Source organism: Mesoplodon densirostris, chromosome 13 (assembly GCF_025265405.1).
Source record: "Mesoplodon densirostris isolate mMesDen1 chromosome 13, mMesDen1 primary haplotype, whole genome shotgun sequence".
Taxonomy (NCBI): domain Eukaryota; kingdom Metazoa; phylum Chordata; class Mammalia; order Artiodactyla; family Ziphiidae; genus Mesoplodon; species Mesoplodon densirostris.
In genome coordinates, this window is record NC_082673.1 from 25,735,297 (window position 1) to 25,807,385 (window position 72,089).

Below are 72,089 nucleotides of genomic sequence, written 5' to 3' on the forward strand. Positions count from 1 at the left end.
AGCATCAAGAGCCTTTCATGTACCCGGCTCAGAATAAAAAGGAGAAAAATTAGAAAGAAAGAATTAGTAGAAGAAAGAGAGAGAGAGAGAGAAAGAAAGGAAGAAGGAAAGAAAGGAAGGAAGGAAGGAAGAAAGAAAGAAAGGAGGGAGGGAGGAGGGATGGAAAGAAAGAAAGAAAGAAAGAAAGGAGGGAGGGAGGAAGGATGGAAAGAAAGAAAGAAAGAAAGAAAGGAGGGAGGGAGGGAGGAATGAAAGAAAAAGGAAGAGTGAATGGAAGAATGGAGGGAGGGAGGAAGGAAGGAAAGAAAGAAAGACAGGAGGGAGGGAGGGAGGAAAGAAAAAAAGTGAAAGGAAGATGGTGGGAAGGAGGGAGGAAGGAAAGAAAGACAGGAGGGAGGGAGGGAGGAAGGAAAGAAAAAGAAAGAGTGAAAGGAAGAAGGGAGGGAGGGAGGGAGGAAGGAAAGAAAGAGAGAAAGAAGGAAAGGAGGGGCAGAGGGAGGGAGCGAGGAAGGGAAGGTAGGAAAAAAAGAAAGAGCAGGTAAAGTAAAATAGAATAAATTATGAAATATAGTAGTGTTATTAAAATTAAAAAAGTAATTATTGAAAAAAAAAAAACGGACAGATAGAACCCTGGGACATATGGTGGAAGCAAAGCTATACAGAGAGAATCTTACACAGAAGAATACACATACACATTCACAAAAAGAGAATAGGGGAAAAAATCAAAAATCTTACTCTCCAAGTCCACCTCCTCAATTTGCGATAATTCGTTGTAAAAAGAGGAAAAGGGCGAGAAGTCTGAAATCTTGCTCTCTAGGTACAATTAATTTGGGATAATTCGTTGTAAAAAGAGGAAAAGGGGGGAAAGTCTTAAATCTTGTCCTCAAAGTCCACTTCCTCAATTTGGAATGATTCGCTGTCCATTCATGCACTCCACAGACGCAGGGCACATGAAGTGGACCGTGGAGCTTTAATCCACTGCCTCTGAGGCTGCACAGAGAGATTTCCCTGTCTCTTCTCTGCTCTCACAGCTCCCGGGTCTCAGCCTTGGACCTGGCCCCGCCTCTGCACGTAGGTCACCGGAGGGCGTCCGTTCTTCGCTCAGACAGGACGGGTTTAAAGGAGCCGCTGATTCGGGGGCTCTGGCTCACTCAGGCAGAGGGGAGGGAGGGGCGCACAGTGTGGGGCGGGCCTGCGGCGGCAGAGGCCGGCGTGACGTTGCAGCAGCCCGTGGCGCTCTGTGCGCTTTCCCGGGAAAGCCGTCCCCGGGTCCCGGGACTCCGGCAGTGGCGGGGTGCACAGGCCCCCCGGAAGGCGGGGCGGACAGTGACCCGCACTCGCACACAGGCCCCGTGGCGGCGGCAGCAGCAGCCCCAGCGTCCCACGCCCGTCTCCGGGGTCCGCGCCTTTAGCCGCGGCTTGCGCCTGTCTCCGGCGCTTCCCCAAGCAGCCCTCTTAATGCCCTCTCCTTGTGCACCAGGAAACAAAAGGGAAGAAAAAATCTCTTGCCTCTTCGGCAGCTCCAGACCCTTTCCCCGGACTCCCTCCAGGCTAGCCGTGGTGCACTAGCCCCTTCAGGCTCTCTTCCTGCCGCCAGCCCCAGTCCTCTCCTTGCTCTCTGACTGAAACCTGATACCCGAGCCTCAGCTCCCAGCCCCACCTGCCCCGGCGGCCGAGCAGACAAGCCTCTCGGGCTGGTGTGTACCTGAGGGCACCGATCCTCTGTGCTGGAATCTCTCTGCTTTGCCCTCCACACCCCTGTTGCTGTGCTCTCCTCCGCTACTCCGAAGTTTCCCCCTCCGCCACCTGCAGTCTCCGCCCGTGAAGGGGCTTCTTGTGTGTGGAAACCTTTCCTCCTTCACGGCTCCCTCCCACTGGTGCAGGTCCCGTCCCTATCCTTTTGTCTCTGTTTATTCTTTTTTCTTTTGCCCTACCCAGGTATGTGGGGAGTTTCTTTCCTTTTGGGGGGTCTGAGGTCTTCTGTCAGCGTTCAGTAGGTGTTCTGTAGGAGTTGTTCCACGTGTAGATGAATTTCTGATGTATCTGTGGGGAGGAAGGTGATCTCCGCATCTTACTCTTCCGCCATCTTCCTCCGGGTGCAGCAATGGAAGATTTTAAAATATTTAGTGGAAAAATTATTATTCAGCCATAATATTAATTCAGAACGCTACATAGATTCTTTTTTTAAATTAATTTATTTTACTTATCTTTGGCTGTGTTGGGTGTTTGTTGCTGCACACGTGCTTTCTCTAGTTGTGGTGAGCAGGAGTTGAGTTACGCAGGAGTTACTCTTTGTTGTGGTGCACAGGCTTCTCACTGCAGTGGCTTCTTTTGTTGTGGAGCATGGGTTCCAGGTGTGTGGGTTTCAGTACTTGTGGCACATAGGCTCAGTAGTTGTGGCTCACAGGCTTAGTTGTTCCACGGCATGTAGGATATTCCAGGACCAGGGCTCGAAGTCATGTTCCCCACAGTGGCAGGTGGATTCTTAACCACTGTGCCACCAGGGAAGCCACATAGATTCTAAGTATATATCTTAATGTCCTTTCACAAAGTGATCACACAAGTTTTCCTAGAACTCAGAGCAAGAAATATAACTTTACCAACAACTAACTGTGTCCCCTTCCTGTCACATTGCACCCACTAGTGTGATAACACTTCTGTCTTCCAATAGGATAAAGTTTGAACTTCTTGTAAACTGAATCATAAAAGATGTACTTATTTAGTGTCTGGCTTTTTTCTGAACATAATTTTTAGGAGATCCATTTATGTTACTGAATCAAATTGTATATTGCATCTATTATCATTTATTTATAGTATGGTATTATATGAATGCACCACACTGTTTTGTTTGTTTTGACTTTTTTTTTTTGAAGGAGGTCAATTCTGTTTTATATGAACATTCGGGCTTTTCCAATTTCAGGTTTAAATTAGTAGTGCTGCTGTCAAAATACTTAAAAAAATTTTTGTAGCGTATATACTTAGTAAAATTTGTAAGTCATAGGATCACAGGTATTTAGCTTTGTTATATGCTGCCTGGTAGTTTTCAAAGTGGTGGTTACAGTTTAAGACATCATCAACAATGTTTATGATAGTTCTAATTGCTCCACACAATAACCAGTATACAGTATTATAACTACATTTAAGCAGATCCCTTCAGGCAGCTGTGAAGTAATATTGCTTTGTGGTATTAACTGGCATTTTCTTCAAATCTGATATTCATGTGTTATAGGCTGAGTTATTCCCCTCTCCCTATTCTTATGTTGAAGTCCTAATCCACAGTAGTTCAGAAAGTGACTGTATTTGAAAAGTGCCCTTAAAAAGACAAAATGAGGTCATTAGGATGGGATATAATTCAGTATGGCTGGTATCTTCATAAAAAAGAGGAGGTTAAGACACAAACACACAGAGAAAAGACAATGTGAAGACAGAGGGAGAAGATGGCCACCTACCAGCCAAGGAGAGACCTTTCATTTTGAAACCAATGCTGCCAACACCTTGATCTTGAATTTCTAGCCTCTACAACTGTGAGGAAATACATTCTGGTTGTTTAAGCCACCAGTCTGTGGTATTTTGTTATGGTATCCCCAATAAACTAACAGAATATGTTATTGGCAGTTTGGCTTTTTTCATTTTTTCAATGTCTTTCTTGTTTTTTCACATTAAAAAATATCATTTCCTTTTTATTAATCTATAAGAGTTCTTAATATACGTTGGAAAAGTTCACTTTCTGATAAGCAAATATATTCTTGTATTGTAAATATCTTCTCCAATTTCTGAGTTGCCTATTCTCTCTTTTTTAAACAACTTTATTGAGATATCTTTAACAGAAAAAAAATTGTGCACATGGATATTATACATATATATGACCAACACAATCAAAATACTTACGGTAAACCATCAGCTCCACAGTTACCTATTTGTGTGTGTTGAGAAGCTTTAATTTAAGATCTATCCTCTTAACAAACTTCAAGTATACAATATTGCATTGTCTGTTATAATCACCATGCTGTATTTGAGAGCCTTAGAATTAATTCATCTTGTACGACTGAAACTTTGTTCCCTTTGAACAATATCTCCTCCTTGTTCCCTCCCCCTCACCCTTGACAAACACCATACTACTTTATGCTTCTATGAGTTTGACTATTTTAGATTCCACATCTAAGTGAGATCACACAGTATTTCTCTTTCTGCCTATCATTTTTCATTCATCATAATTTCCTCCAAATTCATGTTGTCACAACTGACAGAATTTCCTTTTTAAAGACTGAATATATATATAATCACATTCATATGTCTAAGGACCTTTAGACAGCTTCCATAACTTGGCTATTGTAAATAAAGCTGCTATGAATATTGAGGTGCATGTATCTTTTCAAATCAGTGTTTTTGTTTCTTTCTGGTATATACAAAAGAGTGGAATTGCTGAGTCACATGGTCGTTCTATTTTTAGTTTTTTGAGAAACCTCCATACTCTTTTCCATGGTGGCTGCACCAATTTACATTCAAACCAACAGTGTATGAGATTTCCCTTTTCTCCGCATCCTCACCAACATTTGTTTTTTGTTGTCTTTTGATGATAATGATTCTGACAGGTGTGAGGTGATATCTCATTGTGGTTTTAATTTGCATTTCCCTGATTATTAACAATGTTGAGCATTTTTTTCATATACCTGTTGGCCATCTGCTTGTCATCTTTGGAAAAATGTCTATTCAGGTCTTCTGCACATTTTTTAATTAGGTTTTATTTCGAGTTGTATGAATTGTTTATGTATTTTGTATATTAGCACCCTCTTGGTTATATAATTGGCAAATATTTTCTTCCATTCTGTAGTTGGTCTTTTCATATTGTTTATGATTTCCTTTGCTATGCAAAAGCTTTTAAGTTTAATTAGGTCCCATTTGTTTATTTTTCCTTTTATTTCCTTTGTTTTAGGAGACTGATTCTAAAAAAAATATTTCTATGGTTTATGGGAAAGAATGTTTTATGTTTTCCTCTAGGAGTTTTATGGTTTCTGGGCTGACATTCAGGTCTGTAATCTCTTTTGAGTTTATTTTGTATGGTATTAGAGAATGTTCTAATTTTGTTCGTTTACATGTTGCTGTCAAGTTTTCCCAGCACCACTTATTGTACAGACTATCTTTTCTCCATTGTATATTCTTGCCTCCTTTGTTGTAGATTAATTTACCATAAGTGTGTGGGTTTATTTCTGAGCTTTCAATTCTGTTCCATTGGTCTATGTGTCTGAGTTTGTGCCAGTACCATACAGTTTTGATTACTGTAGTTTGTAGTATATTCTGAAGTCAGGGATTGTGATTCTTGAGCTCTGTTCTTTCTCAGGACAGTTTTGGCTATTTGTATTTCCATAGAAACTTTAAAATTATTTGTTTTAGTTCTGTGAAAAATGCCATTGATATTTTGTTAGGGATTGCATTGAATCTGTAGATTGCCTTGCCTTAGATAGTTTGGTCATTTTAACAATATTAACTCTTCCAGTCCAAGAACATGGTATATCTTTCCATCTGTTTGTGTCATCTCCAACTTCTTTTATCAGTGTCATATTTTTCTGAGTCTAGGTCTTCCACCTCCTGAAGTAGGTTTACTCCTAAGTATTTTATTATTTTTGATAAAATGGCAAATGAGATTGTTTCCTCAATTTCTCTGTCTGATAGTTTGTTGTTAAGGTAGAGAAATGCAAGAGATTTCTGTATATTAATTTTTATCCTTCAACTTTACTGATTATTGATAGGTATACTTTTGACATTTTGTTACTTATTTTCTGGTTGTTTTTGCAGTTCTCTTTCTTTTCTTTTTCTTTTAGTCTCTTCCTCTGTGGTTTGATGATTTTCTCTCATGTTATATTTGGATTCCTTTCCCTTTTGTGTGTGTGTGTGTGTGTCTATCATAGGTTTTTGATCTGTGGTTACCATGAAGTTCATATACATTTACTTATAGCAATATAACTTGTTTTAAGTTGATAGTCATTCAAATTCAAGCACACTCTAAAATATTTACATTTTTTACTGCCTCATATGTTTTATGTTTATGATGTTATATTTTACATCTTCATGTTTATCACTTAACTATGTAGTTATAGTTGATTTTACAATTTTTGTCTTTTAACCTTTGTACGAACTTATTTAAGTGGTTGTTCCACTGCCTTTGGTATGTATTTGCTTTCTCAAGTGAGATTTATCCCTTAGTATATTTTCTTATTTTTTGTTACATACTTCTCTTTTTCTCTTAAAGAAGACCATTTAATATTTCTTGTATGCTGATTTTTTGGTGATGTACTGTTGGTTTTTTCTTTTCTAGGAGACTCTTTATCTCTCCTTAAATTGTAAGTGATAATTTGCTGAGTAGAACAACCTAGGTTTTTGTTTTTGGTTTTGATTTTGTTTTTCTTTCAGCCCTTTAAATATATCATGCATCTTTCTTTTACCTACAAGATTTCTGCTGAAAAATCAGCTGATAGTGTTATGGGATTTCCCTTGTTTATGACTCTTTTTTTTTTTTCCTCTGGCTTCCTTTTTTTTTTTTTTTTTTGCGGTATGCGGGCCTCTCACTGTTGCGGCCTCTCCCATTGTGGAGCACAGGCTCCGGACACACAGGCCCAGCGGCCATGTCTCATGGGCCCAGCCGCTCTGTGGCATGTGGGATCTTCCCAGACCGAGGCATGAACCCGTGTCCCCTGCACCAGCAGGCAGACTCTCAACCACTCCGCCACCAGGGAAGCCCTCTTGCTTCCTTTTAAATTATCTTTTTAACATTTTTTCTGTCATTTTGTTTATGATATATGTTGATGTGTGTCTCTTTGGGTTTCTTTCTCTGTGTTTCCTATATCTGAATATCTGTTTTCCTCTTCATGTTAGGGAAGTTTTCAGCCATTATTTTATCAAATACATTTTCTGCTCCCTTTTGTCTTTTTTCTCCTTCTGGGAACCCTTTAATGAGAATATTTGGATTCTTGAGTTTATCCCAGACTTCCTTTAACCAATCCTCATTTAATTTAATTTTTTTTTTTTTTACTGTTCTGTTTGGGTTATTTTCATTATTCTCTCTTTCAACTTATTTGTGTATTCCTTTGTATCTCCTATTCTGCCTCTATTTCCTTCTAGTGTATTTTTTATTTCAGTTATTGTATTCTTCAGTTCTGATTTTTTAATATATATTTTATAGTTCTTTGTTATAGTTCTCACTGTGTCCCTCTTTTTTTCCCAAGTTCAGTGAACGTTTCTATTATGATTGCTTTGAACATCTTATCAGGCAAACTATTTATTTCTGCTTTCTTAGATATTTTCCCCTTGGATTTTATCCCATTCTTTCATTTGGAACTTATTCCTGTCATCTCATTTTGTTTGACTTTCTGTTTGTCTCTATAAAATTAGTTGAAACAGTTACCCGTCCCAGTCTTAAAATTGTGTCCTTGTGTGGGGGAGTCCCTATGTGGTCTACATTTGCTCAGTTGCTTTGGTAGGAGGGCTGAATCTGAATTTAGCAGAGCCTGCATCTTTTCCTGGGTTGTGCTGGCATCCATCTCCTTGGTGGGAGGTAGACCTGGAGTCAGGTGTTAACTGTTGCTTCTCCCAAGCTCATCATCCTACTGGGAGATAGCACTGGGCGGGGGGGTGGGGGTAGCAGTGGAGCCAAGGTGCTAAAGCAGAAGTCCTAAGGAATTTGGGCCCTAGACGATGGCAAGTTTCTGGTTAGCTGGACCAGGACCCAAGTGCTTGGAGCTGTACTTCTGAGCTGGCTCTGCTTTTTCCCAGGTGCATGTGCACATATGCATGATAGAAGTGGTGGTCTCTGCCTTAGTAGGAGTGGGACTAGACCAGGAGGTGTTGAAGCAGGAGCAGAGTTAAGGCTGCGGGGCATGCTGAACCAGTACTGGCAGGCTTGTCAGAACAATAGGCAATTTTCAATCTGCTGCCTTCACACTGTGATTGAGAGCAAGGAAGTCTGTTTGCATGCTGTTCAAGAGCACAGCTCTCTTTCTTACAGGCCTCCAATAAGCCCCATTGATTTTCAAACCAGCTAAGGGGGCTTTCTTCCCAGTGTCAGACCCCAGACTTGGTGTGCCTAATATGGGACTTGAATCCTTCACTCCTCAGGGAAGATTCCCTAAGCCTGTGATATCCCCCTCTTCTTCTGGGTTACCCACTAGATGTGTGGGTCCAGACTAGCTCTTTTCTCTTCCCCTTCTAGTAAATTCTGTGTCTCTTTTCTTTGCATCCTTGGCTGTACAAGAGCCATTCTGCTAGTTTTAATGTCATTCTCAATGAGAGTTGCTTTATAGTTGTAGTTTTGACATGTTTGTAGGGAGAGGTGAGCTCAGTGTCTTTTTACACCACAATCTTGATCCCACCACCTCTAAAAGATCCATACAATTTTCTTAATGGTATTTTTTTTAAAGATCAGTGGAATATGCATTTAACTATTTTTTATTTGGTTAGCATATACAGTTACACATTTTTTAAATATTAATTTTTGATTTTTCTAGTCCATATACCTGATACAATCCATCTTTATGTAAATGTTCTTTAATTTCTCTTGATGTAATTTTCAGCATAGGGACTTTTGAAACATTTTATCTGACCTCTAGAGGCCTGTATACCTGTGAATTAAGAGTTATCATGCACATCACACACTATTATTATTATTATTTTAAGAAAGCTGAGACTCTGGAGATTTACTTGATGCAGTCACTATGTGGTGCACTAGAGGTCTATTTCTTTGCTCTCTATGCTTCTTTAGAAGCAGTTAAAAAAGTGTTGGAGTTCTCAGAGTAAACTTTGTTTTCAATGAATCCATGTAATTTTTATTCTATTCAGTCTCCTCATAATTTCAAAAAAAGTATTTATGAAAATGTTTATTATTTTTAGAACATTTTCTTAAAAGATAAAATGAGACATAAAGCAATAGAAATATTCAATAAGTGTGTTGAGGTTGTTCAATTTTCTAAACTTAATATCTAATTAATAAGAGAGAAATAACAGGCTAGAAGCTGAAGAACAATGTCTTTAAATTCAGTCTTGCTTAGGAAAATATTTTCAGCATTTAATTGGGATGATGTTTTTCTCGCAGAATCAGCTTTTTCACACACACGTACACAGACACACACCAACAAGCACCCATTTTTCCCCTAGTAACTTCTCACTTGTCTTTAATAGTTCATCCTAGTTTGAAAGGTAATATAGTAACATATATTCACTATGTGTAAACAAAAAACAGAATACTTTATGATTTTCCAGGTAAGGAAGCAGAAATAAAATTTAAAAAATTCTGCTTTAAAGCACATTTTGTAAGATCTGTTGTGAAGAATTGAATGTTTGGATGTTAATCCATAATGTAGATTGGCACATTTGAGTATAGATAAAACCTGTAGTTTTATGTAAAACTAACTTATGTCACTAAGGCTTATGATGAGTGTGTTAGAAAGTGAGACAAAAATGTTTTATGCTACTTCCTCGACATGTCTTCACTGTTTTATTGTGAGGACGTTAGTGCATTGTTCAGTGGACCTGAGTCATACTCTTCTTAGGTCACTAGGAAAATGGAACACATTTTGTAAGTCCCTTTTCTGTGTCTTCAGAATAAGACATTTATCATCCAGGTCTAACAGAAGTGAATAATAACAACAAGTAATTCAAGAAATCTTTAATGAGAACTTACTATGTGCCAGGTACTGTATCTGGTGCTGAATTAGGTTCTGTTAATACTGTCCCAAAGACATTAATTAGGAGGTAATAAAGTTCCTAACAGAACTCTGAAAATAAAACAAAACAAAACTCCAAGACTTCTAACAATAGTCATTAAATGTTCATTGGGTTACTAAACTTTCAAAATATACTGTTGTCCAAATAAAATTTTCTTTTTTTTTAATGTGTTTTTCAATCTCTTAGTATTTTAAAATTGAAATTTAAATAAAGTCTGCAATATTGTACCAATGTTAAATTTTTATTTTAGGGGCTTCCCTGGTGGCACAGTGGTTGAGAATCTGCCTGCTAATTCAGGGACCATGGGTTCAAGCCCTGGTCTGGGAGGATCCCACAAGTCGTGGAGCAACTAGGCCCATGAGCCACAACTACTGAGCCTGCACATCTGGAGCCCATGTTCCACAACAAGAGAGGCTGCGATAGTGAGAGGCTGCGTACCATGATGAAGAGTGGCTCCTGCTTGCCACAACTAGAGAAAGCCCTTGCACAGAAATGAAGATGCAACACAGCAAAAATAAATTAATTAATTAATAAACTCCTACTCCCAACATCTTCTTAAAAAAATTATTTTTGGTAGACATATCATTTGCTATGTAAGAAGATAACTTTAAAGAAATTGGGGTGAAGGGTACATGAAGCTTCTGCACTATTTCCACAATGCATCTATAGTCTAAAATTATTTCAAAATAAAGAAAAGGATTTAATGAAAATTGTTTTCAAAGTGGCTTTAATATCAAAGGGGTTTGTTTGCAACAACCACGTATGCCTTGTTAAAGTTGAAGTCTAGAGCAGATCCATTAAAGAAAATATTTTTGTTTTATATTTAACTCTCTTCTTAGCAAACTCACTGTCTTTGTTTTATTGAACATGGCACCATTATGGCTGCCCCAGTCCCAAATTTATATGACCTTCTAAGTGAACATATATCACTCACTGATAATTGACCTATTAATACAAGCCTTAACCTTCTATATGGAATGATCTTATTGCTTCATTGAATCTATAGATTGACTTATACTCTGTAGAGTCTTTCTTTATATTAAAACTGTACAATTATTTTTGGCCAAAGATAGGTGAAGTCACATAGGACAAACAAGGCTAAAACTTTTACTTCTCTGTGTTCCTGAAGAAGTCTCAGAGGGCAGGATCTTTTACAGAGACATCTCATAATTTGGATAAACTATGTTGTCACTTCTGATGTGACTATACCAAAGGGAGCAAAGTGTACACTGACTTAGAAATATCTCATATTTAATGAAAGAACTTTGACAATATAGATGTGTAGAGAATAAGTATTGTTTATATTGTATTTATTGTTCCTTGTGGTTGGACTTTACCAGCATCATACAAATCGTCCTTCACTAAGAAAATAGGTTAGGAACAATGTTAGGAAAAAGAAGCTCTGTTGTAGCTATTATAAGATAGGCAATGAGGTCTTATATCCATTATTGATTATCTGAAACTGTATTTGTGGCTTAGTTAGTTTTCTTTCAGTAGACTGTGACATCAAATAAGGTATACCAGAAGAAGGTAAAACAATTATTAAAATATTTAGGGGTAACACTACTAATGATCAAAGTTTTCTTATATTTGTTCTATCATAATAAAAAAAACCACTTTATGGATAGATATTAACATCTGACAAGAATGTCTACCAGTCCTCTGAATATGTGATGCTTATTTAATGCATATACTAATTTACTTGCATGATCTGGGCAAACCAGTAGTTAAGGTAAAACTTTAATAATTTAGTCAAATATTTTAATAAAATTCTGTATTTAATGATGTTTTGACTAGATAAAATCCACTTGTTACTTCATTTTATGTATGTGGTATTTAGTGAATAGAGCACTTTTGGCTGTTGAAAATTGTTCTTTTTCTTTACACTAAAATCCTAGATTAACTAGATGACAAGAGAAAACATTTTAAAAGATAATTTCCTTTGTCAGTTAAAAGAGTTTCAAATAAATTTATTTTCTTAAAAACAAAACAAAGGAAATCTTTCTATTTTTTTCTAGTTTTGGTTGCATTTATTGTTTTTTGCTTTTAATGTCAGGGCAGAGTGGAGTAAATTATTCTTTCCAGTTCATGGCACAATCATATTCTGTATTAACACATAACCTTGTTCATACTTTATTTTAGATTTTTTCTTCCTTTTCATATCAAATCTCCACACCTATTTTTCATCCTTCATTCAAACAACTTTCTAGTATATTTGGTATATATTCTCAAGGTATTATTGAATACTTGAAAATCTAAATACTGATGCTATTCGGCACATATAATTTAAAACTATACAAAATTTATTGTTGATTTTCTTTTCCTTTAAATCCTATGTTTTAAACATCTAGTCAAGATGTCTTGCACACATGCAGCTTACTAGATCTTAGTGTTACATCACAGCCCAATGTGTATAAACATGAGTTATCAATTCTCCTTTATTATCAATGTTCCTCATTCTCAAAACTCTCCAAGTTAAAAAAAAAAAATTAACTTACTTGCATCAAAAATTCAAGGTACAATATTTCCATAAAATACAAAATAAAGAAACAAAAGAAAAATAATTGAACATTGTCCAACTGACTATTTGAAGCTAAATTAACCAAACATTTAAAAATGCACGATAATAAAATTATAGGCCTAATGCAGTTAGTTATTAAATTTAAATGTGAAAAATCAATATGAAATATTGGCCTACTGATTTCAATGACGTCTCCATAAAAAAAGTATAATGATCAAATGAATTATCTCAACAATGTTAGAAGGCTCAATATCAAATCTAAAATACACCACAACATTAATAATCTAAAAGAGATATATTATTTTTTAACTTACTAGATAAAGAAACAAAACATTGTATAAAGCAGGGGTCCCCAACTCCTGGGCCTCAGACAGATACTGGTCTGTGCTGTTAGGAACCAGGCTGCACAACAGGAGATGAGCAGCAGACGAGATGGTGAAGCCTCATCTGCCACTCCCCATCGCTCATGTTATTGCCTGAAGCATTGCTCACATTACTGCCTCAACTCCCCCTTGCCCCCAATCCATGGAAAAATTGTTTTCCATGAAACCGGTCCCTGGTGACAAAAAGGTTGGGGACCACTGGTTAAAGCTTAATAGTTCATTGTAACTAAAATAAAATTTAAAAAACAAAGTATGAAAAATTGGTTAGGGTTGTCTCCTGAATTACAATTCAACTTTATGAAGAAAATATAGATGTATAGATGATAAGATCAGAGTGATACCTGCTCACTATGCCTCCTGGCCAATAACAAAAACAAGTGAAAAAAGTGATTTAAGGAGTAAAAAATATAAAAGATAAAATAGTTATATTTGCAAATAAAATAGTGCCATTAATGGAAATCATAACACAATAAACAGGTAGATAGTAGAACTGACAACAGACTTCAGAAAATGTGTCAGCTTAAGATCATTCTAGAGAAATAAGTTGTATTCATTTACTTTGACACTATACCATTAAACAAGGGAATTGCTTCTGGGCTGGGGACAAACTTGGAGAATCATTAAATTGATTAGAACCTTCACAGTTTCAGTAGGAATCATATGTGTCAAAGGAGTGACATGAAAATATGTACAAAAAAATCTGTAGAAACATTTTAAATTATTTAAAACATAAATCAATGGATAAACATACCATTATATGAATGTGACAATTTGACATTGTGAAGATGACAGATAAATCAAATTATTTAAAAAAAAATCTATGTAGTTTTCTATAACATTTCTCTGGAATTTCCAAGAAACTTTAAGAATTATTTAATTTTTATCATTTTTTATTAATGTTTATAGCCAAGTGATAGACTTATAAATCAGTGAAGTAAAATAAAGAACCCAGATATAGCTCCACACGTGTGAATAACTGATTGCTGACAAAAGTGATATTTATTAGAATTAAAATGTTATAGCAATTGACATTATTTCTAAAAGAAAGGTACTTTTGAAGTTCTCCCTGGAGAAAAGAAGTCCTTCCAAATTTTGACTTGGATAATGCTTTTTAATGGATTCTCACATAAGATTGTACATTTGGAACATTTCCAGTTCTAATCTCTAATTCATTAAGTAGAAAGAGAAGAACAAAAAACGTTTTATCTTTAATTTAGAAATAAGGTATGGGCAGTGACTGCTTTCCTTGTAATATATACATGCATCTTGTCCTGCCACTTGTATCAATTTAAAAGAAAGAGACACCATTATAGCATTAGTCAGTCCAACTGCAGAATATTTTGATTATGTTATTTTACTCCATCAAAAACCTCAGGAGTGAGACCTTCAGTTTGGCAGAGGAGTAGGACGTGGAGATCACCTTCCTCCCCACAAATACATCAGAAATTCATGTACATGTGGAACAACTCCTACAGAACACCTATTGAACACTGGCAGAAGAACTCAGAGGTCCCAAAAGGCAAGAAACTCCCCATTTTCCTGGGTAGGGAAAAAGAAAAAAGAATAAACAGAAACAAAAGAATAGGAACAGGACCTGCACCAGCAGAAGGGAGCTGTGAAGGAGAAAACGTTCCCATATACTAGGAAACCCCTTCAGTGGCGGAGATGGGGGTTGGCAGAGGGGAAGCTTCAGAGCCAAAGAGGAGAGCGTAGCAACAGGAGTGCAGAGGGCAAAGCAGAGAGATTCCTGCACAGAGAATCAGTGCTGAAAAGCACTCACCAGCCTGAGAGGTTTGGTCTGCTCACCTGCCAGGGAGGGTGGGGGCTGGGAGCTGAGGCTCTGGCTTCATAGGTCAGATCCTAGGGAGAGGACTGGGGCTGGCTGTGTGCACACAGCCTGAAGGAGGCTAGTGTGCTACAGTTAGCTGAGAGAAACTCTGGCAAAAAGTCTGGAACTGCCTAAGAGGCAAGAAAGCATTGTTTCAGAGTGCACAAGGAGAGGAGATTCAGAGCACCACCTAAATGAACTTCAGAGATGAGTGCAAGCCACAGCTATCAGTGCAGACACCAGAGATGGGCATGAAATGTTAAGGCTGTTGCTGCAGCCACCAAGAAGCCTGTGTGCAAGCATAGGTCACTATCTATACCTCCCCTCCTAGGAGTCTGTGCTTCCCACTACTGCCAGGGTCTTATGATTCAGGGGCAACTTCCCCAGGAGGACACACAGCACACCTCAGGCTGTTGCAACGTCACACTGGCCTCTGCCATCACAGGTTAGCCCTGCATTCTATACCCCTCCCTCTGCCTGGCCTGACTGAGCCAGAACCCCCTATTCAACTGCTCCTTTAACCCTGTCATGTCAGAGCCAAAAACAGATGCCCTCAGGTGACCTACACACAGAGGTAGGGCCAAATCCAAATCCGAAGCACAAGAGCTGTGCAAAGAAAGAAGAGAAAGGGAAATTTCTCTCAGCAGCCTCAGGATCAGTGGATTAAATATCCACAATCAACTTGATGTACCCAGCAGCTCTGGAATACCTGAATAGACAATGAATCATCCCAAAATTGAGGTGGTGGAGTTTGGAAGCAACTGTAGATTGGGGGTTTGCTTTCTGCCTTTAATTTGTTTCTGGTCTTATGTTTATGTTATTTTAGTATTTAGAGTTTATTATCATTGGTAGATATGTTTATTGATTTGGTTGCTCTCTTCCTTTGTGTATATATAGATAGATAGATAGATAGATAGATAGATAGATTTTTTCTCTTTCTCTTTTTGTGAGTGTATATGTGTATGCTTCTTTCTGTGATTTTGTCTGTATGGCTTTGCTTTTACCAGTTGTCTTAGGGTTCTGTCTGTCTGTTTTTCTTTTGTTGTTGTTGTTTGCTTGTTTGTTTGTTTTTGTTTTTTGTGTAGTTTTTAGGACTTGTTATCATTGGTGGATTGGTTTTTTTGTTTGGTTGCTCTCTTCTTTCTTTCTTTTTTCTTTTTTTATTACTTTTTAATTTTTTATTTTGAATATTTTTTTTATTTTTTCTTAAACAACACTATTTTATTTTCTTCTTTTCTTCCTTTTTTTTCTCCCTTTTATTCTGAGCCATGTGGTTGACAGGGTGGTGGTGCTCTGGCCGGGTGTCAGGCATGTGCCTCTGATGTGGGAGAGCTCAGTGAGTTCAGGACATTGGTCTACCAGAGACCTGCCAGTTCCACATAATATCAAATGGTGAAAATCTCCCAGAGATCTCCATTTGAATGCCAAGACCCAGCTCCACTCAACGGCCAGCAGCTACAGTGCTGGACACCCCATGCCAAACAACAAACAAGACAGGGACACAACTCCACTCACTAGCAGAAAGGCTGCCTAAAATCATAATAAGGTCAAAAACACCCCCAAACACTCCCAGGAACATGGTTCTGACCACCAGAAATGAAAGATACAGCCTCATCCTCCAGAAAACAGACACTAGTCCCCTCCACCAGGAAGCCTACACAACCCACTGAAGCAACCTCAGCCACTGAGGGCAGACATCAAAAACAACAGAAACTACAAACCAGTAGCCTGCAAAAAGGAGACCCCAAACACAGTAAGTTAAGCAAAACGAGAAGACAGAGAAACACACAGCAGATGAAGGAGTAAGATAAAAACACATCAGACCGAACGAATGAAGAGGAAATAGGCAGCCTACCTGAAAAAGAATTCAGAGTAATGATAGTAAAGATGATCTAAAATCTTGGAAATAGAATGGAGAAAATACAAGAAACGTTAACAAGGACCTACAAGAACTAAAGAGCAAAGACACGATGAACAATACAAAAATGAAATTAAACATTCTCTATAAGGAGTCAATAGCAGAATAACTGAGGCAGAAGAACAGATAAGTGACCTAGAGATAAAAGAGTGGAAATAAGTATCATAAAGCAGAATAAAGAAAAAAGAATGAAAAGAATTGAGAACAGTCTCAGAGACTTCTAGGACAACAATAAATGCACCAACATTCTCATTATATGTGTCGCAGAAGAAGAGAAAAAGAAAGGGACTGAGAAAATATTTGAAGAGATTATAGTTGAAAACTTCCCTAATATGAGGAAGGAAATAGTAAATAAAGTCCAGGAAGCACAGAGCCTCATACAAGATAAATCCAAGGAGAGACATGCCAATACACATATTAACCAATCAATCAAAAATAAAAGAAAAGAAAAGAAAAGAAAAGAAAAGAAGAGAAAAGAAAAGAAAATATTAAAAGCAGTAAGGGAAAAACAATAAATTACATACAAGGGAATCCCCATAAGGTTAACAGATGATCTTTCAGCAGAAACTCGGCAAGCCAGAAGGGAGTGGCAGAACATTTTTAAGAGTGATGAAAGGGAAAATCCTAAAACCAAGATTACTCTACCCAGCAAAGACCTCATTCAGATTTGACAGAGAAATATGACTTTTACAGACAAGCAAAAGCTAACAGAATCCAGCAACAGAATACCAGCTTTACAACAAATATTAAAGGAACTTCTCTAGGAAGGAAGCACAAGAGAAAGAAAAGACCTTCAATAACAAACCCAAATCAATTAAGAAAATGGTAATAGGAACATATATATCGATTACTACCCTAAATGTAAATGGATTAAATGCTCCAACCAAAAGACATAAATTGGCTGAATGGATATAAAAACAAGACTGTATACATGCTGTCTAAAATACACCCACTTCAAACTTAGGGACACATACAGACTGAAAGTGAGAGGATGGAAAAAGATATTTCATGCAAATGGAAATTAAAAGAAAGATAGAGTAGCAATTCTCATATCAGACAATATAGACTTTAAAATAGAGATTATTACAAGAGACAAAGAAGGATACTACATAATGATAAGGGATGATTCCAAGAAGAAAATATAACAATTGTAAATATTTATGCACCCAATATAGGAGCACATCAATATATAAGGCAAATACTAACAGCCATAAAAGGGGAAATCAACAGTAACACAATAATAGTAGAGGATTTTAAAACCGCACTCTCACCAATGGACAGATCATCCAAAATGAAAATAAATAAGAAAACACAAGCTTTAAATGATACATTAAACAAGATGGACTTAATTGATATTTATAGGACATTCCATCCAAAAACAGCAGAATACACTTTCTTCTCAAGTGATCATGTAACATTCTCCAGGATACATAATATCTTGGTTCACAAATCAAGCCTTGTTAAATTTAAGAAAATTGAAATCATATCAAGTATCTTTTCCAACCACAAAGCTAGGAAACTAGATATCAATTACAGGAAAATAAAACTGTAAAAAATACAAAAACATGGAGGCTAAACAATACATTACTTAATAACCAAGAGATCACTGAAAAAATCAAATAAGAAATCAAAAAATACCTAGAAAAAATGACAATGAAAACACGGTGACCCTAAACCTATCAGATGTCCCAAAAGCAGTTCTAAGAGGGAAGTTTATAACAATACACTCCTACCTCAAGAAACAGGAAACATCTCAATTAAACAACATAACTTTACACCTAAAGCAATTAGAGAAAGAACAAGAAACCCCCAAAGTTAGCAGAAGGAAAGAAATCATAAAGATCAGATAAGAAATAAATGAAAAAAAATGAAGGAAACAATAACAAAGATCAATGAACTAAAATCTGGTTCCTTGAAAAGATAAACAAAATTAATAAATTATTAGCCAGACTGATCAAGAAAAAAAAGCAGAAGACTCAAATCAATAGAATTAGAAATGAAAATGGAGAAGTAACAGCTGACACTACAGAAATAAAAAGGACCATGAGAGATTACTACAAGCAACTATATGCCAAGAAAATGGACAACCTTGAAAAAATGGACAAATTCTTAGAAAAGCACAGCCTTCAGAGACTGAACCAGGAAGAAATATAAATATAAATATAAATATAAATATATAAATATAAATATAAATATAAATATAAATATAAATATATATATATATATATATATATATATATAAACAGAGCACTAAATCACAAGCACTGAAATTGAGACTGTGATTAAAAGTCTTCCAACAAACAAAAGCCCAGGAGCAGATAGCTACACAGGTGAATTCTATCAAACATTTAGAGAAGAGCTAAAACCTATCCTTCTTGAAATCTTCCAAAATAGAGCAGAGTGAGGAACACTTCCAAACTCACTCTATGATACCATCATCACCCTGATAACAAAACCAGAGAAAGATGTCACAGAGAAAGAAAACTACAGGCCAATATCACTGATGAACATAGATGCAAAAATCCTCAGCTAAATACTAGCAAACAGAATCCAACAACACATTAAACGGATCATACACCATGAACCGTGGGGTTTATCCTAGGAATGCAAGGGTTCTCCAATATATGCAAATCATCAATGTGATAAAACATATTAACAAATTAAAGAAGAAAAACATACAATCAACTGAATAGTTGCAGAAAATGCTTTCAAAAAATTCAACACCCATTTATCATAAAAATCCTCCAGAAAGTAGGCATAGAGGGAACTTACCTCAACATAGTAAAGACCATATATAAAAAACCCACAGCCAACATCATTCTCAATGGCAAAATATTGAAAACATTTCCTCTAAGACAAGGAACAAGACAAAGTTATCCAGTCTCACCACTATTATTGAACATAATTTTGGAAGTTTTAGCCGCAACAATCGGAGAAGAAAAAGAAAAGGAAACGAAATTGGAAAAGAAGAAGAAAAGCTGTCACTGTTTGCAGATGACGTGATGCTATCCATAGAGAATCCTAAAGATGCTACCAGGAAACTACTAGAGCTAATCAATGAATTTGGTAAAGTATCAGGATACAAAATTAATGCATAGAAATCTCTTGCAGTGCTATACACTAATGATGAAAAATCTGCAAGAGAAATTAAGGAAACACTCCCATTTACCATTGCAACAAAAAGAATAAAATATCTAGGAGTAAACCTACCTAAGGAGACAAAAGACCTGTATGCAGAAAACTATAAGAAAGAAATTAGAGATGATACAAACAGATGGAGAGACATACCATGTTCTTGGATTGGAAGAATCAACATTGTGAAAATGACTATACTACCCAAAGCAATCTACATATTCAATGCAATCCCTATCAAATTAACAATGGCATTTTTCACAGGACAATAAAAAAATTTCACAATTTGTATGGAATCACAAAAGACCTCAAATAGCCAAAGCAATCTTGAGAAAGAAAAATGGTGCCCAAGGAATCGGGCTCCTGGACTTTGACTATACTACAAAGCTACAGTAATCAAGACTGTATAGTACTGGCACAAAAACAGAAATATAGATCAATGGAACAGACTAATACATCCAGAGATAAACCCACACACATAGGGTCACCTTATTATTGATAAAGGAGACAAGAATATACAATTGAGAAAAGACAGCCACTTCAATAAGTGGTGCTGGGAAAACTGGACAGCTACAAGTAGAAGAATGAAATTAGAACACTCCCTAACACCATACACAAAAATAAACTCAAAATGGATTAAAGACCTAAATGTAAGGCCAGACACTATCAAACTCTTAGAGGAAAACATAGACAGACCACTCTATGACATAAATAACAGCAAGATCCTTTTTGACTTCCCTCCTAGAGAAATTGAAATAAAAGCAAAAATAAACAAATGAGACCTAAGGAAACTTAAAAGCTTTTGCATGGCCAAGGAAACCATAAAGAAGACAAAAAGACAACTATCAGAATGGGAAAAAAATATTTGCAAATGTAACAACTGACAAAGGTTTAATCTCCAAAATTTACAAGCAGCTCATGCAACTCAATATCAAAAATCCAAAAACCTAATCCAAAAATGGGCAGAAGACCTAAATAGACATTTCTCCAAAGAAGATAAACAGATTGCCAACAAACACATGAAAGGATGCTTGACATCACTAATCATTAGAGTAATGCAAATCAAAACTACATTGAGGTATCACCTCATACCAGTCAGAATGGCCATCATTAAAAAATCTACAAATAGGGCTTCCCTGGTGGCGCAGTGGTTGAGAGTCCGCCTGCCGATGCAGGGGACACGGGTTCGTGCCCCGATCCCGGAGGATCCCACATGCCGCGGAGCGGCTGGGCCCGCGAGCCATGGCCGTGGAGCCTGTGTGTCCGGAGCCTGTGCTCCGCAACGGGAGAGGCCACAGCAGTGAGAGGCCCGCGTACAGCAAAAAAAAAAAAAAAAAAAAAAAAAAAATCTACAAATAATAAATCCTGGAGAGGGTGCTGAGAAAAAGGGACCCTCTTGCACTGTTGGTGGGAATGTATATTGATACAGTCACTGTGGAGAACAGTATTGAGCTTCATTAAAATCTAAAAATAGAACTACCTTAAGACCCATCAATCCCACTGCTGGGCATATACCCTGAGAAAACCATAATTCAAAAAGACTCATGTACCACAGTGTTCATTACATCTCTATTTACAATAGTCAGGACAGGAAAGCAACCTAAGTGTACATCGAGAGATCAATGGATAAAGAAGATGTGGCACATATATACAATGGAATATTATTCTGCCATAAAAAGAAACTAAATTGTGTTATTTGTGGAGAGGTGGATGGACCTAGGAACTGTCATACAGAGTGAAGTAAGTCAGAAAGAAAAAAACAAATACTGTATTCTAACACATATATATGGAATCTAAAAAAAAGAAAAAAAAAGGAATGCTTCTGAAGAACCTAGAGGTAGGACAGGTATAAAGACACAGACGTAGAGAATGGATTTTTGGACATGGGAAGTGGGAAGGATAAGCTCGGATGAACTGAGAGAGTGACAGGGACATATATACACTACCAAATGTAAAATGGATACCTAGTGCCAAACAGTTTCATAGCACAGGGAGATCAGCTTGGTGCTTTGTGAACAACTAGAGGGGTGAAATAGGGAGGATTGGAGGAAGATGCAAGAGGGAAGATATGTGGGGATATATGTATACGGATAGCTGATTCACTGTGTTATAAAGCAGAAAGTAACACAGCATTGTAAAGCAATTATACTCCAATAAAGTGGTAAAAAAAATAAAAACTATTGGGAATGTAAAGATATAAAGTATTATCACACACACACAATAAACCTCAGGAGAAATACACACAACAATATTGTTATATGTATCATATCTATATTCAACTAAAATACATGTTTTTGGAATACTACTGTTGCAATATACAAACAATAATAATACATTTGAAAAATTAATTTTTAGGACTGCCAACTCCCCATCCAATATTTATTTTTGTCTCTGAAATACTTATTTAATAAGAGCTTTACCCTGTTTTCTTCACTTATTATATATGAATATAATATGTGTGAAATTTCATTTAGAATGTTATATGACTCTTTCATGACACCAGGTTTGTCCTTGAACACTCCTAAGAGGGCACTAAATTTATTCTTTAAAGAGTATTATATAATCATCTATTACCATTAATGCCATTAATGACAAAGCAAAGATGAAATCTACTTCAAAACCAAAATCTGATCATTGTACTTTCCACTTATAACATCTTATTATATTTATCTTTCTAATGTATTAATGTACTTTTCTAAATTCTAGGCTTTCCATGTTCTAAGTTCTACCCATCCTTGGACGGACTGGACTATAGAAATGAAAACTTAGAAACCTCTAATCCATCAATTATTATGGAATTGTAATGGGAGTAAGAGTTGAAGAGAATTAGAAAGCAAGGTTTTCTTTTTCTGATAAAGTGTATCAGACAAGCAATTAAAAAATTCTTGTAAGAGTTTCTCTCTCTGAGTTTAACTCAAAACAAGATATACGTTAGTTTCCCAAGGTATCACTAATGATAAAAATATCCTAAGTCTTTTCAACCAACATACTTTTCCTTATCCTTGACAAAAAGCCTTACTTAAGTAAAGCTATGGCTGCCGTTGTTTAACTATGGACTGAATATTGTTTGAAATATTTACTTATTTTATTTTATTATTTTATTATTGGAGAAAAAAATGTTACACAATGTTGTGTTAGTTTCTGCTGTACAATGAAGTGAATCAGCTGTATGTATGTCTATATCTCCTCCCTCTTGGACCTCCCTCCCACCACCCACATCCCACCCATTTAGGTAGTCACAGAGAACCAAGCTGAGCTCCCTGTGTTATACAGCAAGTTCCCACTAGCTATATATTTTACACATGGTAGTGTATTTATGGCAAACCGAAACTCCTAAGTTGTCCTACCCTCCCCTTCCCCCGCCGTGTCCATATGTCCATTCTCTATGTCTAAATAGGTTCATTTATACCATTTTTCTAGATTTCACATATATGTGCTAATACACAATACTTGTTTTTCTGTTCCTGGCTTACTTCACTCTGTATGACAGACCCTAGGCTTATCCACATCTCTACAACTGACCCAATTTGGGTCCTTTTTATGGTTGAATAATATTCCATTGTAGAAATGTACAACATCTTCTTTATCCATTCATCTATCTTTGGACATTTAGGTTGTTTCCATGTCCTGGCTATTGTAAATAGTGCTGCAATGAACATTGGTGTACATGTTTCCTTTTGAATTATGGTTTTCTCAGGGTATATACCCAGTAGTGGGATTGCTAGGTCGTATGGTAGTTCTATTTTTAGTTTTTTAAGGAACCTCCATACTGTTCTCCATAGTGGCTGTACCAGTTTACATTCCCACCAAGAGTGAAAGAAGGTTCCCTTTTCACCAAACCCTCTCCAGGATTTATTATTTGTAGTATTTTTTTTTTTTTTTTTTTTTTTTTTTTTTTTGCGGTATGTGGGCCTCTCACTGTTGTGGCCTCTCCCATTGCGGAGCACAGGCTCCGGATGCGCAGGCTCCGGATGCGCAGGCCCAGCGGCCATGGCTCACGGGCCCAGCCGCTCCGCGGCATATGGGATCCTCCCAGACCGGGGCACGAACCCGTATCCCCTGCATCGGCAGGCGGACTCTCAACCACTTGCGCCACCAGGGAGGCCCTATTTGTAGTATTTTTGATGATGGTCATTCTGACGGTGTCAGGTGATACCTCATTGTGGTTTTGATTTGCATTTCTCTAATGATTAGTGATGTTGAGTATCTTTTCATGTACCTCTTGGCCATTTGTATGTCTTCTTTGGTGAAATGTCTATTTAGGTTTTCAGCCCACTTTTAATTCATTTGTTTGTTTATTGATATTGAGCTCCATGAGCTGTTTGTATATTTTGGAGTTCAATCCTCTGTCCATTCCTTCATTTGCAAATATTTTCTCCCATTCTGAAGGTTGTCTTTTTGTCTTATTTACGGTTTTCTTTGCTGTGCAAATGCTTTTAAGTTTAATTAGGTCCCATTTGTTTATTTTTATTTTTATTAAATAGACATATTTTCTTAAACAATATGTCTATTTAATAATTGACCCAGGCACTAACAAGGGCAAGCCCCTTGAAATCATATTTTGTACATTAAAATAGCAGTAGAAAATCTATTTTATATGTGCTTATTAGGGAATGTTTCATAAAACAAGATACACATAACCCATGTTTTACTTCTGTTAAAATATTCCAGAGTCTAAAGAATATTTAAAACAATCTCAGGTTGCCAGTATAAGATGGTTAAATCAGGCTGAAAGACAGCTGAAACTGACAAAAATGGAGAGATGAGTGAAGAAAGCAAAAGAATGAGGAGAAAGACAGAGTTAAAGGTACACTGAGCTGCATGTAGCTGCAGTTTATGCAGGTGTTATTTTAGGTCCTAGGAAAGTTTTGTTCTAAAATTTATTCCTGAGCTCCCTGTGTCTCTCTAATACAATCCCTTATTTTTCTCATATTATTTTGAAGTAAAATGTGGTCACTTGTAACCAAAATTATTTTAACCCAACAAACTGGTAAAGCCAAAGGGCAACTTTGATGGAATAATTTAAAATAATCTGATTTTAAAAATTAACCAAGGATCTGATTTTTTTCTTCCACTCCCATAAAGTAATACTCGCTTAAATCATTTCACTAACATGCTAAGTGTTATCATGCTATTTGAACAAAACTCTGGAGACAGGAGACAGAAGGAACTAACTACACAATAATGTGGATAACTTGAATACGTGACTCATAGATTCAAATCTATTACCTTACAGTCACACTTGAATATATATGCAATGTGTTATCAACAAATAAAGCAGATACTAATTTTGAATCATAACTAGTGATAAATGCAATTGCTATTATATTGCTTGGCAATTAGCCCTCAATATGTAAGTGGCTCATAAAATAACAGCAATAATTATTACTGTCGTACAGTTTAACATTATCTTAATTTCTCTGGCTTTAACTTGTTAGCTCCCTGTATCTTTAATCAGCTCAAATGCTAAGTTTTCTCTCCTTAGAGGAGTATTTTGCGAAAAACTTCAAACAGTAAATTTAGATTTCTAACGGCTATGTTTACCTAGTCAGGTTCTTCTTGCCTTATAGCTTAAGGATTCCTGGACATTATGTAATAGTTCATTGTCTGTGTAATCCTCTTTTAAACCTACTCTTTCTGATATCCCCTCACTTCCTATGGCTACTTATTTGGGGAGGTGTAGATATAAATTTTTTTGAGAGTTACTGTTTGCTCTTCATTTTCCTAGGTTCCCAATGTGTCTTTTGAGGCAGTAGAAATATGCTGGGCATATAATTATGTATAATTTCCCTGTGTGTTTTGGCAATACTGAGGGCTGGAGGCGAGATGGAGACCTGGTCACTGTAAGGATCAGACATTTCTGCATAGAAAGAATGAATGGGAGTGAGAAGATCCAGGTCACTAATGGCTGATCAAATGAGACAAAAGCAGGTGAAAATATTCTGAATATCAGGCATCTGGATTTTGGTGACAAATGGATAAGCAGGAGAGTATTACATTCAGAAATACAGAGAGGGACAGAGTTGGGGCTTACCAAGACAAAAAATCACACTACATTTTTTGTTTTGTTTGTTTTATTTCCTCTGAATTTCCACCATTCTTAATTAAGATATGTTACAACAGAATCAGTGGCTTTAAAAGAATCAGAATCTATCTGCCATAACCAGAATTCACTCAAGTATCAGTTAGATTTTACAGTATAAGTTATCATCCAAACCATAGATTTAGTCTACAACAAGTAGATGAGCCACTTGGGGTCATGTGCACGTCTCTAATCTGGGCCAGTTGGGTCATGAATCTGCAATCAGCTGGTTCTGGTTTATGAAGGATTTGTCTTGGGTGGCTGTAGATCAGGGCTTCTCACCATGTTGTCCCTCATCCTCCAGAAAGGTAACCCAGGCTTGTTTATACAGTGGCAACATGTCAAAAGCAGCAAGAGAAGACAAGCCCTGGTGTGCAATCACTTTCCAAGATTATGCCTTGTCATGTTTGTTACTATACCTTTCACCAAAGCAAGATGTGAAGTCAGCCTGAATTCAAAGAATGAAAAAAGATTCCACCTTTTAATGAGAGGAAAGTAATTGCTAGTGTGGATATATAGAGGAGAATGTTTTGTGCTAATTTTGCAATCCACCACAATAGAATAATAGAGAGAATAATAGATATGGTTAAATTTCGGTGAGGAATCAAATTTGACCTGCTCTCTTCCTCTAAATACTATGTATAAAACCCAAACTTTCTTTTCATAAAGGTCAACCTTATATGAATATTAATTACTTTAGGTGTGCTGGCTCAGAATAGACCTAGAAAATTTCCTCCACTTGCTTACTCCTTTGTCAAAAATTAAATTACTTCTATCCTTAATTAGATAAAATGATGAACATAAAATAAAATCAGAGTAAATGGAAGAGATAGAGAGTGAATATCTTTAATATATCATTCAAAATTAATTAACATTTTTAGCACAGTTAAAAGCAAAACAGTAATAGCTTGTCAAACTCCTTAGTATCATTAGGAAAAAGGACATTATACGTGAAAGAACATTATAGAAGCAATTTTGAAAAAAGAAAATATAAGTTGGTTCCCAGACTGATTGCCCATTCAATGGAAGGAGATAAAAAGAGGGGAAAAAAAGACACTGCTCACACAAGACAGAAAAAAATTGTCTTGAACTACATACTTGTTTAATTAGAAACGTTAAGCTAACTGCATCTAAGCAAATAAATTTCCTGCTTTTCCTGTTTTACTCATGGTACCAGGACACTGAGGCAGAGTTCTTTTTTTTTTTTTTTATTGTGTAAATCAGAAGTCCTATATACAAAGCAGAAATAGGTGGTGTTTCCAAAGCTGGAATATCACTAACACATTAGACATATGTTGTGCCTTTTTAACTCCAAAATAATCTTCAAACTAGTGAGATTAAAAGGAAGTGAAAATTTGTAATTTGATATTTGCAATAGATTTAAGCACTTTTGTTGATTGACCAAAGTGCAATACTCATTACAAGAAATGTTTGCTTATGTTTAATTCTGCTAACTGCAGTTGACCTGTATAAATTAAAATTTGAAAACATCACCTGAGACAGTGATCACAAATATTCACACCCAGGACTTTGTTTTCTCAATATTATTCTTTATTTCACTGGATTTGATGAAAACTTGTTTCGACATGATAAGGCAATTTTCCCTTAGACAGACTTTTGGGAGAAAGATATGACTGAATTGCTACTAGAGGGAAGACATTTTTTTTTCCCCCTTGGAGAAAAAATTACTCTGGAAGAATAAATAAAAGATCCTGGAACTCATCAGCATTTTATTAATAGTGACTTTAAGCTGCTTTGATTTATTTATTGAGCCTATGTCTCTGGAAGCTGGCTGGATTAAAGGTATCTCTTACTCATTGGAAATAGCCACATTATGAAAGTAAGTTGTCTATCTAATCTCAGAAACAAATGACAGGTAAACTACACAATGTACACAATATAGCTGACACATTTCTGCTGCAATGGGAAACACCAAGGCACTGGGGAACCAAATAATCCCCAGAAGTTTCCTATCAGATTGGTTGGTCCTGTCCCTTATCACACTCAATGTAGGTCTGCATGAGATACCAATCTAAACAGCAGATCCGGTGTTATTCTTTATCTTTTAAAATATCAGTAGACAAGCCTCGTAGAGTTTGTTAAATAAGTATTTCCCAAAGTATGAGATAATATGTTGATGTTATTGGACGTTAAATGGAAAATAAGCTTACTGTTGTGGTATATTTGAGGATCACTTTTTACTGCAAAATTTCTTAGTAAAAATGATTAATTGGAGGACATATATTTTTGACATGAGAAAATTGAAGTCAAAAGTCCCAAAACCTTCATGTTTTGCCCCTCTCCCCCACCTATGTAACCAGTGCCTACTTGGTCAAAATATTTAATTTGAAAATAATTTTTATTTTATTGAAAATACTAAGTTTATAATTATGAAGGAAAACTGAAAATTATAATGACATTCATTGAATCCATGTCAGCCTCCACTGACTTCAAGCTTCAATACGAAACCATATTTATTTTTTACTCAGACTCTATTAAAATATCATTATATAGTTTTGCAGAAAAAAATAAATAAAACATAGTCTTTGCATCTGACTTGAAGTTCCCAGTCATTACTAGAAATATCTCAGCAAGCACCAACTCCCAATATTTGTCTAGCACATAGTAGGTGCTCAATAAACATATATTGAATGATTGTATTAAGTACTGACTGCTCATCTTTGGTATCTATACACTTGAAGTAATTAATGGAAATTGCTTCAAGAAAACTATTTATAAAGTTGTATATCCATGTGAATTGAGAGGAATTGACATATAAATTAATTCATCATAGAGGTTGTATTCATTTTGACTCCATAGAACCTAAAATTTGACTTGCCTGAATTCATATATTTGATTATGCATACTACAATTTGGTATTTAATTAGGTATTGACTTTTAGTTTTTCTAAATTAGAGATTTCATATAATTATTGGTTACACATGAAATAAAGATATAATTATTTAAATAATCATGCATATATCCATTTTGAGCCAACTTCATTTTTTTTTAGGAAATTGATGTTTTCTGAACTTATTTTTGTTCCTGCACACTAGCATAGAGCTTTGCATTTATTTTTGCTCTATTAGGATTTTTCTCTTAATTTGATGACCACCAGGACACAGTTTTTCAGAATATCTATGTTGGCATTTTGGCAGTGACTTCTGCATGAATTAGAAATGAGAGGGAAATCATTAATAATACTGGAAAAACAACAGCTGTTACTGTTCACGTATACATCTAACAGAAAGATTAGGAATCTCCACAGTTGTTGGATAAACACAGTTTCAGCCCTTTAAATATTCACTAATGTTGCAAGAATTTCTATTAATAACCAAAGAAAAAGTTGAAATGATTATTTTCCTGCTAAAATGTTTTTACATGTATATATGAAATCTACACATAGCAGACAATTTTATGTAAAAATATATTACTAAGCAACTGTAGTGTCCATAATAATCTTCATGAATTGGTGAAGATTATTTGCTGTTTATAATTCTTTTTCCTTTTATACCACTAAAAATTAAAATGTCAATCTTGAGATTAACATAGCCATATTTGAGGCAGTAGAGTTTGTGGGGTGATGGAATTTTGCTTCATCAGCAGCCAAGCTGAGACACATAAGACCTACAGAAACTTGATTGCATGTTTAAAACCTCAAAGTGACCATTAAGGATGAACTGGGTTTTTCATTCACTCTTCTTTTCAATCTCCCCTTAAAATATAGGACCCTCTACCTGGCCAAACATATACCAAACCGTTGCCTCCACAATAGCCGATGACTTCTAGTTTCTGACCAAGAAATATACCCTTTCCTTTCAAAGCTTTACAAAGTACCTTCTAAAATTGTAGTTCCGTGGCTAGCTACTTTCCTACATTTTTTTAAATTTTATTTTTTATTGGAGTATAGTTGATTAACAATGCTGTGTTAGTTCCAGGTGAACAACAAAGTGACTCAATTACACATATGATTGTGTTTATTCTTTTCAAATTATTTTCCCATTTAGGTTATCACAGAATATTGAGCAGAATTTCCTGTGCTATACAGTAGGCCCTTGTTGGTTATCTATTTTAAATATAGCAGTGTGCACATGTCAGTCCCAAACTCCCAATCTTCTCTCACTTCCTTTCTCTCAATTGTTTATTTTTACTTTACACACAATGAATTTCAGGATCAAAAGATGGAATTTTTGTCACGTACCCCCATTTCTTTCAACGAATGAGGCTAATCTATTTTCCTTATGTTATAGGAAAAAAAAAGATAGATTGCATAGCCTTTTTTGAGAACTTTTTTTGTTTCTTTGTTTTTTGTTCTCAGGCTTCATGTAAAGCCCTGTGTTCATTCAGGAAGACACTGAGATTAAGGATTACGTTCCCTGTTTTCTCATTCCTATGATCTCTTCCTTTCACTGTCACTTTCTCGAAGTCCCTTGGTGCTCTCTTACAATGTTGATCTTGTTACCACCTAGAACTTCCTCCTACAGTGTGAATTCTAGCACCCCACAGTGTGTTCTTTTTTCAGTTAGATTGTGCAACTACCTCTATGGTAATTACTCTTTGATCTCATAGGATTCTCCAGCATACTGACCTTTCTATATTTCTTCCAATTCATCAGCATTCTCTTTCATTTAACTCATTATAAGACTGCAAGTACCATTATTTTAATAACACTCTTGCCATTACCTAAAATCCCTTATTCCTCTGCCATTTGGCCCTACCATTTAAACAGAGTATAAACCTAGGAAAACTTTCTATTTTCTTTCTATATGCCTATACTTAAGTACCATAGCACACTCCACAGCAGGATAGAAGGGACGAACCTCAGATCACATCATAAGTATGGATAAATACTCTTACAATTTTTTCTAGCAATCTCAATCCAATCCTTATATTGACTTCCTATTTGATAAATAGATTCTTTTTCAACTTCCTGCAGCAAATACACAAACTTAACTATATCTGCACCCAGCCTATTTATATCCATCTTAAAATGGTGTAATTTTCCCTGCCTTTCCTCCTTTTAACAATATTTTGAATTTCATCTCCTCCAGCCTTTAAAGCAACCTAAAGGATCTATTTTTCTTTATCTCTCCTTATTGTCCCATACATATTCTCCTTCAGCTGCTTCCAAATCTATTAGATACTATGTCAAGTAAACCATATCAAAACCAACAGCTTCATTTCAAAATAGACAGCCTTCATATCCTCATCTCCCACTTGGTCTTCAAGCCATTCTAAATACACTTCCACTTCCATTTCTCTATCTAGACAATCATGGCTAGCAACAAAAAGTCCTCCATCAGAGTTAATTTGACTTTTTTTTTTTAATTCTCAAATGTACTTAGCCTCTGAAAATAATTCCAGATTCTTGTTTGCTTACTGTATTTTACATTCCTTTACCTTCGTGTCCATGACATAGCCCCTTGGTTTTCAGCCTAAAACTTTATTCCTCTCAATCTCCTTTTAGCAGCATTTTCCTCTAATATTTGTGTAACCTGGCATGTAACATTCTTGTGGCCTTTTTTCTTCTCAGTTCTCCATCCGTATCTTCTCCACAACGTCTTTGACCCATGTAAATTATGTCACATATTGCCATATGAGGATGACTTTCATGTTATTTGTTGTTTGTTTGTTTTTTTGTGGTACATGGGCCTCTCACTGTTGTGGCCTTTCCCATTGCAGAGCACAGGCTCCAGACATGCAGGCTCAGTGGCCATGGCTCACGGGCCTAGCCACTCCGTGGCATGTGGGATCTTCCTGGATTGGGGCACTAACCCGTGTCCCCTGCATAGGCAGGCAGACTCTCAACCACTGTGCCACCAGGGAAGCCCCATGCTTACATTTTTAGCCTAAAATCCTTTCTGAGTTATAGACCTTTACAATTAGCTTCTCAAGTAACATTTTTGAAATGGATGACTGAACTACACCCTGTTATCTATCAGCCTCAGAAAAATTAACATTTCTTCTCAAACATAATTTGTGTTTGTGTTTTCCAGTTTTATGAATGTCAGTACCATCCATCCAATCACACAAGCCAAAGAGTAAGAAGTCACTGTTGATACCTCCAACCTCACTACCCTCCATTTTCAATCTCTGACAGTTCTACCTCTGAGTTTTCTTTGTATTTTCTCTGACATGACCTTTTTTGGAAATGACATTACTATTTTTCCCTGTAGATTCAATAGCATCTTATCCGTCTTCCTATGTTAAGGTATGTTTCCTTCAACCTTTTGTCAAGAAGCATTCAGACTAACTTTGATATTGTAAATCTGATTATGTTACCTGTTTTTTAGCATTCAGTGGTTTCAAGTGGCTATAAGTGACTCAAATATTTAAAATCACCTACAAGTTGCAGAATTTGGCTGTTAGTTACCTAGCTAGGGTTACTTTATACTGTCGAGCTTTTAAACAAAGTATATAACCCATTTTGAATCTTGTTCTAGAGGAAATGTGGATTAAAGACCTAAATGTAAGGCCAGAAACTATCAAACTCTTAGAGGAAAACTTAGGCAGAACACTCTGTGACATAAATCACAGCAAGATCCTTTTGGACCCACCTCCTAGCAAAATGATAATAAAAACAAAAATAAACAAATGGGACCTAATGAAACTTAAAAGATTTTGTACAGCCAAGGAAACCATAAACAAGATGAAAAGACAACCCTCAGAATGCGAGAAAATATTTGCAAATGTAGGAACTGACAAAGGATTAATCTTCAAAATATACAAGCAACTCATGCAGCTCAATGTCAAAAAACAAACAACCCAATCCAAAAATGGGCAGAAGACCTAAATAGTCATTTCTCCAAAGAAGATATACAGAGTGCCAACAAACACATGAAAGGTTGCTCAACTTTACTAACCATTAGAGAAATGCAAGTCAAAACTAGAGTGAGGTATCACCTCACACCAGTCAGAATGGTCATCATCAAAAAATCTACAAACAGTAAATTCTAGAGGGGGTTTGGAGAAAAGGGACCCTCTTGTACTGTTGGTGGGAATGTAAATTGATACAGCCACGGTGGAGAACAGTATTGAGCTTCATTAAAAAACTAAAAATAGAACTATCATATGATCCATCAATCCCACTACTGGGCATATACCCTGAGAAAACCATAATTCAAAGACAGTCATGTACCACAATTTTCATTGCAGCACTATTTACAATAACCAGGACATGGAAGCAGCCTAGGTGTCCATCGACAGAAGAATGGATAGACTTCCGGGTAAGATGGCGGAAGAGTAAGACGCGGAGATCACCTTCCTCCCCATAGATACACCAGAAATACAGCTACACGTGGAACAACTCCTACAGAACACCTACTGAACGCTGGCAGAAGACCCCAGACCTCCCAAAAGGCAAGAAACTCCCCACATACCTGGGTAGGGCAAAGCAGAGAGATTCCCGCACAGAGGAGCGGTGCCGAGCGGCACTCACCAGCCCGAGAGGCTTGTCTGCTCACCCGCCGGGGCAGGCGGCGCTGGAGCTGAGGCTCGGGCTTCGGTCAGAGCTCAGGGAGAGGACTGGGGCTGGCGGCGAGAACTCAGCCTGAAGGGGGCTAATGTGCCACAGCTAGCCGGGAGGGAGTCCGGGAAAACTCTGGAGCTGCCGAAGAGGCAGGAGACTTTTTCTTCCCTCTTGGTTTCCTGGTGCGCTAGGAGAGGGGATTAAGAGCGCCGCGTAAAGGAGCTCCAGAGACGGGCGCGAGTCGCGGCTGAAAGCGCGGAGCCCAGAGACGGGCGTGGGACGCTGGGGCTGCTGCTGCCGCCGCCAAGAAGCCTGTGTGCGAGCGCAGGTCACTGTCCACACCGCCCTTCCGGGAGCCTGTGCAGCCTGCCACTGCCGGGGTCCCGGGATCCAGGGGCGGCTTCCCTGGGAGAACGCACGGCGCGCCTCGGGCTGGTGCAACGTCACGCCGACCTCTGCCGCTGCAGGCTCGCCCCGCACTCCGTGCCCCTCCCTCCCGCCCGGCCTGAGTGAGCCAGAGTCCCCGAAGAGGCTACTCCTTTAACCCTGTCCTGTCTGAGCGAAGAACAGACGCCCTCCGGCGACCTATATACAGAGGCGGGGCCAAATCCAAAGCTGAGACCCAGGAGCTGTGAGAACAAAGAAGAGAAAGGGAAACCTCTCCCAGCAGCCTCAGAAGCAGCGGATTAAAGCTCCACAATCAACTTCATGTACCCTGCATCTGTGGAATACATGAATAGACAGCAAATCATCCCAAATTGAGGAGCCAGGAGTCAGTGCTGTGCCTCTGAGGTGGGAGAGCGAACATCAGGACACTGGTCCACAAGAGACCTCCCAGCTCCACATAATATCAAACGGCGAAAATCTTCCAGAGATCTCCATCTCAACAGCAGCACCCAGCTTCACTCAACGACCAGCAAGCTACAGTGCTGGACACCCTATGCCAAACAACTAGCAAGACAGGAACACAACGCCACCCATTAGCAGAGAGGCTGCCTCAAATCATAAAAAGTCCGCAAACACCCCAAAACACACCACCAGACGTGGACCTGCCCACCAGAAAGACAAGATCCAGCCTCATTCACCAGAACACAGGCAGTAGTCCCCTCCACCAAGAAGCCTACACAACCCACTAAACCAACCTTAGCCACTGGGGACAGACACCAAAAACAACGGGAACTACGAACCTGCAGCCTGCAAAAAGGAGACCCCAAACACAGTAACATAAGCAAAATGAGAAGACAGAAAAACACACAGCAGGAGAAGGAGCAAGATAAAAACCCACCAGACCTAACAAATGAAGAGGTAATAGGCAGTCTATCTGAAAAAGAATTCAGAATAATGATGGTAAAGATGATCCAAAATCTTGGAAATAGAATAGACAAAATGCAAGAAACAGTTAACAAGGACCTAGAAGAACTAAAGATGAATCAAGCATCGATTAAAAACACAATACATGAAATAAAAAATACTCTAGATGGGATCAATAGCAGAATAACTGAGGCAGAAGAACGGATAAGTGAGGTGGAAGATAAAATAGTGGAAATAACTGCTGCACAGCAAAATAAAGAAAAAAGAATGAAAAGAACAGAGGACAGTCTCAGAGACCTCTGGGACAACATTAAACGCACCAACATTCGAATTATAGGGGTTCCAGAAGAAGAAGAGAAAAAGAAAGGGACTGAGAAAATATTTGAAGAGATTATAATTGAAAACTTCCCTAATATGGGAAAGGAAATAGTTAATCAAGTCGAGGAGGCACAGAGAGTCCCATACAGAATAAATCCAAGGAGAAATACACCAAGACACATATTAATAAAACTGTCAAATATTAAACACAAAGAAATCATATTAAAAGCAGCAAGGCAAAAACAACAAATAACACACAAGGGAATCCCCATCAGGATAACAGCTGATCTCTCAGCAGAAACTCTACAAGCCAGAAGGGAGTGGCAGGGCATACTTAAAGTGATGAAAGAGAAAAACCTGCAACCAAGATTACTCTACCCAGCAAGGATCTCATTCAGATTTGATGGAGAAATTAAAACGTTTACAGACAAGCAAAAGCTGAGAGAGTTCAGCACCACCAAACCAGCTTTACAACAAATGCTAAAGGAACTTCTCTAGGCAAGAAATACAACAGAAGGAAAAGAACTACAATAACGAACCCAAAACAATTAAGAAAATGGGAATAGGAACATACATATCAATAATTACCTTAAATGTAAATGGACTAAATGCTCCCACCAAAAGACACAGACTGGCTGAATGGATACAAAAACAAGACCCATATATATGCTGTCTACAAGAGACCCACTTCAGACCTAGAGACACATACAGACTGAAAGTAAGGGGATGGAAAAAGATATTCCATGCAAATGGAAACCAAAAGAAAGCTGGAGTAGCAATTCTCATATCAGACAAAATAGACTTTAAAATAAAGACTACTAGAAGAGACAAAGAAGGACACTACATAATGCTCAAGGGATCAATCCAAGAAGATGATATAACAATTGTAAATATTTATGCACCAAACATAGGAGCACCTCAATACATAAGGGAAATATTAACAACCATAAAAGGAGAAATCGACAGTAACACAATCATAGTAGGGGACTTTAACACCCCACTTTCACCAATGGACAGGTCATCCAAAATGAAAATAAATAAGGAAACACAAGCTTTAAATGATACATTAAACAAGATGGACTTAATTGATATTTACAGGACATTCCATCCAAAAACAACAGAATACACATTTTTCTCAAGTGCTCATGGAACATTCTCCAGGATAGATCATATCTTGGGTCACAAATCAAGCCTTGGTAAATTTAAGAAAATTGAAATTGTATCAAGTATCTTTTCCGACCACAATGCTATGAGACTACATATCAATTACAGGAAAAGAGCTGTAAAACATACAAACACATGGAGGCTAAACAATACACTACTTAATAACGAAGTGATCACTGAAGAAATCAAAGAGGAAATTAAAAAATACCTAGAAACAAATGACAATGGAGACACGACGACCCAAAACCTATGGGATGCAGCAAAAGCAGTTCTAAGAGGGAAGTTTATGGCAATACAATCCCACCTTAAGAAACAGGAAATATCTCGAATAAACAACCTAACCTTGCACCTAAAGCAATTAGAGAAAGAAGAACAAAAACATCCCAAAGTTAGCAGAAGGAAAGAAATCATAAAAATAAGATCAGAAATAAATGAAAAAGAAATGAAGGAAACGATAGCAAAGATCAATAAAACTAAAAGCTGGTTCTTTGAGAAGATAAACAAAATTGATAAACCATTAGCCAGACTCATCAAGAAAAAAAGTGAGAAGACTCAAATCAATAGAATTAGAAATGAAAAAGGAGAAGTAACAACTGACACTGCAGAAATACAAAAGATCATGAGAGATTACTATAAGCAACTCTATGCCAATAAAATGGACAACCTGGAAGAAATGGACAAATTCTTAGAAATGCACAACCTGCCAAGACTGAATCAGGAAGAAATAGAAAATATGAATAGACCAATCACAAGCACTGAAATTGAAACTGTGATCAAAAATCTTCCAACAAACAAAAGCCCAGGACCAGATGGCTTCACAGGTGAATTCTATCAAGCATTTAGAGAAGAGCTAACACCTATCCTTCTCAAACTCTTCCAAAATATAGCAGAGGGAGGAACACTCCCAAACTCATTCTACGAGGCCACCATCACCTTGATACCAAAACCAGACAAGGATGTCACAAAGAAAGAAAACTACAGGCCAATATCACTGATGAACATAGATGCAAAAATCCTCAACAAAATACTAGCAAACAGAATCCAACAGCACATTAAAACGATCATACACCATGATCAAGTGGGGTTTATTCCAGGAATGCAAGGATTCTTCAATATACGCAAATCAATCAATGTGATACACCATATCAACAAACTGAAGGAGAAAAACCATATGATCATCTCAATAGATGCAGAGAAAGCTTTTGACAAAATTCAACACCCATTTATGATAAAAACCCTGCAGAAAGTAGGCATAGAGGGAACTTTCCTCAACATATTAAAGGCCATATATGACAAACCCACAGCCAGCATCGTCCTCAATGGTGAAAAACTGAAACCATTTCCACTAAGATCAGGAACAAGACAAGGTTGCCCACTCTCACCACTCTTATTCAACATAGTTTTGGAAGTTTTAGCCACAGCAATCAGAGAAGAAAAGGAAATAAAAGGAATCCAAATGGGAAAAGAAGAAGTAAAGCTGTCACTGTTTGCAGATGACATGATACTATACATAGAGAATCCTAAAGATGCTACCAGAAAACTACTAGAGCTAATCAATGAATTTGGTAAAGTTGCAGGATACAAAATTAATGCACAGAAATCTCTGGCATTCCTATATACTAATGATGAAAAATCTGAAAGTGAAATCAAGGAAACACTCCCATTTACCATTGCAACAAAAAGAATAAAATATCTAGGAATAAACCTACCTAAGGAGACAAAAGACCTGTATGCAGAAAATTATAAGACGCTGATGAAAGAAATTAAAGATGATACAAATAGATGGAGAGATTTACCATGTTCTTGGATTGGAAGAATCAACATTGTGAAAATGACTCTACTACCCAAAGCAATCTACAGATTCAATGCAATACCTATCAAACTACCAATGGCATTTTTCACAGAACTAGAACAAAAAATTTCACAATTTATATGGAAACACAAAAGACCCCGAATAGCCAAAGCAATCTTGAGAATGAAAAACGGAGCTGGAGGAATCAGGCTCCCTGACTTCAGACTATACTACAAAGCTACAGTAATCAAGACAGCATGGTACTGGCACAAAAACAGAAAGATAGATCAATGGAACAGGATAGAAAGCCCAGAGATAAACCCACGGACATATGGTCACCTTATCTTTGATAAAGGAGGCAGGAATGTACAGTGGAGAAAGGACAGTCTCTTCAATAAGTGGTGCTGGGAAAACTGGACAGGGACATGTAAAAGTATGAGATTAGATCACTCCCTAACACCATACACAAAAATTAGCTCAAAATGGATTAAAGACCTAAATGTAAGGCCAGACACTATCAAACTCCTAGAGGAAAACATAGGCAGAACACTCTATGACATAAATCACAGCAAGATCCTTTTTGACCCACCTCCTAGAGAAATGGAAATAAAGACAAAAATAAACACATGGGACCTACTGAAACTTAAAAGCTTTTGCACAGCAAAGGAAACCATAAACAAGACGAAAAGACAACCCTCAGAATGGGAGAAAATATTTGCAAATGAAGCAACTGACAAAGGATTAATCTCCAAAATTTATAAGCAGCTCATGCAGCTCAATAGCAAAAAAACAAACAACCCAATCCAAAAATGGGCAGAAGAACTAAATAGACATTTCTCCACAGAAGATATACAGACTGCCATCAAACACATGAAAGGATGCTCAACATCTTTACTCATTAGAGAAATGCAAATCAAAACTACAATGAGATATCATCTCACACCAGTCAGAATGGCCATCATCAAAAAATCTAGAAACAATAAATGCTGGAGAGGGTGTGGAAAAAAGGGAACACTCTTGCACTGCTGGTGGGAATGTGAATTGGTACAGCCACTATGGAGAACGGTATGGAGGTTCCTTAAAAAACTACAAATAGAACTACCATATGACCCAGCAATCCCACTACTGGGCATATACCCTGAGAAAACCATAATTCAAAAAGAGACATGTACCAAAATGTTCATAGCAGCCCTATTTACAATAGCCCAGAGATGGAAACAACCTAAGTGTCCATCATCGGATGAATGGATAAAGAAGATGTGGCACATATATACAATGGAATATTACTCAGCCATAAAAAGAAATGAAATTGAGCTATTTGTAATGAGGTGGATGGACCTAGAGTCTGTCATACAGAGTGAAGTAAGTCAGAAAGAGAAAGACAAATACTGTATGCTGACACATATATATGGAATTTAAGAAAAAAATGTCATCAAGAACATAGGGGTAAGACAGGAATAAAGACACAGACCTACTAGAGCATGGACTTGAGGATATGGGGAGGGGGAAGGGTAAGCTGTGACAAAGTGAAAGAGCGACATGGACATATATACACTACCAAACGTAAGGTAGATAGCTAGTGGGAAGCAGCCGCATAGCACAGGGAGATCAGCTCGGTTCTTTGTGACCGCCTGGAGGGGTGGGATAGGGAGGGTGGGAGGGAGACGCAAAAGGGAGGGGATATGGGAACATATGTATATGTATAACTGATTAAATTTGTAAAAAAAAAAAAAAAAAAGAATGGATAAGGAAGATGTGGCACATATATGCAATGGAATATTACTCAGCCGTAAAAAGAAACAAAACTGAGATATTTGTAGTGATATGGATGAACATAGATTCTGTCATACAGAGTGAAGTAAGTCAGAAAAAGAAAAACAAATACTGTATGCTAACACATATATATGGAATCTAAAAAAAATGTTTTTGAAAAACCTAGGGGCAAGATAGGAATAAAGATGTAGATGTAGAAAATAGACTTGAAGACATGTTGGGGGAAGGGGTAAGCTGAGATGAAGTGAGAGAGTGGCATGGACATATATACACTACCAAACATAAAAGAGATAGCTAGTGGGAAGAAGCCACATGACACAGGGAAATCAGTTTGGTGCTTTGTGACCACCTAGAGGGGTGGGATAGCGAGGCTGGGAGGGAGACGTGACAGGGAGGAGATATGGGGATGTATGTGTAAGTATAGCTGATTCACTTTGTTATACAGCGGCAACTAACATAACAATGTAAAGCAATAATACTCCAATATAGATGTTAAAAAAACAAACAAAAAATATTTTAAAAAGAAAATTGGGGCTTCCCTGGTGGCACAGTGGTTGAGAGTCCACCTGCCGATGCAGGGGACACGGGTTCGTGCCCCGGTCCAGGAAGACCCCACATGCCGCTGAGCAGCTGGGCCCATGAGCCTTGGCCATTGGGCCTGCACTTCTGGAGCCTATGCTCCGCAACGGGAGAGGCCACAACATTGAGAGGCCCGCGTACCACAAAAAAAAAAAAAAGAAAAAAAGAAAAAAAAAGAAAAGAAAATTGATGCTTTAAATATTGTATTTAAAATTATTAAGTAATAATATTATTGTGCTGAAATGAAATAATAAACTGTATATTTATAATGTAACATTAATTACATACTGAAAGTGAAATAATAAATTAACTCTTCTTTAAAAAGTTCTAAATTTGTGTCTTGAGCCTTAATCAAACTATGCTAAAATCTGAAAAATGACTGGAAAATGTAGTCTTGATAGAAGACAGTTTTCCATTTCCAAGAGGTGTTGGAAGCTACACCAAGCAAGGTGAGCCCATTAGATCTAGATCTGATCCTTAGGCTTGTGAGCTCTGGCACTAATATTTTGACTAATACACAACCCAGGTTAAAGGCAGCTGTAAACCTATTTCATGCCACAGGTGCACAGCTAAATGTGGCTGGAAAAGAATGTGTTAACCACATGATTTTTAAACTCATGCCCACTAATCTTAAATGAGAGTGAGCTTCTAAATATACCCAGAAACCATTTAGTAAGTCATATCTGTTTATTTTCTTTTCTCTTTCTCTGGGCAAAATAGAAGCAAGAAAAATGTTACTCCATGAGCAGCATTTGTGATGTATACTCTCCCTTTCACTCACTGCTACATAAATGTCTTTGGCTCCTATCCAAGACCAACCTTTTGTGTGTTAGAGTTTGTCTACTCTCGTCTACTCACAAATTCTACTCCAACAATCCTTCTCTATCTCCCCCGCAGCCTTCTTGAATCATTTCTTTTTCTCATTGGCACATTTACTTGCAAATTCTATGCAAATATACTTTCAGCTTACATCCAAAATTCAGCCTTTGCTCACTAATACCATGACCTGCACACTGGTGAAGGCCACCATCATCTCTTATCTGACAGATCAAAACACACACTTTACTTGTACCCCTCCTGTAACCCTCATCAGTCTAATCTCATAACAGCAGCCAGAATGATTCTCTCAAAATGTAAGTCAGACCATGTTTAAACTTTTGGCCAAATCCTTTAATGCTTTTCTAACCCATTCAAAGTCAGAATCATCACAGTGGCTGATAATGTCTCACGTTATTTGTTTCCTTGTAAATGCTCAAAACTCTTATCCTATTATTCATATTCTCCTTCATATTCTCCTCATATTTTTTTTCCAGAATCATTACCCTCTCTGGTGCTCCTGAAACATACCAAGAATGTTTTCACCTCATGGGCTTTTAATATGTTCTTTCCTCTTTCTATAAATCCCTTAGTTCACTTTCTTACATCCTTCAGGTCTTTACATATATGTTACTTACAAGGAGGCCTTGCTTGCATTCTTCCTTAAAATTGCATCCTCTACTCTGTAATATTTAATATCCCTTTTTCTGCTTAATTTTTCCCCATAGCAGTCAATGCCACCTATATAGCCTATATTTTATTTGTTTTTATACTGTCCATCTTCATTAACTGGAGTGCAAACTCTAGGAAAGCAGAGATTTGTTTTTCCTTTTGTTTACCAATGAGTACTTAGTAATTAATATGATGCTTGGCATATAGGAGGTTTTCAATAAATATATGTTAAATTAAAAGATAAATTTATTAATTTGTATATTTAAAATATCTGTAGTCAATATACAAAAATCAGCCAAAATTCACTTAGTCTTTAGAAAACCTCACCTTTTAGATTCTCCTGAAATAGGATAAGAAACTTTAATATCTACATTCTAATTCTAATATAGCCTAAAATAAGAGCTACCCTGGGATCTATAATTCTTGGTCATGGACATGACATTTGAACCTCAAGCCTCCCTTACAAACTAACCAGGAATAAACTCCTTTTATCTTTCCTACAATAAACTTTCTTATTTGCAGTCTCAGATGACAAACTAGATGTGGAAATATTATGCTTTTTTGTCTCTAGGTATACTCCTTCAGGCCAGACTAAGACACACTGGTTGTGAAGGTAGTACTATTTTAGCTACAGCTGTGTTTGTTTTGGAGATAATTAGTCTTCCATCTGGCTTTTAAGGTAGTGTATTACATTTGCTTTAGGGAGAAAACAGAGAAACTATAACAATTGCCTAACCAAGCACCTTCTTCCAATGTGCACAGTGTAGACATGACATATAACACTTACAGTATAGTGCCTTAGCAGTTAAAGTGATAAGTGGGTAAACTAACTCTGTTTATATGTGCTAAGATCTGTGCAGAAAAATCTCAGTAAACAACTCCTACTGTGGTTGGCAACCTGCTTCATTGTGCAGTAATTTACTATGCTCATCAGTTGGGTGATTCCTGAATTCAGTTTGAAAATTAATTTAACATACATGAATTTATAGTGAATGACTTAAAGTGATAAGATGTTTACTTATTTCGGTGGAAGTAAGAGGTCTAGGAAATTAGGGCATAAATTCTAATCACATCTTTCAAGAATTATGTTCAGTATGGCTTGCAATGTCATTAAGCCACACATATGTAAGTGCACCAGCAAATGTGTGCAAAAAGACCGTGATACTCATGGTACTCTTGTTAAAAACAAAGCTGTTAATAATTGCTTATGAAAAATGTATCTAGGATAGAATAATAATAATGTTATCAAAGTTATTGAGAGACACTTGTGTGAGGAAAAGACCAGATAACAAAGACTGTCAGTGTTGGCAGATGGGACATTATTATATGCTGCAATAGGTTTATCTTTCCTGCCTGTTCCATCATGTGGTGTTTCAATAACTCACTACAAAGTGGAAGCTTTACCATTTATATCTTCAGTTAGACATTCTCATAATAACTAGAGCATTAAGTATGCAGTCAGTATGCAGTCTAATGTTGACTCTAGCTAATATTTCAAAACAAGGTTCTTAGACATACCCAATGGAGGCAAACAAGAAAAGGTAATACATTCATAACCATCACTTCTGTTTGAATGGTCATAGTACAGTTCAGAACCATTAGTTAGAAATATAAACAAGAAAATTTCAACCTAAGAGCTTTGCTTTTGATGTTGCTCAAAATTCAGTTTTCAGTTCTGAATTGCATATCTAATAATCCTTGAAAGATTGTCATAAAAATACTAAAGTTGTGAAGCAAAGAGTAGGTAAACATGAGTGGAAGATAGTGGTAAACTAACATAAGAAAAAAGATCATTGTGTTCATTGTTCATTCATTTAGAGATAATAGCTCTAGTACTTTCTATTAGGATAAATCTGAGCCCTCCACCAGAAGTAGAATTTCATGACCCTTCTTCACTAAGTTATTTCTCAATACATAATCTAAAGAGAAGAGATTTGAAAATGTCTACTAATAAAATAAAGGCTTATGTAAAAATATTATAATGGAAATAATGTAAGATTTGGTACTGTCATATAAATGCATTAATGCAGTATTACCAGAACTACAATTTGGATGCCATGCATTTCAAACAATAAATAACCATGTGATTCAGAATTTAATAAATATACTCAAAATTTTGAGAGGTCAGTGAGGGAACACTGTGGGTACTTGGGCAAAATTTTCACTTATTTCCCAAGTACTATTAAAAAAATAATATTCACTCCAATATGTGGTTGGCATTTTTGATATTTTCTAAAACTTCTGACTTGAATATATTACCGTGTGAAAGTGAAAAAACAAATAGAGAATTAATAGTGTGCATTTCTATGTGGTTCAATTATTAAGTGCAAAACAGGACAACATCAGGATCCTTGCATAATGTTGTACTATGAGAGAGTTAGTAAGTAAAAAATTAGACTTTAAAATTTCAATAAAACTTATCACACTGATTTTAATGAGGAAATCATTTCATAATGTTAAGAAATTTTCTTAAATTCTTTTAATTTAATTAGAAAGTATACTGACACATTCAATTGTTTAAAGATGATTTATCTTTATATTTAGTGAAATGAAACTACTGAAGTCTGGTTTCTCAAAACTTTGTCTAATTACTTTACACTTTCCTGAAGTTGACAGACTGTGTGTCATACTTGATAAGAGCAAACTGAGAAGAGATGTAGTCTTAGTTGTGATTTCAAAAGTCTCATATAAATTATTGTAGGTTTCACAAAGAGTAAGGAATGTGATTGCACCATGACTCTGTTTCACAGGAGGAAGGAAGCTCAACGTAGCCAAGAAGTTGTCTGATTTTCCAAAATTTTCATTTCCTCTTAAAGTCAATACATCAAAAAAAAAAAAAAGAATACACCATTACGCTTCTCCCATTGCAGTTAAATATTTCCACTTTGTCTGCCTTCCTTCTGTCTCAGAAATTATCATTCACTTCCCCAAGTGAGAAAAGCCTACTACTTCAGCTTACCATATATGGTCCTCCCATTCAAATCATCTCATTGTTCCTTTAACTTGTCCATTGCCCACTTCTCTTCATAGACACTATATCCAGTTTAGTTCAGGCCATTGACTCATCATTTCTCCCATAGGTGGCTGAAATGGCCTACTAAATAGTTTGTCTGCTTTTAATATCTAGCCAAAGTCACCTTTATAAAGCACAAACATGAGAATATTCCTATACTAAATAAAAATCTTTGACTCCACATTCAACATCAAGATAAAATCAGAAGTCCCTAGGGAAACACATAAGCAAATATTCACCTGCTCCCTCCTAGATGTCTAGACTCATCTGTTATCAAACCCTTCTTACACTCCACCTTCCAGCTGTGATGAATTTTTTGCAGTTGTCCAAATAACTAGACTCTTGACTTTGGACCTTTGTACCTGTTGTTCTCTCTCCATGAAATATTCATATTTTCATCTTATTAATACTATGTCTTTGTATATCAATAGCTTTTCTAGGTAGCAGTTTTGTTGTATCTCCAAAAATGAGTCAGATTCCCTTGGAAAGTTTAAATATAGTATCTCATATATGATATATGTCTTATATTGTAGTTATATTTTCATCTTTCAGTTTTTTTTCCTTTTTCTTATGATGTTAACTCTTTCAATGACTGAATTCTATGTTGTTCCTTTCCCTAGAATATTAAAAATTATTAATACCTGTTAGTAAACAATATGGTGTAGTTTCATCCACTAATACTGGCTACCATTTTGTACATTGCATCCAGTATTTTAAATCATTAAGTCCTTACATGAAAGTTTACATATAATTTGACATCATGTATATTCTGTCTATTACAACTCATTGACATTAAATTCTTTATTTTGTTATTTTTATAGATAAATAGGAGTTTAGAGGGTTTGCATAATACACAGAAATTAGAGAGCTGATAAGTGACAAAATCAGATCTTTCAGGTTATTTTATGTTAAATACTAAGGAAATTTATCTTATTCTATCTCCAGGCTTCCTTATATTCCCCCACTAATTTTTCAGTGTAGAACACTTTACATACTTAAGCAACTGAGTATTTTGAGTACAGTAAAATACATAGCTAGGTGAATGAATGAGAAAATTCAAGGCCTCTAAATTATATTCTGCTCATATGTCCTATCGCTATATCATCTTTAAAAGAGATCATTCTAAAAGGCATTTCAGAATTGCATCTTCTTAAAATCTCAAGTAGTAGCTACTGTTAGAATAAACATTATTTCCAATGTGAGACAATGACTTTCATGTCAACATTTCACAAATTTATTTTCATGGGGGAGCCCATTTTTTAAATTTTGTTATAATTACCTGTGGATTATATACAGGAGTTGTTAAAAATTGCAATTCATTTTATGTGATCACATCTGCTTAAATACAGTATCTGTTTCACTTTTAATTTTTTTCTATATAATTATTAATTTTACAGTGTTTTAGGTCTGCATTTGCATACTGTAACTAAACCTATGATAGGTAGAAAAGAAAAATAAAACAGGTAAAATGCACAGAACAGGAAATCTCTGTGGAAAGGAAACTCTACCTGACATTCAAGAAGCTAATTAAAAACTACATTACCTGGTTAAGGCATCTGGGTGATATACTTCCTCTCAATATTTCTATCTATGCTTATAAAATTTAAAGGTGATGTCTAGTTGACAAAAATCACACAACTTGGCATTTAACTTACCAAAGTAAATTGTCAGTGATAAAATACGATATGGAGATAGCATGCTAAGCAGAAAGAAACTAAACACAAATAGAAATAAATCTATATGAAAGTTATGCATTTGCTCTGTTGACCCCTAGGAAATAATATTCCTCATTGTATTCCTCCCAGAAAACAGTCAAGTAATAAAACATTCTAATATTTGAATAAACACCACAAATGTAAGAGATGCTTTAGCATATGAATAGTTTACTATAGATGTGCCAATTTGCAATGCAAATTATTCAATTAGATTTTCAAAGATTGAGTGAGAATTCAAAAGAACTTCAAAATGTCTAGGACTGAGATAATCTCCACTGAAGATCTCATGTTAAGTCTTCTTACTACAGACAAAACAAAACAAAACCACAACAAGAACCTCACCGCAACCACAAATGGACAAAAAGAAACTTTGGAAGACGTTGGGTATGTCTATTACCTTGATTGTGGTGAGGTTTTCATAGGTGTTTGCATATTGCGGTTCTTGGTATGTTAATTATACCTCAATAAAACTTTTTGAACATAGAAGATAAATGAGGTCCTTTGGAGATGCAGATTTTCATGTTTGATCAATAAACTTTAAATGAGTATCTATTTTGGGAAAGGCACTGTGCTGATTTCTACAGGTCTGTGCTGGGACTCAAGAATCTGCTTTATAATTAACATTAATTATTATAATTAAAATTATAAAATAATACATATTTTAAAGGTACGTTTGAATATGCACCTCACTTTTTCTGAATTTTAATCTTTGAAAGGGTCACATTTATGTATTACATCAAATGTAGCTAACAAGGCCAAAACCTACATGAAATTTAGGGCAAATGGCCTGATGTGAATTTAAAAGGAAATGCAGTCACCATAAATTGAAACATCCACGAAGTCAAAGAAAGGGAGTTCCTGAGGTTGGTTGATAGTTTCAATTACATAGAGGTGAAGCAAAAGGAGAAAATAAATTCCTTGGATTATGTAAATATATGGTCCCACATAATTTTGGAGTTTATGTTTTAGCAAATAATTTGAAGGACAGGGACAGTTGTTGGCTGTAAGGAAGTGGAGTTAGTTAGCAGGAAAATAATTACTTTCAGTTTCTCGTTAGGATAACCAATGCAGACAATAAAATGTCAGGATGTTCTTGTTTTTCTATGCCTGATTCTTTCTTCACATGAATGGTTTGTTATCACCATCATGGCAGTAGGATTTACATCACATAAATGCTCCAATGCTATGAAAGCTTTTTGTGCTTTCCCGGGGGGAGTCTATTATTAAATTTTGCCAGCATACCGCGGATCATCCCCTTAATGTCTTCTGACTGCTACATAATGCATATATGTGTGTGTGTACAGTTATTTTTGTCTACTTTTGACCTGTATAAAAATGATCATATTCTTCTGACAATTGCTTAAATCACTTGAAGCTTGTCATTTAAAATTCATCTATGTCATTTTATATAACTATATTTAGTCTTCACTATTCTCTAATGTTCGATTGTATGTATATATCACAATTAATTTCTCAGTGATATTTGGGTTGTTTCCCATTGTTTCACTACTTTATGATATTTGGGTTGTTTCCCATTTTTCACTACTAGTAAAAATGCTGTGCTATTTTTTTGTACCTGTTTCTTGTTTTGAATGCATAACATTTTATCTTGCTTGTATGGCTAGAAGTAGATTGACTCCTAATAGAGTCATTATAAATTTAATAGACTTTTGAATTTTTAAAATAATACCAATGTTTGTCCAACGTGGGTTTAACAATTTGCATGGCCACTAGAAAAAACCTCGATTCATATTCTTTCTGTCATTTGATTATTATCATATGTTTTAATCCTGTAGAGGTGTAGGGATAAAAAGTCTCATTTTGATCTAAATTTGTATTTTTCTTGTTAATGGTTTGTTTGGGTTTTTGTTCCTGTGTGTGTGTGTGTGTGTGTGTGTGTGTTCAAAGACATATGTGCATTATTTTCTATGAATTGTCAGATCCTGTCATTTGTAATTTTTCTATACATGGTTCATTTTAATTTATTAATTGGTTGAAGTTATTTATATATTCTTGATACTACTCCTTTGTTGACTAATTGCAGTTGATGTGAACAAGTATGTATATATTATTTACAACTGATTTCCATTCTTATAGATCCATATCCAGGCTTTATTGATTACTAAATTTTTTTTAAATTTTCATCATCGTATATACGATTATCCTCTTCTAGTTTATAGATTTTCTTTCACTTAAGATGTCTTTTGATAAAAATAATTTCCCAATTTTAATGTATTTGAATTCATATACATATTACATACATGAATATGCTGATTATATTATATTGATACTGGTGGGGGGAGAGGAGTTAAGAAATTCTTCCCTACATTAGGATTGTAAAATGTTTACTTACATTTTTTCTAACTTTATTGGTTACTAAAATTTTTGAATATTAACCTTAGAATATACTATTATCCTCTTCCAGTTTATAGCTTTTCTTTCACTTAGGATATCTTTTGATAAACAGTTTCTCAACTTTAATGTATATGAATTCTTATACATGTATACATACATGTATGTATTGATTATATTATATTGAGAAAAGAAATTCTTCCCTACATCAGGTTTGTAAAATGCTGGTTTACCTGAATTTTTTTCTAAGAGGTTTGGAAAACCACTTTTCTTTCTTCCTCCCTCCCTTCCTTTCTTCTTTCCCTCCCTCATCTCAGTCTTATTTCCTCTTTTCTATTTTATAAAGATAAACATGTCTTTTCTATCTGTCTAATTGTTCAGTCTATTTTATTCTTGACTATCTGCTATGCTATCTTTGTAGGATATCAAAATTTCCTCTCTATGAATGTTTGTTTCAAAAATTTTATTTTATTGCCTTCAGCCAATTTGTCTTTTCTGCTCCTGAGCAAAACTGTTGTGTTTATTGCAGATTTTATAATAAGTCTTCATGTATTTTAGAGTAATGTCCTCCCTCTTTTCTTCAGACAGTCTTGGATATTCTTTGATCTTTGTTCTCCTATGTGCAAGTTAAAATTAACCAGGAAAAGCCATAAAAACTCCATTTGGAATTTTATTAGAATGCCATTAAATTTCTAGAACAATTTTGAGAAGGCAATATCCTTATGGCAGTAAATCTTTCTATGCACAAAATTTAAATACTAAATTGACTATTTATGTCTTCTTTAGTGTCCTACATTGTAGTTCTTTAAGTTTCATGCAAATTTCTGTTGGCTTTTTCTCCATTAATTTGAATCTTTGTTTAAATTTTTAAGTAATATATTTTATAATTTTATATTTATAATCAAGAAACTAATTGTTTCTTGATTATATGTAGAAATACAGACAACATATATATACTGACCTATTTACAACCACTTTACTAAAGTTTCAAATTAGTTTTATTCATTTGTCAATAAATTCATTTGATGTTCTGTGGAAATAATCATATTATCTACTAATAATTACAGTTTCATTTTCTATTTTTCATTCCTTATGTAACTTGTTGTTAATGTTTGTTAACTAATGTCTGTTGAATCACAAAACCTTCCCTGGAGGGAGTCATTTAACAAGTACAGTTTTGATAGTTTGAAACAGTTCTAAAATTTTAGTGTGCATCAGAACCACCTGGAGGGTTTGTTAAAATGCATACTGTTGCACCCTACTCCCAACGTTTCTGATTTTGATACATTGTTCTGGAGAGATGTTTGAGAATTTTCATTTCCAGTTTCTGGATGTTCCTAATGATTCTGACAAGTTTGCAGATGATAGTGATTCTAGTCTAGGGACAACAATTGGAGAACACTAGTCTTGCATACCCAGACTGGACACTCAAATGTATGTCTTAGAAATTTGGTGACTTTATTGAAGTAATTTCACATATCAGATACACAGTTACCTATGCCATTAAATAAGGATAATATTTTCTACTTTATGAATTATATAAATATTAAATGTTAGAGCTTTATAAAATAATTATCTTAGTATTGTTAGTACAATGTGTTGTTGTTTTTATCTACATTGTATCTACAGGAATCAACGAATAGGCTAAATGGATTACCTAGATGTTTCTACAAAGTACCAGGAATTCTAAATTGAGTTAAAGATTATGATCTCTGATATGACAATGCATTCTAAGCTGACCTCAGCTAAAACAAATTTCTTCCATAAAGTTTTGGGATAGATGAAAATAAGAATTAACTGAATGTTTCTTTGGCAATATCAATAAGAAAGCAAATGATGGCATATATTTTTGTGTGTAATTATTTATATTAAAGCTCAGAACAGCACTTACTTGGAAAAGAATCAGAAAGCCATTGAGAACTGGAAAATGACCAACTTAAACACATAGTTTGCAAAAGGTCTTACAACAGTTTACGTTATTGTTTCTCATCAATGCAAAAATCCATTAAAAGCACATTGCATATAGCCTATAGGCTGCACAGAGGCTACTACAAGATTTCCAATAGAAATCGTCAGACTTAAAATCACATGAAGCACAAGTTTTGCCTAATTTCCCCCTTGAGATTGTAAAATATAATTGGCCAATCCATCACAAACTTCAAGAGAACCGATTGACTAAGACAAATAAATCTGGCTCCATATTTCTTTCTAAAAGACATGGAAAGGGACTAATTTTTATATGATCAAAGTCTGTGTATGGATAGACAGACTAGAATCACCTTCTTGCTTTATGAAACTGGTCTAATTAAATTTTAAGTCCTCTCTCTTGCGGATAGAAGTTAATTTGCTGCTTGCTTATGCTGCCTAAAAATGTAGTAAATCATCAAGCTAGCAGAATACAAAGCATTGGAAAATAGCAATTCTATTCTATTTACTGGATTAAAGAGAAAGCAATGCAAACTTAATCAACAAGCTGTATGTTTCAAGAGCTATTAATTATAAAGATAATACAAATAAGGCCAGCATCATGCTATTTCACAGGTGTATACTGATTTATTTCTTGAGAAAAAATATATTTTTATTGGACTAGATCAAGCACAATCCTAATATGAGAATGTTATTTGGTTTAAGAAGTAAGAATGGTCGTCTGTTGTAACCCTAGTATGAGCATCTTGCATCTTGGAATAAATGACTTAATTCACTATCTTTCAAACTTCTCCTACTCCTCAAGAAATCTTGCAATAATAGGATATTAATACATGTCAACCCTAAGAAACAATAGCATTTAATAAATGGATCAGAATTTCTTAAAGACTTAAGTAGCTCCTTAGCACCAAGTTGAGCAAGTGGGAAAGTGCATTAAATTTTCCAAATACTGGGCATTATAACATCTCTATTAATAGCAGTGAGAGGGTCTTTAATTCATTGCTTTCACATTCCCCAAACTATATCATAATAAATTAAAATAAAACCATAATATTTTTCAAAATTTTATTACATCAACACAATAATTGCTTAAAACCCACCATCTAATGAATAAACATATGCATTAGTTTTTAATCAAATATGCATTTAACAATTTGTTAATGAATTAAAATTTTAAAGAGTTGCAAAAATTAAAGACACCTGGAATTGGGACTTAGCACTGATATTGAGCTTCAGTCTGACCTCTGACCTTTTACTTAGCCTTTCTCAAGGTAAATTCCCTCAACTACATGAGAAAAACAATGATACTTGACAACTTAAGTCATTAGAATTTTGTGAGGTCAAATGTTATTTGTTTTATGTAACATGCTACTAAAAAGATCTATATACATATGCACTGAAGCCTTATAAAGCTAATAAGTATAACAGACTTACAATACATCAGTTTAGTACCATGAAAAACATTTCTCCAGTAGGGAGATTTCATAAATAAAGCTACATTTGTTTAACAAAGATAGAATCAAATGTAAACATTGAAAAAAACTTTGATACTTCTAAATTTTTAATAGTTAAGTGCATGGCTTGTATTAACATGTATATATTATACATGTTAAACATATATTACATATATATATATATATATATATATATACACACACACATATATATCTATCTACTTAACCATCTACATACTTTTCTTGTGTTGTGGCAATGTGCAAAATAGGGTACCCATGAAATTTGCTTTCCTATCTCTTCTAGGTTGAAAAATGACTAACATTTCAATTCAAACTATTTCTGAAAAATTTGTCCCCCTTGCTATTCTTTTGCTAAACATTTTAGTCAAATGATTCACAGGCACTTTCTGTATAGCAATAACAACAAAAACAACAAAAGTCATGCTAAGAAGCCAGTGGAAAATTCCAGGAAATCTTTCTTTCCTCAGTTTATGAATAATTATATTTTAAAGAGTAAAAGTTAAAAAATTGTGTTCCCTTTTATTTCTACCTCACATCTTCCTCTTTTACTTAAGAGATTAAAATATAATCTGTGTATGCTTGAACTTGACCTCACATCTTAATTTTGGAGAAAAATTAAATGCTTGGTCAAAAAAGGAACACTTGCAGGACATATCTGGCTGTTGAGAGAGAGAGAGAGATGAAGACAGAGGGGGAAAAAAGGGTTTTTATAGTGGACATCCATATCTGTTTGTTTTTACCCAACCACTACCTTTGTTAGAAACTTCCCTTCCTTAAAAGGGAATTAGTTATTCTTTTCTTTCTTCATCTCATACACACCCAGAACTGCGACATAATTATAGAAAAATAATGAATTAGAAAGCCAGTGGTAATTGGCTTACAGTCACAGATTTTTCTAAAAGAAAGAAAAAAAAAATACATTTTTTTCTGGGAGGCTCCAGTTAGGAATAAGAAGGTAGATTTTTCTTTAGTCTATAATTTATTTTTATTTTGAGTCATTGATCCAACTATTATTTTCTTTTTAACCTTGAGTCTTTAATTTGAATATCATAAAGAAGTTGAGTGAGAAAGTTTTGGATAACATTTCATTTTTAAATGATCGATGAAACTACAAAACGAAATCTGTCTCATTTAGGGGTAAAAATCCAAGGTAATGATTTTCATTTTGCTTACAAAATACACAAAGTATAATTTAAAATTTTATTTATCTCAGATTAGTTTGTTAAGGTCACATTAGAATTAAATATGGCATGCATGTCAATAACAATTATTTAGATAAATCCATAAATGCTTGGGATTTCCCTGGTGGCACAGTGGTTAAGAATCCGCCCTACAATGCAGGGTACACTGGTTCAATCCCTGGTCCAGGAAGATCCCATATGCCGCAGAGCAACTAAGCCTGTGTGCCACAACTACTGAGCCCACGTGTCACAACTACTGAAGCCTACACCCCTATAGCTGGTGCTCTGTAACAAGAGAAGCCACCTCAATGAGAAGCCCATGCACTACAACAAAGAGTAGCCCTTGCTCACTGCAACTAGAGAAAGCCCAGACACAACAATGAAAACCCATTGCAGACAAAAATAAAATAAACAAATAAAATTATTTAAAAAAACCAAATACTTGCCTATTTTCATATTATGTTTACATTCAAAATAAAGTTTATCAACTATATTAACCGTTTATGCTCTTTAAGGATATGAAGTGACATTTCACAATACCTGTCATAATAAGTATGCAAAATCAATTTTTATAAGCTATATTATATTTAAATACTTTGGAAGACTGATTATTTAAATAAATAATAAAGTTAGTCTGTATTTAAAAAAAGGTATTTATCATACAAATGATTATTTTTCAAATTCAACTACATTTTTAATACTTTAAAAATCATAGCTGTTAAATATTTCACTTTAGAAATATCAGTCATGATATACTTATAGTTTCTTATGAGACTAAACCCCCTAAAAGATGATGTGTACAGATATCATCTAACTCCTGTTTCCTTTTAGACATTAGCTCTGTGTCTGTCTTTATGGTAAAAAGAAGTAATGTTGGTACCTAGAGAACTGGAACGTTAGAAGCATCAGCTTCATCCTTTAAGGGATACATCCTTTTTCTAACCAGCCTATATTAAGTAAAACTTATGGAAGAAAAAGATCTTTCTGAGATTCAAAGGAATTCTAAAATAGACATGTCAGCATGACTTTTTTTTGACAGAAATACAAAAATGACAGGAGAAGCAACAGCTGCCTGAGCTAATACACAAGTCTAAAGTTGATAATGTCTGCAATTTTGACATCCCGGGCTAGAGTCTTTTGGATGAAGGGGTGAGAGAAAGACTTTGATCACTCTTCTCTGGCTTAGCCATCCACAGGATGGGTGCTTCATGACTGCAGTCATGATAAGGAAACTGAAGATGCTGATGAAGAGAGCAAACTCTTTTCATCTCTGCTCCTACCTCTTTCCCCAGCTCTCTCCTCTCACCTTTACCTGTTCCTTTCAATCTTCTCTCCTCTCATCTTTCTTACTCTTCCCTTTTCTTCCATTACTTTCAGCATTCACTAACCTATGCCTTCTTTTATTTTATTATTTTCTTTCTTTCTTTCTTTAATTTAGGTCTATCAGAGATAAAATAGAAAGCAAACTCCTACCTTTTGTGAATTTACCTTATAGTAAAAGTAAACAAAATAAATGAGTGTATTATACATTAAACAAGACGAGTGAATTTTTTTAAAATAAAGAACAGAGGAAGAGGATCAGGCTTGCACATGGAAGTGGTCTGTAGTGTTAAAAAGAGAGAGCAAGGTAAGTATATTGTGAAGAAGAATTTGAGTAGATGTATGAGGTAGGCAAGTGAATTAGTCATGTGCATATCTGCACAGTGGCCTAAGCAGAAGAAATGGCCAATGCAGAGGCCGTAATGGGGAAGTCAGCCTAGAGTCCTAAGAATGTTAAGGATACAAGAATGGTCAGAGTTGACTAAAAGCTCTAAGGAGAGGAGGAGAGGTAAGAGAGAAATTTAGGGAAATAAAGGATGGGACAGATCACTTAGAACTTTACAGGTCATTGTAAGGAATTTAATCTTTACTCTGAGAGAAATCAGAGTCTGTGTGTGTGTGTGTGTGTGTGTGTGTGTGTGTGTGTGTGTGTGTAATTTCTCAGGCCTGTTAGATAAAAAATTTGAAAGAATATCTGCCAAAGTACAACTTCCTCACTTACCCCCAAAACTCGGGGGCTACAATACCTATCTTGCCTCCAGAGTATTACTGAGGGCTTATGAATTGGGGACAGTGAACACGATGGCTGTTTAAAGTTACCTGTAAATCGCAAGAGGGTATGTACATTTTTCCAGAAAACTTACTTCTCTTTTGCTTTCCTGACTCCATTTAAGTCACAAGACTATTGCTAAGGCAATGAGCCTGAAAAACTGTGGAGAAAACATGGAGGAACACAGTTTTCAGAAAACATTATGTAGATTCATTTTAAATGAGATGAAATGAGAAATCATAGGTTGTCATTTTGTCTGATGTGCTCCTCTCCCATATCTGAACATCTCTTTTCCTCAAAAGTAATCTGACTTAAAGGTAACATAAACAAGTAAATAAATATTTACTAAATAAGTAGTAACATAAACTAATAACATTAATAGATAAACAGATACATTAATAGAGAATAGTTAAATAAGATAAATACATAAATATTAACATAAGATACATAGTAAAATAAGCATTAACATTAAATAAGCATTGTCTTTCACACAGATTATTGCATACATTAATACCTCACACAATGCTGTTTATTACTGTTGAACAAAATACAACATAAATACTTGAAATATATCTATTAATAGCTAAATTGCTTAAGTATTTGAAATGCTATATTTTATTGAATTTTAGCCCTTAGGTTATATTTTTAGCTATATTTCCAGGAACAACAAATAATCCAGTGATATTCTTACATTTATTATTAGTTTCATTACATTTATTATTAGTTTCATTAAATGTCCAAACACAATGAGCATTTCATGGGCTTTGCTGTTTGGAGACTAATTACAAGATTTCCATGGTAAATAGTTCTTCTTTTCATTTAAAAACATTTTAAAAAATCTTATTTAGTCATATTTCTCTTGTCTCTATCTCTTCCTCGCTTTGAAAAATATAAAAATGTCTATATAGGCAATCCAAATTATTAAAAATATGTTTTCTCCTAAGAGCTATTGATAATTCAATATAATTCAAATGTGTGTTTATTGAGGACTGGCTATTCTCTGATCCTAAGTAGTTTGTAGCCTATTAGAAATTACTTCAATTACTTTCATTACAATGTTTCCAATTTAACTCCACCTCCCTCATTAAAACAATTGCAATCATCTCTTGCCCTCTCTTTATTTGGAAATTTTAAGTATATTAATTTTTTAAATTAACCATTCAGTTCCTTAATCCTCTATGACTTAATTTTCATTCCCACTGCTCCATTTAACTTGCTCTTTCTAACCTCATCAGTGTTTTGTTATTTTCGAAATCCAGCTGTAATTATATCAGCTAACATATGCCCCTTGACACTATGAATTCTTTTATTGGAAAATCTCTCCTGATTTTGTTTTCCACATAATATTCTTCTCATCTACTTCTCTTATTTCTCTTCCCAGCCTCATTTGTTAGAATGACTCTATCTCTGGCATCTGACATTATTTATTTGTCTCTTTTTGATGTTATATGCTTATCAGCTTATATCAGGCATTGCTCATCTTTATGATTATAAATTTCTATTTCTAGCCTTCTCTGCAAGGTATGCTATTGGCAGTTCAATCTCAGCATTTAAAGATCAAATTCTGTACCACTGAAAATCTCTTTAATTCTATTTTACTATCTATTCTCACCCTATCTTTATTTCTTCATCGTCTTGCCCAGACTACTGAATTTAACCTCCACATTGCTGAAAATGTTATATTTTCAAAAGATAGGTCATGCTTGAAAACTTTATTTACTTACATTATTTTGATGGTATCTTATCACAAAGTCATCAAAATCAAATGTCTTGCTGTGACATTCAAGTTTTGTACAATGTTATTCCAATCCAACTTTCTTTTCTACTGTTTTTCAGTCATACCCCATGTTTTGACTCACTTTTGTGTACCCAAAACTTTTAGTCCTTTGACAGTGATGTTTATTACTCTGGAATGTATTTATAACTTGCTTCCCTTGGGAAAGCATTACTACAATTCAGATTAGGTGAGTTAAGTAATGCTATACATTTAGTTGCTATGCATTTAGAAAAATTCCTGGTTCATAATACATGCTCATTAAATGCCATAGTTGTAGTCATAGTCATAATGGCAGTAATATTTAGTGTCCACTTTATAAGTAATCACTTTTATTGAAGCTTAGCAACATTTTTCCTTTCTTCCTTCTTTCCAATTAGAATCATTTGTTCTTTCCTTATTTTCTCTAGTTAGACAAAGTTGCTTCATTATTACTTTCATTGAGATTTGACCATATTACTATAGCATTTGTAAATTTCATATATATATATATATATATATATATATATATATATATGTCTTTTAAAAAATTACTTCTTACATGAAGTCTGGTATGTTCATGACATCTTTAAAAGTAAAGAAGTGAGGTGGAGAGAAAACTCCTACTTCTTAGATTTGCTAAGAATATTGAGTGAGTTTTAAATAACAATAATCATTTTAAAACAGAGAAACACTGGGTTAGGTGTGCTTATAGTCAATTGAACTTGTATGTTTAATCAGATAGTCAGGTTTCTTGTCTCACAAGCAGAGAAATTCTTTAGGTCAGAGCACTTTAAGCACACCCATTTTATGAAAGTTTTTCCCTGACCTGACTTATAAGAAAAGTCCTTGAATATTTAAATAAAACATAGATATAAAGACTTCTGAGTTTCAGATTTCAAGTTAAATGGAAGGTGGAAAACAATATTTCCACGTACGTTTATTCTACTTTTACAGTTGGAACAGAGAGCCATTTCAGTTAGGATGAGGGAATGAGGGAAGCAAATTATCCTTTGCTCAGCATTGAATAAGACTTGCTCAGCATTGAATAAGACCTGCTCAGTCATAATATTCAGACTCCAATTATTCAAGAACTAAGAGGCAAGACTCTTGAGAGCCTGCTAACCCCTTCTAAAGGGAAGGTTAAATTCCAGAAGTAGGTTCAATTCCTGGCAGATCTTAATGTCTTCCAAAAAGAAAGACAAATTTGGCAGCAAAATGAAAAGCAAATAGAATTCAGTTTTACATAATTATGGATAGATGCTACCACTAGTGGAGAATGTTCAATTTGAGACTAGTGGCAAAAGTAGTGGTGGGACAGACTTGCTAAAACTAAGATAAAGTTTCTTATGATCAAAGACACAAGAGTTAGAGTTTTAATACAAATAAGAGATCAGAGTGCATACAAGTGAGGACATTCCAAGCAAGATTGTGTGTAGTGCAGAAAAATAATATTAATAATTATTATTAATAGCTATTTAATAAACTTCTATAGTATATACTATATGTCAGGCATGACATTAACTCATTTAACTGTCACAATATCTTTTTTTTTTTTTTTTGGCGGTACGCGGGCCTCTCACTGTTGTGGCCTCTCCCGTTGTGGAGCACAGGATCCAGACGCGCAGGCTCAGCGGCCATGGCTCACGGGCCCAGCCGCTCCGCAGCACGCGGGATCCTCCCGGACCGGGGCATGAACCCGTATCCCCTGCATCGGCAGGTGGACTCTCAACCACTGCGCCACCAGGGAAGCCCCACAATATCTTTTAATTTAGGTACTTTTATGATGGGAGTGATGGCCTCATCTACACAGACAGTTAATTTAGTAAGTTTGAACCCATATTCACCTCGGGGGCCAAAACCACTCCTGAACATCCAGAAGAGTAGAAATAAGTAGAGAGGAAGATGTGTGCAACATTTTTGCAAATAAATTTTCTGAATTACATTGATTTCATTCTCTTGCTCTCTTTAAAAGTTTAAATATCTCTTTAAAAATTTAATGTAGTTGTTACACTCATTATCCAAAAAAATATTATTCTTAAAAAAAATAAACAATTTAGAAAGAATTGAAAATAGTTGCTGACAAAGGTGTGTCCCTTTATTTCTACTTTCAACCTCAGTGAACTTGTCTGTCACAAATAACCACTAACATGAAGTGACTATCATTTCAAAATTTCTTATTATACTTCTTATATATATTTATTTGACACACGTATATATAGGTATTGGAATTTGACACACATATATATAGGTATTGGAATATATATATAGGTAATGTGTATACCCACTATATTAGTTTTGTAACACTGCCATAATAAATTACCACAAACTTAATGGCTTCAGAGGACACAATTTTATTATTTTATAGCTTTTTAAGTCAGAAATCTGGACTGGGTCTAACTGGGCTAAAATCAATGTGTCTGCAGGACTGCCTTCTTTCATAGAGACTCTAAGGGAGAATCCATGGTCTTGCTTTCTTCAGCTTCTAGAGACTGCCCACATTTCTTGCCTCGTGGTCCCCTTCCTGCATCTTAAAAACCAGCAACATTACATCTCTCTGACCATTCTCCAGCAGTCGCATCTGCCTGTAACCCCAGATGGAAGATTCTCCACTCTTAAGACTCATGTGTTAGATTGGGCCCACTTGGATAATCTCTCCTTCTCATATTTCATACCTTAATCTCATCTGCAGAGTCTTTCTTGCCACGTAAGGTAACATATTCACACCTTATGGCGATAAGAAGGTGGGTGTCTCTTGGATGCCATTTTCCTTTCAACCTAGCAAACACGTGCTATTATTTGTAAATAGGTGATGGAAAGTATGGTTTCAAGTGTCATAGCTCCTATTTTTTCTCTGTGCAACAGAAGTCAATATCACCTGCTCAGTGTGTAAGAGACAAGTGAGGGAGCGGTCTTGAGGAGAATAGAGTGTTATCTGTGTGTATAGGTATCCAGGAGATGGTGTTAATGTGGGGGATACACATGTAGGGCTCAATGAAATGAATTGAGATGGGGTTGAAGACTACGTTTGGAAATATAGCTTGCCAATTCTTCTGAAGAGTAGTAGTAGGATGAGGGCAAAAAACTTACATAAGAGTTGAGGGTACAAGAAAACATTCTTTTGGTGACTTAGGGTTATTGTGATTTGAGTAAACATGGTGTTTTCAAAATATGTCATTTTCTTTTTTTTTCAAAGTCATTTCAGTCCCAGAAGTATTTGAGAGTCAGATGTCTTACTTGACCCTTGAAGAGTACTGCTGAGTCATTTTGTGGATGGCACTGGAACACAGATTAAGTCTTTCCACTAAAATCATGTATGCTTTATTTTTCTCTCAATAAGCTTTTTTATTTTAGTTTTTACTTAGAAAAATTAGTAAAACCAGTTTATTAAATATAAAAAGACTTTGAGAACCTACAAAACTATGCTTCCTATTTCATATCACTTAAGATTGATTTTTAAAGAAACTATTATTATTTTTTTACTACTACTATTACTAATATTATTATTTCAAAAACCAAAGACATTTCTAAAATTTCAAACTCACTGATTTGTGCTGGTTTGATAAAGGAAATAATATTAAGACACTTTGAACAGTTCTTGTGGCACAAATGAATGTGCCATGTCTTTTGCAACTATGCTGTTTACTGGGATACTGGCTCATTTACATAAGTTAGTACTATTTTGGAGTTAATAACACTGAAAACATTAATGATGAAACAATGTAACTAAATATATCGGTAAGAATAAAGACACCCTTTCTGATAGATGTAGATAATAGTTAATTGCAAGACAGGTTTTCAAAGATTGTGAGTCTCCACGAAATGATAAAATTTGATGTCATTGAAATTTAAAAATGTGCTTAGTGTTTAATTTGAATTTATAGATCAAAAGTGATGGGCTGTGTTATATATACTACATTTTTCAATAATATACATTATTTAACCTTTAGAATTATTTACTTATTAGGTTGTGCTTCAAGTGATCTTTTATTATATCACATTTTATTTTTGGTAATCACACTTGTTTGTCTCTAATCTGACAGGGAATCTTAAAACACAACATTTATAACAATAAATATAAGTAATTGAGTTCTAAGTTGAAAATGAGAGTCAAGTCTAAGCCCACCTTTATTAACTTACTTCAGAGGAAGCCAATGCTAATGAGGAGAATATCAAGTTACATTCAATCATGTGATATCACACCTATCATTCTTTATGATCTGTGTAATATTTATCTGCACTGAGTTTTTTCAACTATATAGTACAGTTAGAGTTGAATTCTCTTGCTAGTCTAACTTGGCAATGCATGTTCCAGAAAGATATACGGTGTAGTGAAAGAAGAAGATTTAGTAAGACAAGACATTTTTCCTCTCTGGAAATTTTGGTACATAAAAGTCTTGTCTGTTTGACATTTACTTCTTTTGCTTTATGGTTTTGTCCTAGTTTCTCTTCTTCACATGCCATCTTTACCAAAGTACTCAAATATATGTTGCTAAATACTCCAGATGGATCAGTGGCATACTTTGATCCTGGATAGAAACTAGGAAAAATGCCAGAATTCTATTAATTTTATTAACAGCCACTCATTTTGAATATATTGTATAATTCTACTCTTGCCCATAGCTGTGTTATTATTGCTAATTGTCTATGAATTTTTTTTCTGAAATTCCCAATTCCAAAATTATGTCCAATGCATGGTAGAATGGTAGGCACTAAAAAATCTGCTGAATGATGAATATTTGTTGACTCTTTCATTGTATATGAAAAGGATACTTTTAGCACAGAAAAATATGTGCTTTATATATATATATATATATATATATATATATACATATATATATATATATATATATAATATGTCTGTATGAGATGTAACACAGAGGGAAAATAAACTGTCTTGATTTTAGCATGCTACAACTTAATCATACACTGTAGAATTTCAATAAATATTTAGCAAATGAAAGAATGCACATATGTTGTTTAATAGGTCTAACTGCTTTACAGATGAAAGGGATGTTGACTGTAGAATAACTGCACCATTTCAGTCTTGAATAATTACAAAAATGTTAAAGATTTGAACTTTGATTAAAGGTGGATGAGATGCTTTGCACAAACTCTCCCACGCAGAATATCTAGAACACATGGAAGAAGTACCAGTGTTGTAAAATATCACCTAGCCAATATCCAGAAGATGGAAGTATAAAGATGAGCCAAGACAGAAAGCTTAACAGACTAGATACTGTTGAGAGCTTTGCAGGAATGGGAGTATAAAATTAGAGTTCAGGGCTTGATGGGGTGCAAGAATGGAAGGGTTGCCTAGTAAAGCATTCACATTTTAGTTTGGAACCATAATATACAGCAACTAGAAATCAAGATAAAGTGGAAGTAAACTGTCGCTTGTCTACTTGGAAGGAAAATAATGAGAAATAGCAACTAATTTCACAGTGGTCTCTTGGATTTGATCCTGGAACAGAAAAAAAAAAAAAAAGCCATAGTGGAAAAAAATGAAGAAATATAAGGTAAAATTTGTAAGTTAGTTTACAGGATTGTACCATTGTTAAATTCTTAATTTGGTAATTGCACCATGGTTATAAAAGATGTCATTATTTTTTTAATCTGGTCATATGGAATTCTTTGTATTAACATTGCAATCACTAAACAAAATGTGGTTTGTGTAGCTATGTTAATGTTAAGAAGAGTAAATCTAAAACAAAAAGCAATGTTATAACTAAAGAGGAATATTTCATGATAACAAATGGTTCCATCCTCCAGGATAATATAATGGGTCTCAATCTGAATGAACACATTTATGTTTTCTGACAATATATTACAAAGAGAGATCTGCAAAGAAATCATAGAGATCTTCAAGGAAAGCAAGAACAATAAATAATATGTACCAGCATAGAAAGAAAGGCATAATAACAGGAATATCAGGGAGTAATAAAATAAAAATATAATACAGATAATCAACAAACAATTTGGTGCTTTGAAAAATACAATACATTTAAAAAAAAACTCAAGAAAACATAGAAATAAAAGAGTAAGTACAAATAACCAATGCCAAAAATTAAAAAGTAGATATCAATACAGAATCTAGAGATATTGAAAAACTAGAATATATTATTAACATCTTTATACTACTACTCATGAAAATGTAGAGGAAATGGAAAAATTCCTAAAAAAAAACCTAACCAGAACTGACACAATGTGAAAGAGAAAAATTGAAATGTCTTATTGTTATTAAATGAATCCAAATCCATGATAAAACTACTAAATCCATGCTTAAATGACTTCACAACATCTTTATTAGAGAAAATATAATATCATTCTTATAAAAATAATTTATAGAGAATAGAAGAAGAAGGGTTCATGTCCTGACATTTCATAAGACTGTCAAAAACTTGATACTTAGGTATAAAAAGGACATCAAAAGAAAGGGAAAGTGTAATCTCCAACACAGATACATAATCAAATATTATAAATAATATATAAGTAAAATGAATACAGCACCTTAAAAGGATAAAACCTCCTCCTTTCAATGATAAAAATCTGATGACCGAAAATTTATTAGAATATTTCTAAATCTGCTTATAACAGCAAATATTCCTAGAGCAAAATATCATATTTAAAATTAAAATATTACACACTTTCCTTTTGAAATAAAAAATAAGGAATATATGTCTACCTCTGACAATGCTAAGTCACAGACCTTAGATATTATAATATAACAGGGCAGATTGGATTTTTTGAAGTAATTTGAAATGCATTTTTGAAACAATATCTCCCACTATACATGGTACTGGAAAACATTGCAACTTACCCATCAATGTATGATATATGTCCCCTCTCCTTCAAACTGTTAGAACTTTGAAGTTACCATAACTAATAGAATATGGTGTAAGTGATGTTTTCTGAATCCCAAGACGAGGTCATAAAAAGGGCATGTATTTTTTCTTTCTTGCTTTTTGTGTGCTCAAACTCATAAAATGGTTTCCAGAAATTTCCAAGATCTCCAAGTTTCCTGTTTCACATCACACAGAAAGGGAAAGCATCTTCAGGAAACAGTTCAAGAGAGAGACACAGTGTTTTGGTATGCCAAAATATATATTATGTATTTCGTTTGAATTGGGCTTCTTACATCATCCTAAACTAAGCCAACTAGAGACTAATCTTGAAGTTAGTACTGATGTCTACTTTTATCAAAGTATATGAGCTTTGTAAGAGTGGTAAATACAGAATTCACAGTCAGGGTAAGATGACAAAAAGGAAGGGTAAATAGATGTGGAAAACAAAAATAGCAAACATTTTCACAAACTAGAAAGATTGTACTCTGATGTAATTAAAACAATTTAATCTTTTATAAACAATTATAATTTTGATAAATTTAAACTAATCTTTTAAAAATTTGAGTTACACTAATATTTTATTAAAATTATTATTTATTAAAAATCAAAAATGTATATGCTTTATCAAGTTCAATAATTTTGAGATGCATAGAGGTTATTCTTTTGCCCCTGTACCATCTTATGCTCATATCTCTTCTCATATACACATATGTTTCATAATATAAACAGATTTTGTGAGAATAGAGTTTACTAAAACAGAGTTTCATAATTTCACAAAATAAAATATTTATCAATCTGTAGTATTCTTTTGTTCTCATGGAATGATATTTTGTGAACCTTTCTCCATGTCAGTGCACAGAGATTTGTCATTAATTTTAAAAGATATATAACTGTATTTTTGCCTCAATGGCCGGAAGTACATATTTTAGAGGGAGTACATGATAAAGGAAAACAGATGTTAAAAAAACAGTTGGGGGCTTCCCTGGTGGTGCAGTGGTTGAGAGTCCACCTGCCGATGCAGGGGACATGGGTTCGTGCCCCAGTCCAGGAGGATACCACATGCCATGGAGCGGCTGGGCCCGTGAGCCATGGCCACTGAGCCTGCATGTCTGAGCCTGTGATCCGCAACGGGAGAGGCCACAACACTGAGAGGCCCACGTACCGCAAAAACAAAACAAAAACAAAAGCAAAAAACAGTTGGTAGTATTATGGTGGAGGGAATGCAAGGAAGAATAATCACCCCTTATGACTTACAAGATATTAGTAAATCCCCAAAACACAGGAATTGCCTATCAGTGATCTCAACTGCAGATGCTTATCAAAAGGTCACATAGAAACTGCTTTGTGCATCACATCAGCTGAGGTGTCTGTCTCTTCCAGCAGAGAATAGTGATTTTCCCTTCTCTTTGCCTTTAAATATTACACAGATACCTTTCATAAATGTAAATGAGAATCCTGTCTGTAAGGGTGTATGGGAAATGTAACCCATTCCTGGATATATAATTAAAAGTTGACAGGGTTAGTATGAAGATGAGTATCCACCCATTCTTCTGCTGATAGACACTGATTATTTGTTCTTTTTAATTAACAACGTACTCAAAATAAGCATTAATTTACATGTCATTAATTTAATTGGATAGAGCCATACTACTTTTCTGCTGCAATATGTATTTCACACAACGAGATTTAAAATGGGGAACTTATTAAGTAAGCTCTACTATATAATTAGTTACTTATTTTTAACCACCTTCCTCTGTGTACTGAAATAAGTTAGCACATATTAAAACTATGCACTAGATTGCCATATCATTATAATTTTTCCAAAGGAAATACATTTAACTTTTAAAATATGTATAGGGCTTCTCTGGTGGTGCAGTGGTTGAGAGTCCGCCTGCCAATGCAGGGGACATGGGTTCGTGCCCCAGTCCGGGAAGATCCCACATGCAGCAGAGCGGTTAGGCCCATGAGCCATGGTCACTGAGCTTGTGCATCCGGAGCCTGTGCTCCGCAACGGGAGAGGTCACAACAGTGAGAGGCCCGCGTACCGCAAAATAAATAAATAAATAAAATAAAATAAAATAAAATAAAATATGTATAGAAAAATTCCAAAGAAGAATGTGTATTCTTTTCTTTATTATGTAATACTGGAGTAGTTTAATAACCTGTTATAATAAATTGACTCTGGCTGATCACTTTTTGTAGCCTTCATTTTTTGCAACAAGTTGGGAATCTGTTCATTCCTTTGATCATTTTAAGTTATCACATTTCTTTTTATCATTGGGCCCACCTCTAATAAGCTATCTTCTCTGTGTACTTTCTTCAAATTTCCTACTTTACATATTCCAGGAAGCCAAACAATAAAAATTCTATATTCTACAAAGTAAACAGCATTCTGATTGCAAATAAGAAGATAGTTAATGAAAAGATATAAAGACATATTTTTCCCCTGAGGTTCAGAGAACTGATCAGGTAGGCTAGGGAGCATGCACCTTGCTATTATTTACATAGATGGCACTAATAATAATGTAATGCTGACCTAGTAAAGAAAAACAAAGCACACAATCGTTTCAATAACTAGATTTTAAACTAATGAGAAGTTCTGCAAGTCAAATCGAAGCTTGGAAGTAATTTTTTTGCCATTTTATTCTTATTTATAGAGATGAATGTTTTAACATATCTCTCAATCTTTAAAATAGTACAGTCTAGCAAAAGTGAAGGTGTATCCCCTGAGATATTCAGTTTTATTATGTAAAACATTGTAAAAGTATTTGTTCTCTTATTTGAAGCAACAATGACAACTTTGGTAACAGGATGAAATAGTTTTGAAAATTCTACTAATTTTCAGTTGACACAGTTTTACATTCATAGTTTACTCAAATCACCAGACAATAATATATAAATTGTACTGTTGAATGAGTGTGGGATTTAGATTCAACAAACCTGGCTTTACCTTCTGTTTCTCCCATTCACAAGTTATAATTTATCATTTAATTTTAATAATCTTTCTTTTGTCATCTCTGAAATGTGAATAATAATTCCTGTGCAAGGTGTTGTTAGAATAAAATGAGATATTGTTAGTGAAAAAATGGGTATAGACTATAATGGACTAGGTTATTTATTATGCCTTAAACATGTTTCATAAAATTCATACTGTATTTATTGGCAAAATTCTAAACTCAAGAAAAAAAATCTTTTAGAACAAGATAGTGCAACTGATGATATGACTTTTAATAGATTAAAAGATAGTCTAGGAGTAACATCATGGAAAATGGCAGAGTAGGAAATTCCTGGTATCACCTACACCATTGTAACAATCACTAAGATGGAAAAATTTAAAAAAACCTGTAAAAATCAACAGTTTTGAAAATCTGGAACCTGATCACTTACTTATAACAACCAAGAGAAGTGCTTGATGAAGAGAGAGATTGCTGAACTTTGGTGAGAGAGCAGAGGGCATTTTTTGTTTGTTTTAATTAATTAATTATTTTGGGGGGGCTGCATTTGGTCTTTGTTGCTGCATGCGGGCTTTCTCTAATTGTGGCAAGCAGGGGCTACTCTTCTTTTTGGTGCACAGGTTCTCACTGTGATGGCTTCTCTTGTTGCAGAGCACAGGCTCTAGGTGTGTGGGCTTCAGTAGCTGTGGCATGCGGGCCCAGTAGTTGTGGTGCATGGGTTTAGTTGCTATGCAGCAAGTAGAATCTTCCCAGACCAGGAATCAAACCCGTGTCCCCTGCATTGGCAGATGGATTCTCAACCACTGTGCCACCAGGGAAGTCCAGAGTGCATGTTTCTCTTCCCCATTTTACACCCTTGTTGTGGCTATGGGGATGAAAACCAGCATTCCTAGAGCATGTGGCTGGCGTTAGGGTGTACAGTAAGGATTTTGTCCTCCAATAATTTGTATTTGTGTGTTTTGGTTACTCTGGTGGGTCCCTGAGGGACTGACACAGATAGTTGCCTTTGACTAGTTTATAGGTATGACTTTCCCAGGAGCACTTACTGGAAGTACCTTTTTTGGTTTTTTGATCTCGAAATTTAAGGAAATCTGTATCTGGTAACAGGCTGACCACACACAAAAAGGAATACAAATTTGGCCAAAATGGTTTATAAAATCTACTCTAAAAATGGATGAATGCAAGTCTAAATAAGAAACAAATGCTATCCCTCCAAAGTAAGAGAATCTGATTTCCATAGTTACATTTTAATACTTAAAACGATTCATTCTCAACAAAAACAAAAACAAAAAATGACAATGAAACAGAAAAGTATGGCTCATTCACAAGAAAAAATAATTTAAACAGGTATCACGAGAAAGCCCAGACATTAGAATTACTAGCTAAAGACATTAAATCAACTGTTTTAACAAACTAAGGGAAACCACAGACAAAGAACTAAAGGACATCAGAAGAATAGTGTATCAAAAAATAGGCAATGTAAAATAGAGACAGACATTTTATAAAGGAGGTATATGTGTGTGTGTGTGTGTATACATATATATATATATATATATATATATATGGTTCAACAAAAGATTTGAGTAGACACATGAATCACCAACTTGAAGATAAGGCAATTAAAATTATCCAGTTTGAGAAACAGAAAGAAAAAAAAATGAATAGAAATGGAAAAAAAACTGCGGGACCTGCAGGACACCATCAAGCACACCAACATGGGAAAAACAAGGAGAAAAGAGAGAAAGGAACAAAAAAAAATGAAGAAGTTATGACCAAAAGCTTCTGAAATTTGATAAAATATATAAATCTACAAACCTAAGAAGTTCAACAAACTCCAAGAAGATAAATTGAAAGAAGTCCAAATTGAGACACATTATAATCAAATTTTCAAAAGCCAAAGACAGAAAAAAATAATAATAAAATCTTGAAGCAGTAAGAAAGAAGCCACATGTCATGTGCAAGAATCCTTAAAGAGATTGACAGCTGTTTCTCATCAGAAAACATGGAAGACATAAGGCAGTGATATGACCTATTTAAAAAGCTGAAAGAAAAAAAAAACATCTATCATCTAAGAATTCTATATCTGGCAACACTAGTGTTCAAGAATGAAGAAATAATTAAGATATTCTCAGATAAACAAAAGCTAACAGAGTTTATTAGTAATAGACCTGCCCTACAAGAAATGCTTAATGGAGTCCTTCAAACTGAAATGAAATGACACTACACGGTAACTAAAAGCATATGAAGAAATGAATAATACTGTGAAACTCATAACATAGGCAAATATAAATGCTTTAATTATTGTACTTTTCATCTGTAACTCCTCATTTTTCTATGATTTAAAAGGCAAATGTATAAAACAATAATTACAAATCTATGTTAATTGGTGTAATATATAAAGACATAAACTCTGACAAAACCAACATAAAGCATGAAGAAGACAGAGCTGTAAGAGCAGAGTGTTTGTATAGTATTGAAACAAAGTTGGGCTTATTCAATCTAACTTATTATACATTTAAGATAATTAGAATACCCAAGGTAACCACTAAGAAAACAGCTAAAAATATATACAGAAAGGAAATAAAAAAGGAAAGAAAATGGTATACTACAAAAATAACTGACTAAATACAAAAACTCAGTAATAAAGAATTGAGAAACAAATCATAAGATGCACAGAAAACAAATAACTAAATGGCATAAATAAGCCTTTCATTAGCACTAATTACTTCAAATGTAAATGGATTAACTAGCTAATTAAAAGAAAGAGATAGAACAGATTATATATATATATATATATATATATATATATATATATATATATGCTGTATACAAGAGATTTATTTTAGGTACAAAGACAAAAAAAAAGATTGAAAGCAAAGGATGGAAAGAGACATCCCATGCAAATATTAACTAAATACAGTAATAGTGGCTTTATTATTATCAGAAAAAAGAAATTTTAAGTAAAAAAATGTGTACAAAAACAAAGGGCATTATATATTAATAAAATAATCTAGCCATAAGATCTAATAGTTATGAACATATGCACATCTAACAGGATGGCCCCAAAATATATAAAACAAAAATTGGCATAATTGAAAATGGAAATAGACTGTTTTACAGTAATAGTTGGAGACACCAGTACCTTACTTTCAATAAAAGATAGAAAAACTCAACAGAACATCAGCAAGAAAACACAGGAATTGAGCAACACTCTAAATCAATTAAATCTAAGTGACATAGAGAGAGAGAAAACAACAGCAAAATGCACATTCTTCTTAAGTGCACATGGAATATTCTCCAAGATAGACCATATGTTAGGTCACGCATTAAGTCGTAATAAATTTACAAAGATTGAAATCATATAAAGTATCTTTCTGACCACAATGGGAATACTAAAACTGTAAAACCCCTAGAAAAAAAGCATAGGGGAAAGTCTTTATTGCCTTGAACTTGCCAATGGCTTCTTAAATATGAGTTCAAAAGCACAGGTCAGTGCACTATCAACAGAGTGAAAAGACAACACACAGAATTGGAAAAAAATATATGAGATAAGGATTTAATATTCAAGATATATAAGGACTCCTATGACTCAACAACAAAATAGCACAATTACAAATAGGCAAAGGACCCAAATAGACATTTATGTAAAGATTATATAAAAGTTAACAGTGAGCATAGGAAAAGATATTCAACATCATTAATAATTAGGGAAATGTAAATTCAAACCACAATGTACAGAAACTGGAACCATTATATATTACTGGTAGGAAAATAAAATGGTGTAGCCACTGTGGAAGACAGTTTGACAGTTCCTCAAATAATTAAACCTAGAATTACCACTTGACCCAACAATTTCACTTCTTAGGTATATACCCAAAATAATTGAAAATAGTGACTCAAACTCATACTTGTACACAAATGATCATAGTAGCATTGCTTACAATAGCCAAAAGGTAGAAACAACCAGGAGTCTATCAACAATGAATGGATAAACAAAATGTGGTATATAATATGTGGATTATTAGTCATAAAAATGAATGAAATTATGATACATGCTACTACATGTATGGACTTTGAAAAATATTATGCTAAGTGAAATAATCCAGGTTAAAATGGCAGATATTGCATGATACACTTATTTAAAATATATAGAATAGGCAAATTCAAAGAGACAGAAAGTAGATCAGAGGGTATCAGCATCTGGGGTAGAGGGAATTGGAGTTATTGCTTAATGGGTACAGATTTCTGCATGGGTGATGAAAACATTTTGGAAGTAGATAGTGGTGATGACTGTACAATTAATGCCACTGTATTTTACATAAAAATGATTAAAATGTCAAATTTAAATGTTATAGATATTTAATCAGTATATGTAAAATAGTTACTCCATTTAACTTTTAACTGTTAGTTTTCTCAAGTTATATAAAAATGGTAGCTTTTTCCCTTTTCTTTGCATTTCAGTAGTTTCAAAATCATTACTGCTCTTAATAACCAGGTCATATAACTATTTTAAAGCTACTCTATTTTTTTCCATTATCTTTATTCCTAAGATCTAAATTCAGTCTTAATACACCAGTGTGTAGCTGAATATGAAGGCTGTTTTAGAAACACTTTTTAACACATAACTCTACTGCCCTTGAAATAGGAAATATGTTGCATTGGGTTCTGTAATAACAAAGATAAGTTTTCAATTTCAAGAATAATACTATCTCAAGGGTCACTTTCTCCATTCCGTTTCATACCCTTATATTGTTGATTTGAACAGGGAGTTTCCTTTGATTTCAAAAAGGCTGTGTATAGATATAGACTGTAAAAGGGCCTGGAGCCTTAATGAAGGCAGAACAGAGATTTGAGATGATCTGGAATTTGCTTTGGTGGACTCACTCAATTGGAATATGGTTACAGTAATATGTCAGATAAAGTTTACTTACTCAAATGAAAACTGTACCAAGGATTTCCTGTAAAATAATGAAAGTGGTTTTTTTTTTTTTGCTTGTTTGCTTTTTAAAGATTTTCTTAAGAGAAAGTCAGGTTAAACCTAGGAGTTATACAGGTGTTCTGCTATCTCCATCTAAGTTTCTTGATTAAAATTGTTAGGTGAACATACTTAATTCTTACATTATGCCTTTATTTTATTCACTAGACTACTGAATGCAGTAACTGAAATTGAGAATAAACCATATGGACATGCTTGGTTTAGAACTTATGTTGAACTACTATAAATACAATCTATTAATCATATAAATTTACATTATCTTCATTTACCTTAAATTTTGAAAAGTAGTTTCTATGAGTTCCTCAATACAGTGTCAAAT